General features: G+C 35.0%; 9 protein-coding genes across 12 annotated transcripts in view; 7 read left to right on the top strand and 2 right to left on the bottom strand.

The window, feature by feature from the left end:
* Positions 10,035-12,962, top strand: LOC105170750 (probable xyloglucan endotransglucosylase/hydrolase protein 32). Its single transcript, XM_011091652.2, has 4 exons — positions 10,035-10,292; positions 10,834-10,934; positions 11,029-11,246; positions 12,228-12,962. Exons 1-4 carry the CDS (start codon positions 10,091-10,093, stop codon positions 12,586-12,588), a joined length of 882 nt encoding a protein of 293 aa, XP_011089954.1. The 5' UTR covers positions 10,035-10,090; the 3' UTR covers positions 12,589-12,962.
* LOC105170751 (probable glucuronoxylan glucuronosyltransferase IRX7) lies at positions 20,293-22,772 on the bottom strand. The gene is made up of 4 exons (XM_011091654.2): positions 22,089-22,772; positions 21,628-21,989; positions 21,292-21,542; positions 20,293-21,195 (listed from the first exon to the last, which is right to left on the bottom strand). Exons 1-4 carry the CDS (start codon positions 22,384-22,386, stop codon positions 20,730-20,732), a joined length of 1,377 nt encoding a protein of 458 aa, XP_011089956.1. The 5' UTR covers positions 22,387-22,772; the 3' UTR covers positions 20,293-20,729.
* Positions 31,352-33,758, top strand: LOC105170752 (protein NUCLEAR FUSION DEFECTIVE 4). The gene has a single exon (XM_011091655.2). It carries the CDS (start codon positions 31,831-31,833, stop codon positions 33,568-33,570), a length of 1,740 nt encoding a protein of 579 aa, XP_011089957.1. The 5' UTR covers positions 31,352-31,830; the 3' UTR covers positions 33,571-33,758.
* Positions 34,346-37,210, top strand: LOC105170753 (SHUGOSHIN 2). Of its 2 annotated transcripts, none has more exons than XM_011091656.2 (9): positions 34,346-35,005; positions 35,126-35,163; positions 35,247-35,373; positions 35,474-35,497; positions 35,608-35,676; positions 36,220-36,258; positions 36,358-36,451; positions 36,539-36,599; positions 36,750-37,210. In XM_011091656.2, exons 1-9 carry the CDS (start codon positions 34,832-34,834, stop codon positions 37,009-37,011), a joined length of 888 nt encoding a protein of 295 aa, XP_011089958.1. In that variant the 5' UTR covers positions 34,346-34,831; the 3' UTR covers positions 37,012-37,210. The 2 variants fall into 2 exon arrangements, with proteins under 2 accessions (XP_011089958.1, XP_011089959.1); XM_011091657.2 differs by having other exon boundaries at positions 34,347-35,005; positions 35,265-35,373; positions 36,750-37,208.
* Positions 37,519-38,670, top strand: LOC105170754. The gene is made up of 2 exons (XM_011091658.2): positions 37,519-38,370; positions 38,455-38,670. Exons 1-2 carry the CDS (start codon positions 37,774-37,776, stop codon positions 38,524-38,526), a joined length of 669 nt encoding a protein of 222 aa, XP_011089960.1. The 5' UTR covers positions 37,519-37,773; the 3' UTR covers positions 38,527-38,670.
* On the top strand, positions 45,536-46,297 carry LOC105170876. Its single transcript, XM_011091799.1, has 2 exons — positions 45,536-46,135; positions 46,220-46,297. Exons 1-2 carry the CDS (start codon positions 45,536-45,538, stop codon positions 46,295-46,297), a joined length of 678 nt encoding a protein of 225 aa, XP_011090101.1.
* Positions 49,384-51,506, bottom strand: LOC105170755 (protein NUCLEAR FUSION DEFECTIVE 4-like). Its single transcript, XM_011091659.2, has one exon. It carries the CDS (start codon positions 51,289-51,291, stop codon positions 49,570-49,572), a length of 1,722 nt encoding a protein of 573 aa, XP_011089961.1. The 5' UTR covers positions 51,292-51,506; the 3' UTR covers positions 49,384-49,569.
* Positions 54,405-56,434, top strand: LOC105170877. Of its 3 annotated transcripts, XM_020696929.1 has the most exons (4): positions 54,405-54,494; positions 54,698-54,802; positions 55,688-55,907; positions 56,013-56,434. In XM_020696929.1, exons 1-4 carry the CDS (start codon positions 54,418-54,420, stop codon positions 56,085-56,087), a joined length of 477 nt encoding a protein of 158 aa, XP_020552588.1. In that variant the 5' UTR covers positions 54,405-54,417; the 3' UTR covers positions 56,088-56,434. The 3 variants fall into 3 exon arrangements, with proteins under 3 accessions (XP_020552588.1, XP_020552589.1, XP_011090102.1); XM_020696930.1 differs by lacking the exons at positions 54,405-54,494; positions 54,698-54,802 and adding an exon at positions 54,842-55,206; XM_011091800.2 differs by lacking the exons at positions 54,405-54,494; positions 54,698-54,802 and having other exon boundaries at positions 54,842-55,907; positions 56,013-56,432.
* Positions 64,007-64,777, top strand: part of LOC105170878 — a 1,058-nt gene continuing 287 nt past the window's right edge. The window contains exons 1-2 of the mRNA XM_020696788.1: positions 64,007-64,138; positions 64,229-64,772. Coding sequence (XP_020552447.1) covers positions 64,085-64,138; positions 64,229-64,772 — 598 coding nt within the window. The 5' untranslated portion in view covers positions 64,007-64,084. The remainder of the gene's footprint in view (positions 64,139-64,228; positions 64,773-64,777) is intronic.

The following is a 64,777-nucleotide window of genomic DNA, read 5'->3' on the forward strand; positions in this document are numbered from 1 at the left end:
ACGGAGGGACCTATTTGTTAGATAGATTCAAATCTTAGGGTAACTAGATGTATTTTTCAAAAATCACAAAAGGTCCATGTGTAATTCCACCAAACCTTAAGGGAATTGAGTATAATTATCGGGTATCTTATAGTTGTTTATAATATTGATGTAACAATCAAAACAGTTTATTGGTTAAATTGTTTAATTTATTAAAATACTGATGTATACCGCTTCTATAAAAAACACACACACAATATTTATATCAAGAAAAATGTGTAACTCAAATACATATGTTGACATTTCGGAAATTAATGTGGTGGACAAAGGGGATGGAGAGTGTCGGCAGAGAGGTGATCAGTTGAACGAAACCCGTTTTTGTTAAAATCCATAATTTGGGGGAGTCTTATTGCAATTGCTTGTCGGAAGAAGAAAATCGCATTTTATAATTTGAAAGTTATTGTCCACCAAACCAATCATTTGAATTAATATATATAATCCAAAGTAATTGCGTCCACACAACATATTCCCCCAACATATTTTTTTTAGTAATAATTAATGAAGTGGATTACGCAAAGTTTGAAGAAAAAATATCACTTTATTTAGAGTTAATTTTAGATAAATTTTGAAATATATCAAAATTAGGATTTAGGTTTTGGAAAGTTTGAAATTTGTATGGGAAAATGCAATGTGGGTATTTGTTATTTTTTTGGGGAAATTGAAGAATTATTTAAAATTAATGATAATATGTTTGGGTTATTTTTGAAGGAGACAAAAGTTATTGAAAATATTTAGTGTTTAAAATAGATTAAAGTATTATTGGCCACAATATTAGCTGTTATGGCTAAAAAAATCATAGTCAATGACTACAATTAACTACGATTATATAAAATCGACCCAAAAAAATTAGATTTTCCACCATGAAATTTTTTTTGCCAAGGCTAAAAATCATTGTCAAAACATATATTTTTTTAGCCATCCTAGTAAAAATTATGACCGACAACCGTTGTATGGTCGTGGTCAATAACTATTTATTATCGTAGATAAGTATTATAATTCTTCTAGTGTTAGTCCCACCAAATATTATATCATTTTATGTGAGTTTATTGTAATTGACAATTGGAGCACACTCGATGAGTTGCATAATTTAAGATTTTATTATATTTATTTTCACTAAATAAAATAGAAGAAAAAAATAAAATGAATAACTAAATAAAGGTGATGAAAAATTTAATTTTTAGATGTATATGAATGAAATACTATTATAACTAATTAATTACGAAACTGGTTATTTATGAAGAAATAAATATAAGTAAGATCATTTTAGTTTATTATAATTTTGTCTACTTATTTTCTGCCGTAAATCTTAATAAATAGTATAGATTTATTATAATTATTATCTCTATATTAAAAAAAGAATATTTATCTAAGATTTCACTGTTTCACTGGGAGAGTTGGAACTGTGATATGTAACCCAAAATTGAAACAAACAAAATCCTATGACGAACTAATTTTGATACTTAATCAAAATATAAAAATATTGTTGCATCACTATTACGAGTTAACCTTTTGCTTGTGCCCAGGTTTTAAGGAATCTCCCGTAAATGAAACGTAAAGGAAAGTAAGAAAAGAGTTTTGTAAATGAGGTCCCGTTTGATCGGTAAGATTGATGTTTTACATTCAAATGATTATAAATTATAATCGACCTCAACTACCACAAATATGAATATATATCTACATTTATTGTTAAGTTGTGAAGATTGATTTGAAGAAGAAAAGGATAACCTGATTCAACTTAGAATTCCCAAGTTGAGTTGGAGAAGGATAACCCGATTCAAAGTTGAGTTGGAGAAGGATAACCTCATTCAACTTAGAAATCCCAAGTTGAGTTGGAAAAAGGATAAGTCATGGCTATATATACTACTCTTATTAGCATTGTTTTAATAGAGCAAAGTAGAATAGAGTAGAGAGAAAAGAAAGAGTTGAGACGAGGGTGAGTGTTGTCTTTCACGTGTGGTGAAGACTTGCATACAAGTGTGTGTGTGTTGTACTCCTCAATTTTCCTCCTCTTTGAGTGTTTTCTCCTGGCTTGGTATCGCCCCCAGACGTAGGATTTATATCCAAACTGGGTTAACAAATTCGTGTGTCTTTTATCGCCTTCATATTCCACCTGTTATCCATCTTAACCCGATCCATTTCCTAACAACTGGTATCAAGAGCCTGGTTCAAGGAGTTAAGATGGAGGGAAAGTTTCCAGTCGAACGGTTCAATGGTTCCGACTTTGGGTTTTGGCGTATGCAGATGGAGGCCTACCTGTACGGGAAGGACCTGTACGAACCACTTGCAGAGAAGTCCGAGAAGACGAGTGATGAAGAATGGAAGGTGCTCGATCGAAAGGCGATGAGCGCAATAATCCTGTCGCTCTCTCGGAATGTCGCCTATCATGTGAAGGGAGCAAAGAGCACGAAGGAAGTTCTACAGACTCTTGCCGATATGTACGAGAAACCCTCAGCAATGAACAAGGTTATGCTGATGAAAAAACTATTCAGGTTGCAGATGGAGGAGAGGAAGTCGGTGGCCGATCACCTCAATGACTTCAACCAACTCACGACACAGCTGGCGTCTGTGGATATCGTGTTTGACGATGAGGTAAAAGCGTTAATTTTGCTTTCATCTTTACCTGACAGTTGGGATGTGGTTGTTACTTCAGTGAGCACTTCGTCTGGGAAGGAGAAGATGAAGTTCGACAACATCAGGGACATGATGTTGAACGAGGAAACCCGTAGAAAGCAAACGGGTGGATCATCTGGCTCTGCGCTACATACAGAGTCCAGAGGGAGACCTGACACACGGGGTAAATACCGTGGAAGGTCCAGGTCAAGGTCCAGGGGGAAGAACAAGGGCAAGAAGGAGATGGTGTGCTGGAACTGCGAGAAGCCCGGACACATGAAAAGCGAATGTCGGGCGCCAAAGAAGGAAAAGGAGGGCCGAACAGCGAATGCCGCGACGGAGGAGATCACGGATGCACTCTTGTTGAGTGTGAGCAGTTCTTCCGATGATTGGGTTGTGGATTCAGGGGCCTCATTCCACTCATGCAGCAACAAAGACATCATGGAGCCATACACCTCAGGTGATTTTGGCTTAGTTTATCTTGCAGATAACAAACCCCTCAAGATTGTAGGAAAGGGAGATGTGCGGATCAAATCAACGAATGGGTCATGCTGGACCCTACATGATGTGAGACACATACCAGGACTGAAAAGGAACTTGATCTCAGTCGGACAGCTGGATAGTGATGGATTCCACACGACGTTTGGAGACGCGAAGTGGAAGATCAGTCGGGGAGCAATGACTTTGGCTCGAGGACTAAAGTCGGGAACGCTCTACATGGCGGGAGGATCCAGTTTAAACATTCCCTTTGCAGGAACTGTATCGCAGGCTAACCTGTGGCACAATCGCTTGGGCCACATGAGCGAGAAAGGAATGAACGTGCTGAAGTCGAAAGGACGGTTGCCCGAGTTAAAATCGGTGGAGGTGGGTCATTGTGAACACTGCGTGTTCGGAAAGCAGAAGCGGGTGAGCTTCTTGACCACAGGAAGAACTCCGAGGAAAGAAAAGTTGGAGCTTGTTCACACCGATTTGTGGGGGCCAGCACCAGTGTCATCTCTTGGTGGATCAACGTACTACATGACATTCGTCGATGATTCCACTAGAAAGGTATGGGTGTATTTCTTAAAAAGAAAATCTGATGCCTTTGATACATTCAGGAGATGGAGGGCACTAGTGGAAAATGAGACAGGTCTACAAGTGAAATGTCTCAGATCGGATAACGGTGGCGAGTACAACAGTGAAGGTATCAAGAATTACTGCGCCGACCATGGAATCCGAATGCAGAAAACAATCCCGGGGACACCTCAGCAAAATGGCGTTGCTGAGAGGATGAACAGAACACTGAATGAGCGTGCGAGATGCATGCGATTGAAGAGCGGACTACCAAAGATGTTTTGGGCAGATGCAGTCAACACGGCTGCTTTCTTGATCAATCGAGGGCCTTCTGTCCCGTTGAACAACAGGATACCAGAAGAGGTATGGAGTGGTAAGAAAGTGGATCTTTCTTTCTTACGTACGTTTGGTTGTTCAGCCTATATTTTGAACGATGATCGGACTAAGCTGGATGCTAAGTCGATTAAATGTACATTCATTGGGTATGGGACTGACGAATTTGGGTATAGATTCTGGGATGATCAAAACCGGAAAATAATTCGTAGTAGGAATGTTATATTCAATGAGGATGTAATGTACAACGACAGGAAGGTAAGCCCGGACGATGACAAGAAGGAAAGGGAATTTGTTGATCTCGATATTTCAAATTCCGGGATCATGAGACCAGCAGATACGGATTCAGTGGGAGTTCAGACGGACGAAACCGAACAAACGGAGATAGAGCCAGAACCAGTATCGGAGGAACCGATTACTGAAAGCAGCACACCCTTGGCACTGGGTCGAGAACCGAGGCTGAGAAGGGCCCCAGATAGGTACTCCCCCTCTCTTTATTACTTGCTTTTGTCTGATTGTGGAGAACCCGAATGTTACGCAGAGGCAGTCAATGATGTCCACAAGAGCAAGTGGGAGCTTGCGATGAACGACGAGATGAACTCGTTGAAGAAAAACAACACATGGGAATTGTGTCAGCTCCCAAAAGGAAAGAAGGCCCTACAGAACAGATGGGTCTATCGGGTTAAGGAAGAATCAGACGGGAAGAAGCGGTACAAGGCAAGACTCGTAGTAAAGGGATTCCAACAAAGATACGGTATTGACTTTACTGATGTTTTTACACCTGTTGTCAAGTTAACTACTATTCGTCTTGTGTTGAGCATGGTAGCGGCAGAGAACTTGGAGTTACAACAGATGGATGTAAAGACAGCCTTCCTACACGGGGATCTTGAGGAGGAGATATACATGGTACAACCAGAGGGGTATAATGGAGATGATCAGCAGGTGTGTCGCCTGAAGAAAAGCCTGTATGGATTGAAACAGGCTCCGCGGCAGTGGTACAGGAAGTTTGACAACTTCATGCTAGAGATAGGTTTCTCTAGATGCAATGCTGATCATTGCTGCTACGTGAAGAGGTTCGATGAGTTTTTTATCATTCTACTCCTGTATGTTGATGACATGTTGATAGCAGGATCAAATGTCAAGGAGATCAATAGGCTCAAGGATCAGTTATCGAGGAAGTTTGACATGAAAGATCTTGGCGAAGCAAGACAGATATTGGGCATGAAAATCACAAGGGACAAAGGTATTGGTAAATTATGGTTATCTCAATCTGATTATATTGAGAAGGTATTATGCAGATTCAAGATGGAAAATGCAAAACCGGTTGGAACGCCATTGGGAAATCAGTTCAAACTATCCAACAGTGATTCGCCCCAGACTGACTCCGAACGTGCAAAGATGAGAGTCACACCGTATGCCTCAGCAATTGGGAGCCTGATGTATGCTATGATCTGTACTCGACCGGATATAGCACATGCAGTGGGAGTAGTTAGCCGTTTTATGAGCAATCCAGGAGTGATGCACTGGGAAGCTGTGAAATGGATTCTTAGGTACCTGAGGGGTACTAAGGACCGAGCATTGGTGTTTGGTAAGGGCAAGCTTACCTTGTTTGGGTTTGTTGACGCTGATTTTGCAGGGAGTGACTATGACAAAAGGAGGAGCACTACAGGGTACGTGTTCACATATGGCGGTACAGCCGTATCCTGGGTCTCAAAGTTGCAGAAGGTTGTCACACTGTCCACGACGGAAGCTGAGTACGTGGCAGTTACTGAGGCAGCTAAGGAGCTCATTTGGCTGCAACACTTGTTGGGTGAATTAGGGAAACCTCAGGCAGATGTGATTCTTCATAGCGATAGTCAGAGTGCGATCCATCTGGCAAAGAATCCCGCGTTCCATTCGCGGACAAAGCACATCGAGATCAAGTACCATTTCATCCGACAACTTCTGGAGAAGAAGGCACTGCAGCTGGAGAAGATCCAAGGAGAAAGGAATCCTGCGGACATGCTGACCAAGGCGGTTGCGATGGCGAAGTTGAAGCTGTGTACGGCTTCGACTGGCCTTGATGACTAGAGTGGACAAACCCGGCGGTACCAAGAAAGAAGTGGAGAAAAGCTAATCAATCTTCAAGTGGGAGATTGTTAAGTTGTGAAGATTGATTTGAAGAAGAAAAGGATAACCTGATTCAACTTAGAATTCCCAAGTTGAGTTGGAGAAGGATAACCCGATTCAACTTAGAAATCCCAAGTTGAGTTGGAAAAAGGATAAGTCATGGCTATATATACTACTCTTATTAGCATTGTTTTGTAGAATAGAGCAAAGTAGAATAGAGTAGAGAGAAAAGAAAGAGTTGAGACGAGGGTGAGTGTTGTCTTTCACGTGTGGTGAAGACTTGCATACAAGTGTGTGTGTGTTGTACTCCTCAATTTTTCTCCTCTTTGAGTGTTTTCTCCTGGCTTGGTATCGCCCCCAGACGTAGGATTTATATCCAAACTGGGTTAACAAATTCGTGTGTCTTTTATCGCCTTCATATTCCACCTGTTATCCATCTTAACCCGATCCATTTCCTAACATTTATAATATTTTTTATTTCTATATCTCATCCGAATGAATTATTGATATATTAAATTATTTAAAATTTGATACATTAAATAATGTAATGAATCGTAAAAATTTATTAAGAAAAAAAACCTAAGATAGGAAAAGAGTTAGTGAATTCTTTGGGTTGGAATTGAAATTGATGGGAGTTAGCCATCATATATATTTGAGCTGAATTCTACTTGTCACCCGAAGTCATATACACGGAGATGTACGGATTTATATTATTATAAAAGAAAATTTTGTATCATATTAATTTTTTATTACTCAAATTTATTTTTTCTCTTCAGAACATATTTGGTCATAATAGTAATTTCAAAATTTTTTAATAACCTCATAATTTTTGAAAAAATTTCTGACCCACTACTTCATGTTTCTCTCTCTCTCTCTCTCCAAATTTCTCCATGTTTGTTTTTTTTAACAATTTTTTATAATTTTAATAAAGTTATAATTACAATATATATATATATTTTCTCCGTTAACTCACCCATATTTCTTTATTCAATTTTTTTCTTTCTTATTACAAATTTATTTTTCTTTTCATCTTACATCATAAGTTTTTTATATATGCATGTGGGGATCACGTGCAATGACAACTGGTGTAATATAATACGAACACGATAATACGATAAATAAAAGTATGGAGTAAAATACTTTGTCAATATATTAATTAGTTACAAATATATGATTTCATAAAGATTAAGAGAATGTAATAATTAGTAATTTGTGTAAAAAAATAATATTATTGCGAAAAGAAAGTTAATAATTTGTTGATATATGAACGATCAATTCATGAAGCGCACATAATCAAACTTATGCTATATTTTTGTGCTTCATAATTAATTTTTATTTTTACTATTATCATATACGTTGAATTTAGGACATAATTAAGGATAGAATAATTCGGTATATTCAAATATTGTTTTTAGTTATGAGGGGCAATGTACGTATGTTTTTCTATTGGAATTAGTATATATTCATGAACCATATATATATATATATATATATATATAACCACAACTGACAACCTCATAACATATCCTTCAGTTACATTTATTGCAACTTTTAGCTGATAAATCCAACACAAGGAAAATGGAAGAGATGAATGGTATGGATAACTGATTTTCTTGGTGTGGAAGGAGGATATGTGCCTGTCAGAAAACCCACAACACTAACATGTACCCCATGCTTTCAAGATTTTTTCACGACCTCTGATGTTATGTACTTCACATATTTCGGACAAACATTTGTTCGACTTGTCCTCATAAAAGTGAATGAAAAACATGCAACTCGATCCACAGTGGTCCGTATCCTCTTCAATTTCAACATCTATAAGTCTACTTGTTGATCCATTTATTATTTTCTACGAAAAAATGGTCCATTTCGGAGTGATCGATGTAAACCGATCATCATTCTGGTAGAGAAATTTCAGTTTACCTGACATCAAAGAATGCTCTGTGATATCAATTATTATTCTGGTGGCGAAATTCCAATCTTACTAACCTTTTAGGAAATAACTCGTCTTTCTGGTTTTTTCCTTTGGATTACATGATCACATCAATATTTTAAGAAGAAAATGAATATATTGATTCAATAACTTATAAGAATAATGAATTAAATTATAATAAATTCAAAAATTCACATAAAAATGACCTAATTATTCAATAACCCACATCATATGTTGTTCAGTTCAATTATTTTTTGAGAAAAATATTTTTTTAATCCCATAAAATAAAGACATAATTTGTTTTGGTGCCACAATTATGGCAGGTGTCGCTTTTAGTTTTATAAAATTCATAATTGCGTGTTTTTAGTCCCAAAAAAATCATGTGCATTGTGATTTTTGGACTAAAAAGGCATTGTTTGAAACTAAAAAAACGTTTTGATATCACGTTTTTGGGACTAAATTAAAAAACGTGATTTTAAGCTTTATGGGGCTACAAGTATGACTTACCATAATTATGGTACCAAAAAAATATACAATTATTTTATGGAACTAAAAAAATATTTTACCAATTATTTTATATATAAAAAACTCATAGTTCAATGGGTCGTAAAGTGCTTATGATCACCCTTCTCTTACTTTTTATTTACAGAGAAAAACCAAAAAATAATAGAACAAAAGGTACGGAATTAATTGGTTCATGACATGTGCAGATTAGGACTAATGAACCTCTGAAATATCAAATCATTTGATATTTGTCTGAGTTGACATTAAATTCGGAGCAATTACTGTATACTGGTGATCATCAATCAGGTGGAAGCCTCCAAACGACATGAGCCTTACGTTGCATAAATCCGAATTAGGGTTTATTAATGTAAACTGAAGATTTTTTTAAAGATTTCAACTAATCAAAATATTTTTCTTCTTTGAGAGGATGAAGGGATATGATTAATGAATAGTAGCAACTACTGTTTTTGTACCCGGATTAATAAATTACAATATTTTTAGCATATATATACACGGCATCATATACCTAGTAGCCCTTTTGTTCATGCGCATTAATTTTCAACCAACAACTACATACAAGTGGGGTTATATATTCTTATTTTCTTTGGGTTTTTCTTTTATTAAAAACTAGAAACGATCATTTATAGTATAAAATATATGATATAGGTATGATACTCAAACCCCAAATTTTTATTTACTGTAAAGTTTTGAAACCTCGGTTTAGGATTGAAAAATTAGGTTACTTCATTTTAATAGGATCCACACATGGGAGGGTCAATTCTCTTTATTGATGAAGTCCATCATTTAATGGGCGTATAAGGGTAACTGTATACTATCATCTCACGTCAAATGGAAATAGAGAATAGCTCCCTTATCACTAGCAGATGCCTTTCCTAATAAACTCGTAAGAATCAAATTAGAACATACAATCATTTTTTAAATGAACAAATGCATATCAAGACCTAAACTCAAACAAACCTTGTCCCATTACAACCTGGAGTAAAAATAGAGGCCATTTGTCGATCGCTTGTCCCAAAAGTCCTGTAATCTCCCAAACTGGAGTTTTTACCTCCAACTCCTCCATCTCTTCTTACAGGCGAATTTGCATCTTACTAAGTTGTCGCCAAAAGCATCATCACAATTTCAGAAAAAGAACGACTTCAACTGAAAAGAAACATATATATATATATATATGAAAACGTGAAATTGAATTATAGTCTCAACTTCCACCGTTCCCTTTCACCACTTTCCAAAACGAGCAAACCTAACCAACAGTAGTAATTAACAAGGAAAACCGCCGAGGGATATGGTCCCAACATAGTATATATTAACCAAGAATTTGTCCTTGGGGTTTTTTGTCTTAAAGTGCATGGCCTTATCACCACCCCCATTTTCACAGGTGGGACCCACCCCCTCACAATCTTCTTATTTATACCAACGTGCATTGATTTCCATACACATAATCATATAAGAAAGAACAAACAACTCAGCTACACAGTTAGGTACCCTATGGCTCTCTTCCTTTCTCTACTCTTGCTTTTCATGTTCCCTTTGGGAAATAATGGGCAGGGTCCACCACCTTCTCCTGGCTACTACCCCAGTTCAAGAATTGGCTCCATAGGGTTCAACCAGGGGTTCAGGAATCTTTGGGGTCCTCAGCACCAAAGGCTGGACCAGGGTGCACTCACTATTTGGCTTGACAGATCCTCAGGTACTAACTACTACTACCACTACCCACACTTAGCTCATGCAATGTAAGTATCTTTTTTTGCACTTGGCGCTATTTTTTTTTTTCAACGACAACTATTGGTACAGTCGCTCGCTGACAACAAACATCAGAGATAGTAAACGGGAGTTTGCAATGGCTAAAGTTAAGAAGTTATTTCGGATTTTTGTTGGAAATAAGTTAAAATATTGTTTTCTATTTACAGCTTATCCTTTTTAACTATTTAAACTAAATTCGTTATAAGTTTCTTGTAAGAATTTAGTTTTTTTCCAAATACTCCAAACCATTTTACTATAATTAAAATTACAACTTTCTCTACGACTTCTTTTTCGACCATAAAAGTAGAATTTTTTGTAAACAACCCTTGAGTACTAAATGTTTATTGACTGAAGTATTGTAAATTTCTATGTGTTCCATTTCTTCATTTTTGTTGGGCTCCATTGTATTAATTGGTGTTACTAGACGAACCACGTAGATTCTGTGTCGTTATTCGATTCTTTGATCTTAATTCTTTCTGGTTATCTAGGAAGCGGATTCAAGTCAGTTAATCCTTATTCATCTGGGTATTTTGGGGCGGCTATCAAGCTCCAAACTGGCTATACTGCTGGAGTTATTACATCTTTCTACGTAAGAATTTCAACCATATAAAATATACATAGTACTAGTTAATTAATAATATTTTTCAGTTGTCGGCGTATGTAATTTTTGTTGAAATCGGCAGCTTTCGAACAATGAAGAGCATCCAGGGAACCATGATGAGATTGACATAGAGTTTCTGGGGACGACGCAGGACAAGCCTTATGTCCTGCAAACAAATGTCTACATCAGAGGGAGTGGAGATGGAAATATCATAGGGAGAGAAATGAAATTTCACCTTTGGTTCGACCCTACCACAGATTTTCACAATTATGCAATCCTTTGGAATCCTAGTGAGATCATGTAAGTTTAATTATTTAAACCGTGTTTTACAACTACTTATAAATAAGTACTGTTTATTAATTTATTATAATAGAAAGTAAATTGAAAATATTTATAACTTCTATTCTGAAATAATTTAAATTAAATTAATTTTAAATAAAAAATTATAAACAACTCCATTTGCAATTATTGATAAAATTATAAATATTAAATTATTGCAATCACCGCCTTGATATTACTATAACTAATTAAAAATCGGAATTGTATTCTTCTTTTTATTTTTCCGGTGGTAAATATGTATTTATTAAATGTATTTCAACGTCAAGATGATTTTGATTTTTTAGTAGAATTTATTGAAGAATTTTGAGCTTGATTAATTAGTTAATGACGGGTTGGAAGATCTTTAAAGCTGTCGGAAAGATAGATTAATATATGTATTTATGAATTACGGAGATGGGATAGAAAGTGGTGAAAGGGCCATTTATTAAAAGAAACTTAACATACAAAAAAATAATTATTGTTATATCTATAAACATGACATAATTAAAAACAAAAAAGACCAAATATTATGTCTTTGATCCTAGAAAACTAGATTTAAATAGTTCACTTTTTTAACTTTTTTTCTCACTCCAATTCATATTGACTCAGATGAATTCTTTTGTCCTCTCTCAACTACATGTTTGTTCTTCTTCATTTTTTTATTTACGGTGCTTATATTACTTAATCCATTTTCAAGTTTTTTTCCAAAATATTTTAACTTAAAGAGATATAATTAAATTATAAAGAATTATCAATTGTTGTTATAAATTAATATTAAATAATTTTTTCTTAATAATTTAAAAATAATCTTTTAACATAATATTAACGTCACGCCAGCCAAAATGTTCTCAATTTGAATTTCATGACCATCAATTTATAAAATTATATAAAAAAAATTACGTGCAGAATTTACACCTACCACAGTAGAGAATTTTATAGTACTTGATCATCTTTCATGTGCAGATTTTTTGTGGATGATGTGCCGATCAGACGGTACCCAAGAAAAAGTGATGCAACGTTTCCATTGAGGCCCATGTGGGTGTATGGATCAATATGGGACGCCTCCTCCTGGGCAACCGAGAACGGCAGATACAAGGCTGATTACAATTACCAACCCTTTGTTGGCAAGTACACTAATTTTAAACTAAGTGGCTGCAACGCCTACAGCTCCGCCTCGTGCCGCCCTGCTTCTGGATCTCCGTCCCCCTCCGGGGGGCTAAGCCGCCAGCAGTATGTGGCCATGGAGTGGGTTCAAAGAAATTACAAGATTTACGATTATTGTCGGGACCCACAGAGAGATCATAGACTCACGCCCGAGTGCTAGGATTTGGGGGATTTGATTAAGTAAAAATTCTTATTCAAATCAAGTATAACTAAACAACATCAATCATATTGGATCAAGAAGTTTATAAATTATTAAACTTATACATGAAACACTACTATTGTTATACGATTTGTCTGGAGTGTTTTGAGATGGAACCCAGTTGCCAAGAACAGATATAAAAGAGAATGTGATGGCAAAGCATCCAAGCCTTCAAAGATATGTGAGTTGAATCTTGTGTGTGTGTTTGAATAAGTTTGTCAAGTGAGTGAGTGTGATTTAAGAGTGAGATGAGGGGGAAGGAAATTGCCCTTTAAATGTATATCTTTTGTTCATGCAATTTTACATTTTATTATACAATATATAAATGTGAAGTATACTTTGTTTATAAGTAGGACAATAGGTCTAATTACCTTCTTGTCCAAATATTTGATTGGCAAATTACAAAGAAACCCACCATCTTTGTTGTAAGTCTTGTCAATAGGCCACAAAGTCTTGTCAAGTGGGACAACTTAATAAACCAAATTCTTTTATTTTTGAATTGTGATTTGAGTCGAGGTCCACTGTGATCTAGAATTGATATGGCAATAGCTTGTCTGAAATATGGGTTTGGATGAGTATCTTGAGCTGGACTAGTAATAGTTAGTCTGCAAATAAAACGTTAGACTTGTTAAGATGGCTCCCAACTGTGACCCTTTGAAGCTTAAATTAGTATTGAAGTCGAGATTATAAGGGTCATAGAATGCGAGCTGATAGTAATAAATGGCATACCTTGTAAAATGTATCAACTAGTATTTATAGAGGGTCAATTATATTAAATTGTATGGAGCCACGTCTCGTCTGACTAGCCGTCAGATGGGATAGACATTAATGGTTGACATTCGGGGTCATTGAGTCAGGTAGTCGGGCTGCTAAAAAAGATGCGAATCCTCGAAGATTTTGGGCCTATCGTATTTCTGAATGACAAAAATATCCTTTGAGGTTATTTATTTTATTACCCCTATCAAATTGGCTAAGGACATAATGAAAATTTAACATTTATAATTATTTCTATCACACAAAAGAAGTACTTGATTTTTCTTTATCGTAAAATTGAAATCAAATGAAGTAAAACTTTCCTTTTTTTTTTTTCTTGAGACATGGGATGAGTGATCGAGGATAATCCTTCGGATTAGGATTTGGTACACTATGGTCTTATGCATCGAGACATGGGCGTCCCGTCGTGGCCCAGTATAGATTATATCTTTGGGTCTGGGCTACAACTCTCTTTTCTTCTTGTCAAAGCCCAACTATCAGTCCAGCCCATTAAAGTCAGTCATTGGGCTAAGACTCATAAATAGGTTAGATTCCGAGGTAATCTTGTTTGTCTGTGATAATACGTAATTTTTTAAACGATAACTAAAGTATAATTATGTCCGTTTAGACGTATTTTTATTGAAAATATATTAATTTGAAACCATAATTTAATATAAAATACAACTTTATTAACTGATCCAAATTTATTCCCATTTCACATGAAAATCTATACAAAATTAATAACAGTTAATTTTCCACCAAAAATCAAAAACTGAAAATGAAAGCACAAACAATCGTGACTGAACGAAGACAAATAGATCCGAAATCCACATGCAGAATAATGGATATGAAGTTAGATATCACAGATGCCTTACACAAATATAAAAAACAAAGGGTTCGATTCATAAATAATTTGTTGATATGTCTTGTGATGGACCGACCCTCTGTTGTCTTTTTTTCATGAATGTATATAAGAAAAGGGAAGCAGGCCACGTCAGTTAACCCACGGAATGCGGCTCATTTGACTACTTAGTACATGAAAAATTCTTATTTGAATCAAATTTAGTCGAATCAAATCAATCACAGAATAAAGTATCATACTTACTATATGATTGGTCACATACTTAAACTATAATAAATCATATGACAAATATATTGTACTTACCATATGATTTATTCTGATTCACCAGAACCAATCCAAACTAAAATTTTCCCTTAGTACATACATATCACGAGACTATAGGCATAAACTCCGAAAGCCTGCCAGAATTGGACGGGTCTAACATTTAAAAATCGATTTACAAATATAATATTATTTGGTGGTGGATTTGTGGGTGGGAGTGAGGGTTGGGTTTTGTACAAGATCTAAGACCCAATCCCGACTTGGTTGAGTCCATTAGATTAGACTGAAACTGCTCTCTGAATCTAATAAACCAGACCTGCCATCCATGGGCGGGACTCTGTCTTATCGGCCCCATTTGCCAAGACGAACACCCAAATGACATACACATTTGTACTAATATAAAAAAGAAAGCGGTTTCATACTTACAAATAATAATTAATGACGTCGTTGCATCAATTTTTTGTGAAGTCAAAAACGCCTTTCAACTAATAAAATAAATTATTTATTCAATTATACATTAATTAATTAATTAATTTTTCTTTTTTTTATTTTTTTAATGTAATGTATTGATTTGTATATTTTGCTCTTATTTATAATATATTTTAAAGTATAATTATTATATACACGCAGAAGCGACGTACCACAACCACTAGCAAATATAAATTCCACCATCAAATTCTATATCACGATGAAGTGCTAAAACTGCAAAATTCTGTCTTCCTTAAGGTGTTAAATTCTCTTGATCTTGAATTTGAAACAAATATTTTTATTTTAAGGCGGTTCACGAATTTCTTCTACAATTCTACGGTTAATTAGGTTCTAAAACGGGTTTTCACTTTCTGTCCTTCCACAATAGTTTAGAGAGAAGAGTCCGGAAATTGATTCTCATATTTAGTTTTCAAAACATTCTGACCCTTTTTGTTTAAATTTATCAATACAAATTATTCATAATTTTATTATCTTATAATTTTCTGCAGTTGCAAAATTTATATGAATAGTTAAAAAGCATACTTTCTATTGATGCTAATACGTGTCATACATCAATTATTACAAAAAGCTTACTCAAATATACTTGTCATACAAGAAGTTTAAAATAGACACATAATTGATTTTATATAAACAATATATGACACCACGTGCAACATGGCTGATGCCCGTGAATGGGGAGGGGAAATTCTTAAAGTTTATAAGTCGTCCAAACTTATTAGCTGCAAATTAATATGGAATATTTGTCAGAATAATATGATAGAGCATAAAAATATTAATTTTAATGCTTTAATGAAATAAATAATGTGATAAGTTGTATTTATATATAAAAAATAAAGATTAAATGGGTTATGGGAAGAATTTGCGCGTCGTAATTGATAATGGCTCAGGAAGCAGAATACTGAAAAATAATAAAACAAGATATTAATACACAAAGACAAGTTTTTATGAGCTATCTGAAAAAGATCTCATCATCATACGATATAGAGGACAGAATCATTAAATTTGATTGAACCTAAATAATCATAATTTCTATCTTATTAAAAGCTTCAAAATTATATTTTATAAGAATGTTATAAATCAACTGATGAAACTCAATTTATAATTGATTCCTTAATAAGCCAAATGAATAGCATATAATTCATGACTTTATATGTACTATAGTTAAGGATCAATAACATGTTCTCGTACTTTTTTAAAAAAAAAATTAATGAATATATGATTTATAATATTAGTGGTCGGAAGAAATATTAATAATCTTGACTATTTTCCTTTCTCGCAAACAAAGATAAAATAATTAAACCCTATTTCTTTGGTCATTCAGTGCCCACGAGGGGAAATTTTCATTCGTATTATACTTATGATATCATTTGATTTGTCTAAATTTAATTTAAAAAAAAAAAAATTCTTTCCTTAAATTTCCAACACCTCAAATTTTGTCCTAACATCGGTAATAAAGAGACCCTCGAAACTTTGCCCAAATCTTATATCAACATTATCATTAACTCAGTGTTTTTAAAATAAGAAACATTATCATTTACTTAGTATAGCATTTAAGCTGATAGACATGTAAATAAAAAATATCCCTATAACTTAATATTTATAGTAAATCTTAACCTACTCAAATACAATAACAAATACTTGCTTCTCTATTTTCAAAAAATATAATATATATATATATAATACCAACTAATTTTTACATTTATCTAGTATACTTCTAAAGAAAATTAATCCCAATTGATCAAAATTGTGTAAAATACAGAGAAAAATTATTGATCATATAAAATTTAATTAAATTAATAACACAATAAATGCATTTTATTTATCATATAATTAATTATTTTCTTTGAATTGTGATGCGTGCGATTTTAGCACCGATAAAGATCTTGGATTTTGATGTTGGATTTGGGCTAATTGAGTGAAAATTCTTGAGAAAGAGGACCTGCAAAACAAAATATTAGCACTCCGATGCTTAAGTTAGTTCCGGATTAAGAACAGATTTATATAAAAATAAATTATGACAAGAAATTATAATAAAAGTGATAATTTTGTATGTAAGAGCATGAATTAGAGCAGTAGAGTAGCAGCAATAGAGATTCTCGATGTGGAAGAGGACTGTTTGTTGAGGGCACCTCCCCTATTTATAGAGGAGGAGTCCTTATATATGGAGCAGGACTTATAAGGAGGGTGCCTCCATGGAGGAGGGCTTAACGGGTACCTTTGTGCTACTTCAATGTAGGGCTTTATTTTTCTGCAGCAGAATGTTAAATAAAAAATACATGTATATATATTACAAATAGATCTTGCTTGGAGCGAAATTATTGTACCTCCTCGGAGGAGGACATATTTGAGAGGGGGCCCCTTTTTAATAAAGACTTAGGAACCTTATCAGAAGAAGAATAAGGAGTTCGCTGGAAGCATGGCTTAGATGTCCCCGCAAAGGAAGGCTTAGGTGCCTGCACGACATAGAGCTTACAAGTCCCCCAAAAAAGGATCTAAGTGCATGCCCGAAAGAGGCCTCGGGAGCCTCCAAGAAGGAAGGCGTTTGTGTCTGTGTGGAAAACAGGGCTTTTTAGAATAGGGATGTCTTTTTCGTGAAATTCCTACAAGCAAACATATATCAACATATTGAAACGGGTAAAATAAATCTCTAAAATTATTAAAATGAAAATTATTCCTTGAGGGAAACATGTATGTGAAGATTTATTTGCTGAGAATGATGCCCCTTGGTGTAGGATTTTTTTTAGGGGGATGTCTGCCACAGAGCAGAGCTTATTTTTAGAAGGATGCCTGCTTGCTCTTCTAGGGGTGTCCTGCACATTAAAAAGTAAATTAATGGAACATTAAAACTAAATGACAATGGTGATGATGCCACTGAAGTCAAATTTTGAACAAATATAGTAATCAGTCGTAGGAGGTTTTCTAGCGTGAGGGACCGTCTTTTCAAGGGAGTCGTCCAAGGAGGTGTGGACTCCTCCTATTGATCTCGCGTCTTAGAGGAGGAATCCCTCTATAACAAGAATTTTAGTGAGGGGGATTCGCATGCCCAACGAAGAAGGTATGATTCAAGAGGGATACGGTTGCACCTTATCCGTTCCTTAAGCAGCAAGTCTTCAGATGAAGGGGGCCTCCTTCTTCGTGCAGATTCCTACTTGGTGAGGAGTTCTCTTAGGCTGAAGAGTCCAACCCTTGAGGGCACCTTCCTCTATTCGGGCTAGCTTTGGAAAAATGCAGCAGGCCTTCGTACTGGGTTCCTTCTTGGTTCAAGCTTGCAGGTTTCATCCTTGGACGGATTTTGGAGTGGGGGGCTCCTCCTTGGGCCGAGCTCAGTGAACCTCCCTCTTGGACCGATCTTTGAGGAAACAAGCTTCCTTGGTTTGCCAATCTATTTTCTCCCATCAAGGTCGCCTGTCTATCTAATTTTGTGGGCACTCGCCAAGGCCGTCCGCCTATTTAGTTTTTAAGGGGCACCTGCCAAGACCTCCCGCCTGTCAATTTTAGAGGGGGCACCTGCCAAGGTTCCTTATCGATTGTTTTTGGGGCCTCTCATGACTTGAGCCTCCTAATATGTCACGGACTTTTTATTTCTTTCTCATTTTTTGAATTATTTAGATTTTTTTGAGCCAATTTATTTTTATACACTTCAAATTATTTATCAATATCACTGCTGATTAAACCCAATTCCACTAGAATTACACCTACACAAATCCAAAAATAGCAGATATATTTTAAAAATGTGGGGTGTTAATTATTTGATGTGAAGAAATATAATTTGGTAAGAATTTTGAAGGGCATGAAAACCATCTTGAAAAGAGAGCAAACATAGGGCATTCACTGTCCCTGTGCTTCTCCACCCCAAAAATTAAAGTCTGACAGTGTCAGATGCCACTGTGTTCCTCTGCATCTTGTCCCCCCATCCACTTCAACGGTCATCCCACTCCTTGCCTAAAATTCTTAAGTAACAATAATAATAAAGTATAATTATATTTTTCTTTTATAATATTTAATATAATGACATTTAAATTTGTTATAATTTAAAAAACGTACATTTACGTACTTTTAAAATTTGATTGCGTTTAACAAATAAGTCTCTTAATTTGTAAGAATTCACTGAATTTGATTATATTATATATAAAAAAATTAAATAAAAATTAATATTTACCATCGATTGACTTAATAATAATTTATTGCAGATTAAACAATTTTTTTCCAACTAAACTACCTCTATAACGGTAAAAATTTACCTACTCACAGTCACAAAAGAGTGAAAACTTATAAAGGTAATTTGATCGTAAAAAGATTTATCTGACTTGGAATAAATTAATAATAGGTTAATAGAGAGTAAATATAGATTTTATAATAATAATAATAATAATAATAATAAATATAATTTCTATAGAACTGTATCTATCCATTCAATTCCAGAAATTCCATCTCCATCACATGTAGTCATGCACCGTATTTATGAACAACTACATGTTTCAAATTCCACCCAAATTTGAACCTTATCATCTATATTATTGACCAAGGATTTAGAATAATAATCTGATTGATAAAATATGAATTAATAAAGCATTAATTACATTGAAATCCCTTTTAAAAATGCACAAATCACACTTTCCCTCAACAAACTTTTGAAATTATATTTGCACCTTCTTTGAAAAATATTCATTTACAACTATTCCATTTTTATTAGAATCAAGAAGTATTGATCATAATATGAGACGGGTGCGGTGTGGAGCAGAATTGAACAGGTTTCGAATTTGGCAAAAATAAGCAAGGGTGAGTGTTTGTATGAGCTTATAAGTTTTTTACACAAGCGTTTGGTAAATTTTTTATATACAAAAAAAGAGCTTATTAAATACAAAAATAAGATGTTAAAAGGCTTTAGCTTATTAAAAGCTTATTTTTTATATACAAAAATAAGAAATTCTCAACTTATTTTTTAAATATTAACAAGTTAGTTTAATTCTTCTTCCAATTAATTAAAAATTAACATTCACAACATATAACTCAATTATTTTATTTTATCCAAATATTTCAATAGTCGAGTAGCTTATAAATGCAAATTTAATCAAACTCGTTTTATTGCCATCTCTAAGCATTAGAATAGTAAAAACATCTTCCTCTTGAATTTTGGATATTAATTTCACATAAAAATGTCTAAAGCACCAAATAATTGAAATCTTAGATAAACAAATAAAAAAAAATATGAATAGTATGACCTGTCTTTGTTAAAAAATATAAATCCAATTAAAAAGACGACATAATCCATACAATTTAACATTTTTAGGCTCATTTAATGTAATTAATAAAACCCTTTTTGCTTTTGTGATTTTGATGTATAAAAGACCCTTTATCCTATGCAATATTGTTCTTCAGTATTTTGTACACCAACAAATGACCATGTGGACCTCCCACATGCAATTCCATCCCTATCTTCTCCTCCCATATTTTGCCAACAGTATTTATTCCTCCATCACATGTACAGATTTGTCCCAACCAACCGCAAAAGCATCCAATCACTCGTTGCCACGTCATCCATACGAGCACTCCACCCGACCCCACTCCACCCGACCCCAACCCCAACCCCCCATACGCATAATGCATCCATTAACACTTCACAAAATACTTTCTGTTAGCAGTCCAAAAAATCCCAGCTGTCTCCCACTACCTACGACAAAAGCGCCACGATCTAGCTGGCAAGTCCTCCGGCTACTACACGCCACGTGGGTGTATGTTATTGGCCACGAAGAAGTGTCTTCCTGTGGGACCTGTCGAGCTTCTTGGAAAGGGCATCCAGCACCTGCCACGTCGCGTCGCCTTCCAAAATTGGGACATTGAACAGTAGGGCTTCTCTGACTAATGGGTCCCACAAGTTTCGTTGTATTGATGTGAGGTTCGTGGCCGCCACGTGTTCGAGGATTTTACCGAGGTTGTCCACGTCGTTCTCCGCCAGAGTTAAGGATATCTCCGCCCAGGGCACGGCGGAGGGGAAGGGCAGTTGGATGCCGTCTGCTATGATGACCGGGACACACCCCAAGGCCACGGATTCTACCAGTCTCGGACTCCACGGGGCCCACCCCAGTGGGCACAAACAAAAGGTTGACCGCACTATCTCCGACTGGTAACCGACGAACCTGTGCCTCCGCAAGTAGAACCTCCGGTCGCCGCCGTACTTCCGCCATATCTCAGTCCGCACCTTCCTGCAGTAGGAGGATGAAATCAGGGCTATTTGTGTCATTACACAAGAAAAAAGCAGCTATAGAGATTAGAAGGAACATTATTGAACAAAATCCTACTTGCTGTAAAAACGACCGCTGACATTCTTGGGGTGGACTTCCATTTTACCCCTGAAAAACGCAAAAATGTCACGGGGGCCAGTCGCCGGAGACTTTTTCAGGGTAGCCCGTACAGTTTCTGGGGGGATATAAGGTGGAATCACCACATGCTCCACGTCCTGACATGGGTGCTTGTGTTTAACTCCAAAAGTTTGCAAAATTATCGAATTCCTCAAGACTTCAGGCACTCCATCTGCAATCGCCACATCCTCCTACAACCCACAATATTAACCATTCAAACAAACCCGTTGTTTCGAACAAAACAAAAACCCAACAAGAAAGCGAAAAATCAGATACCAATGTGTGAAAGCATGAACCGAAGTCATGGGAGGCGACGAAAACATGATCAGCGCCGAGGCTGCGGTTCCAGAACGGAAGTTGAGCTGAAACATGCTCAATGGCGGAGGCGATGAGCGACCGAGCGTGGCCGATGGCGGGGAACCCATTAACAGTGCTGAAATTGCAAGACACGTAAACAGGGACGAAGAAGAAGTCAGCCTCCCATGGGTCCAGTGTCCTCACGTCGCTCCTCATCAAACCCCTATGAATAGCCACCTCCGACGCAAACAAATGGCTGCTGCATCGCTCGTTCGACAGCCAATCGCTGTTGTATTTTGATGGCAATTCGTAAACATACACCTTCATTCCCTTGAACAATCCTGAGAGGATAAAAGCAAGAAACTCTTAACATTACAACAAAAAGGGCAAACTTTTCGTAAAGCCCATACTTATAGAAAGGTGCGAATGTCTCCCATTACCATCCGGTATTTGCAGGTGTTGAAGGGAGGAGGAGTTAAGGAGTGATTCTTCAATGAGAGCTCGAGACGGTTTGGAACGGGAAACTGTGGTTCTTGAAATAGATGAACTGGGCTTACTGCGAGTAATGAGAAAGGAGGAGAAGAAATAAAAGGAAATAGACAACCAAAGAATCCATTTGAAGTATCTGTAGCAGAACCCTTTCTCTGGATTTCTGCTGCTTCTTGTTCCATGCAACAATCTCATCCTCACATAGAACCCTCTGCTCCTAAGCTGCACTACTCTCTTGGTTTCAAGCATCTTCACTGCCCTCTCTCTCTCTCTCTTAAACCACTCTCAAGAGAGAGAGAGAGAGAGATGAGTTGGTTGAAATGGAGCTTTCTGTGTTTGGTTTTCCTCTGAAGTGGAGATCAAGAGACGGATGGAAATGGATGACGACTGGATTTGCTGGGAGTTCGTTGTCGCTTCAACAACAATGAAGAATTAAAAAAGAATTACGAAAACTTATCAAAACCCTCATCTACTTTCTGCTCGTATATACCACTTCTGCACTCCATACACACACACACACACAGTTGTTTTGCTGTTTTCGAGAAAAAGAAAATGCTAAAATCGTGAAGGGAAGTCATGCAATTGTTGAGACAGAGGAAAAGAGGGGTTGCTGAAGGTCACATTCTTGATGAACGCCAGAATACAGACCGGCGTTTGTCTCGGCCTTTTCAGCTAATATTAGACTTCTTCGGTTTCCCAACTTATCAAAGGACGAAAATATCCATACTATTGTTTATTATTAAGATATGTATATAAATGCAAATTGCTAACTAGGGGTAGATTAGGTGTTAATAAATACATCTCAAGTACAGAAAATTATTATGGATAGTTACCCTATCCTTTTCTAAAATTTAGTGTAATTATACGTAAATTATTTCTTGTGTGAAAAATTATATCTAATACTCATAATATTTATTTTCATCTAACAGTAGACTTGAGAAGGTATATCTTTACGTTACTAAGGTATTTTATTTAGAAAAAATTATTTTTAATTTACAATAAGTCAGTTGGAGGTCAAATACAAATTTTCATTCAAATTTTTTTGCTAATATTAACAATTTATAAATTTTGACTATCGAAAGAAATTATTTATTATATAAGAACAAATGTCATGAGTACTGTATATAATTTTCTAAACTTTATAAAATTTGTGTGTAACTATGTCAAATTTTTTTTTTTTAAAAAAAAAGACAGTTGTAACTATCCCTTTATATTTTTAACAGAATATGCTTTTGGTATGGATACATTAAATGAAATAAAAAGTATAATAAAAATTGTAATAGAAAATCCATTTTATAATTGTGGGATCAAATCCTTTTTTCTTCTTTGTGATTAGTGGGATCAGTTGACTTTAAATCGTTATTTAATTTTGGCAACTACTTCCCTATCTTAATTAAACACATAGCTTGAACCATATGGTTATAGATCAATGAATATAGCCACAATTCTGAGAGTTTTACTTCATTCACAATGCAGGTAATATATACTGTTTTGATCACGTACATAATTGAAAAGTTTTGACTAACTTTAAAGTAAAATCTTTCTTCAAAATCCCATTAAATATATATTATCGTAGATATATATATAATAACATCAATATTTCTGAAATACTACATTTTCTTGTTCTCGACTTATGCCATTTTCAAATAACAAAATAATAAAAGAAAAATAAGTAAGTGGGAGAAATTATCTTTATTTAAAACTTAAGATAATTAAAAATAAATAAATTGAAAATAATTTTTTAAAAAATTATTCCGTCATACAAACATGATTTTTGTGAATTAAAATAGAAAAGTGGAGTTGGAAAAGCAGGGTGTGATCTCATAATAATCTGTAGTTTATGGAAAAGTAGCCGTTGATGTCATTAAATGTAGAAGTAAATGCGGCAGGATCTACAAGTACGGAGACATATCATAAATGAAAGGACGTTGAATGGGAAAAGGGCAAAGTTGGGATAAGAGAAGTTTGACAAATTGGGGATAATATGTACGTACAAACCTGCACACCCTCCTTAAATGACCACTTACTCATCTCTGCACAAGCACCACCACTATTTTTATGGGATTCAATTTTTTATTTCATTTTATATACATATCAGAGTATAATTTTTTAAATCAAATAAAGGGATAATTCTTTTTTATTAATATATGATCTATTTATATAAATTATCATACAAATAAACATGAAACAAACTACCCTATTTTTTTGTTGTCGTGGATGGTTTTGTAATAACACAAAAGATGAGTACGGTTTGTGTAAATAGATCATAGTCAAGAAATGTAAATGACACTATTCTTAAAATAAATTATGTGGTTTTAGATATATTAAGTGAAATAGGAAATACGATAGAGCTTTAATAAAAAAAAATGTCATAAAGTTTATATGATGTTAGCAATTCAGTATGTGCTAATTTAATATACGATGAGATTTGGTGTAGTTACACGTAAACCTCCTGTGTTTTGAAAAATTACACTAATACTCCTGAGATTTGTTTACGTCTAACAAATAAGTCCATTTATTAGTCAAAATTCACCGAATTTGTTGATATTAACAAAAAAAATTGAAAAAAAAATTATATTCAACACTAGTTGACTTGTTACTGACTTATAGCAGATTAAATAAATTTTTTTATAACCAAATTCCCTCATTAGTCTTTGCCCATTAATGTATGCGATGAGATATATCTTCACCGTTATAAGGGTAGTTTAGTTCGAAAAAATTTATTTGACTCGCAATAAATCAGTAATAAATTAATCAAGACTAGATATCATGTTTACTTGTTTTTTATTATAAAAACAAAATTGTATTTGAGATATGATTAGATAAGAATTACTTATTTCATGTTTACTTGTTTTGATTGTCAAATTGATAAAAATTGTACAAGCTTTGCTAAGAAGAATGAACTGAGTGGTAGAAGGTGAAATTTCTAAAAAAACCCTGTAGTTAAAATAAAAATATACATAAATATCGATCAATGTATTCTGTCATTATTTTCACTAATTTTAAAAATGTATAATACGCGTCTAAAAAAAATGAAAATAGATAGCAATTCATGAGACTGAGACAAAACTCAAAAGAATAAATAAATTAATAGAAATAAAGAGAAATATAAAGTTATGTGTACGTGGCTAGTTGTAGTTGTAGATAACAATAATAATAAAATAAAGGTGAGGAGTCATGACAAGTAGATAAGTACCGGAATTAACTGTCAAAAAAAAAAAAGAAAAAGAAAAAACTGAGGGCCCACTAAGAAAAATTGTGGTTTACTTAGGATTAGCGCTTTTAGGATCTTAGTGGCAGTCCTTTTCCAGTTGAGTTTACGCGACACCTACGTTTTATCTTATTCTAATTTTTATTTTTTCAATGTAAACGCCAATGCTTTTCAATGGCTTCTTAATTATTAATGTGATCGTGTACTCAAATAATTTGGATTAGTGAATTGTGAATTTGGGCTGATTAAGTAAATACCTTTTATTTTATATTTTAGTTTTTTTTTAGATTTATTAAAGTATATATTTTATTCAAATTGAGGTTGTGCGATAGGCGATGACCTTGAACAAGTGATGTCTTGATCCACGTAAAGCTAGCTCTTGAGTTTTTCTCGAGTGGCGACCCTTAATTTGGAATATGAGCTAATTTGTGATACATTTCGTTAGGCTTTCATAAGTAATTTTTAACTAAAATTCTTCTATAGTGAAATCAGTTTGTAAAAAATGTATTTGAGATTCAAAAATTAGGTTTCACAGTCAATAAGGTATACCTATTTAATCTTTGCTATCAAGTATCATAGGAGTTCGTGTGTCAAAATCCATACGAGCGGGGCCATGTGCTAAGCAACTAACCACTAGATTGAATGAATACCAATAATTGATTTTTTGGGTTAGATAGGTAAGGTCGATTCCATTCCAAACAAGGGGAAAAAAAAATGAACTCTTGTCTTGTTTGGTAATTTTCACAGTTTTAGGTGGCAGATTCTATCCTTCAAAGGGCTTTTCTTTGAAATGATTTCAAATTAAAAATAAGAAAATAATTTCAAAAAATGAGTTCAGATGTAACCAACACATTTGCTTCTCCCATACAATATTTTATTTTGAATCATTAGTTGAGGTATGACAAGTTTTTAAGCCAAAGAATCAAATTCACCCGAGCTTGATTTTTTTCTCATGGGGTTTGTTTAAATTTATTTAAAACTTCTTATAAACTCATATATATTTGTAAAATATTTTGAGGTTTCAAAAATTATTATATTTTATTATACAAATAAAAGTCTTAAGATTCGAATAAAATAAAATTTATAGAACTTACAAGATGTCAGTAATGACAATCTTATAATTAATGTTATCAAAATTGAAAAAAAATTATTAAAGTTTTTAAAATAAATCAAGAACGTCTCTTTATTTCTTTTAAAGGAGCTAAGATTCATAACATCTTATTTTTAAATCTTATATATATATATATATATTAAGTGATAATTTTGAAATTATTATTAAAAATATATATTATATTAATATAATTTTTATCTTGTCAGTACATAAAAATTTCGTGTAAGCTGTCACTAAATACAATTAGTGACGCATCTATTATGATAAGACAATATAGTGACAACTATTATTTGTTGTAATTATGTAATCATTATTTGAGTCATTAATTGTATTTAGTAACAACTTTGTGCATATTTTTTTATCACTAAGTCTTATTAATAACAATCTTTAAAAAAATTAAAATTATGAAATTAATTCATTATTGTTATAAAAATTAACGAATATGCTTGCGCAGAAAAAAATAAATAAATAATTGTCCACTGCCAAAAAGATAATTGTACTTTGTGCAAAGGGGCGGCCGCAGCTGCACCGCCACCGGCCCACCGCCAGTGTACATGTATGGCCAATTCCTACTTTGCTGACATGCTCTATTCTCTCCCCCCCACTTCTTTTTTAGATTTTCAAATCGTCCTTATCCAATGCTATACTAATTCTGATGTCAAAATTAAATTTAAATTAATTATAATAATTTATTTGTTTTAATTTTGCTACGTACAGCACTTTAAAAAGAGTAATTAATCATGTTTTGAAATAATTTTGTATCCTATGTATAATTGCATACAATATTATGAATATATTTAATTAATTTTTAATATTTAAAATTTAAATATTTTTTTATATTAGGAAAAAAGAAACAGATGATAGGAACAAGTACTACCTGTAATAATTGGGAGAACATAGAGACCATTATGATTGCACCTTTTTCAAAAATAAAAGTATTGGACTTTACAATAATTGCACCTTTTGACACCTAACGTGGAGAGCTGTACCAGTGGAGCAATGCGCATATTTAGTGTAATTATAATTATATTTTTTGTGATTTAAAAAATTATAAATAACACATATGAGATTTGTTTCTTTTTAATAAATTAATTTATTTGTTGATCAAAATTTATTTAATTTTTTTAATATTAACCAAAAAATTAAATAAAAATTATATTTTCTCGATTGATTTATTACTAATTTATTATAGACGAATAATTTTTTTTCGTCTAAACTACTCTTAGAACAGTGAAAATATACCTCCTCACATGAATTAATGCGTGAAAACGTATGAGGGCAATTTGGTTATAAAAAGACTTATATAACCTACAATAATCAGTATTAAATCAATTAGGGATACATATAGATTTTTTTTTCAATTCTTTTGTCAATATCTGCAAATTTGGTGAATTTTAACTAATTGAGAGACTTATTTGTTAGACATAAGCAAACCTCAAGAGTATTAGATGTAATTTTCCAAATTATATATAGAGGATCTAAATGTAATTATATCAAATTTTAAAGGATGAAAATGCCATTATCCCTTATATCTAAATTTGCTACTGTTGTATGGATTCGAGTTCTTCTCTAGATATTTGACGAAGGTTAAATGTATGTTTTAATTTATATGTTATTTTTAAATATGTTTTTTTTTTAAATTAGATAACTATTGATTTTTCAGGACAAAAAATTAATTATATAAATTATAATCGACACATATAAAACAGACACAATTATCTTGATGGGTATATGGAACGTGATCCTAATTTTTACATTTTTGTAGTGAAAATAAATTTAAAAAAAAAGGAGTTTCATTAATAAATGGACCGACGCTTGAGTTTCGCTTATTTTCCTCTTCTTCACCATCACTTTTATTAAATTTAGAAACTTAAAACTATCATTAAATTCAGAACTCACTATTTCAAATTAATTATTTAAACTTAGAATAACGATGAACCATAAAATAGATAATTCAGTTACATTACTCACAAGTTACCTCAAATTAAAAAAATTTCTATAAGATTGTCACATTAATTTTCTTTTTTATGGGGCGAAGTTTAGGTCTCGTAGTTGTTAGATCACGAGTTCAAATTCTATCGATACGTCACTGTTATTCTACTTTAATGATAGTTTCGATTTGTTCTTGATTAGTTGATGATATTCGGTATTGATAGTTAGTGTATTGATTGTTATAATTAATTTACCAAAAAGAAAAAGAAAAAGAAAAAGAAAAAAAAATCTTTTTATCTTAATTTGGGCCTGGTGGTGCTCGAAAAATATTGTGAATTGGAGAATTTGGGCTAGTCTGGACTCTGATTTGGGCTTTCGTTTCTGCTACAATTAATAAAATAGTTGGGCTTTCACGGCCCAAATTCCTCAAGCAGAGGACAAGGAGATACAGGAAGGATTGTCCTCAATGGAAAACAAAATTAAAGAAGTTAATATTTTTGTAACGTGAGTTATTAGTATTAATTTTCTATTAATTTTTTAGTCTATAAGAAAAAATTATTGTTCTTTATTTCTTGGTTTTTTGTATATAACTAAAAGGGTTTTTATTTACTTTAAAAATTTTAAATCGACTTTATATATAAGTATCTATGTCTTTATTTCTAACATAAAGTAGAGTTATTAAATATTAATTAAACACATTGAATATATTTATTTCTGCTCTAGACAACCATGTACTATTATATTATTATTTTTATTTGTATTTACTAAGATATCTATTGTAAGGTAATTAATAAATTATTTTTTCCACTTTTATAGTTAAAAAAGGTATGAAACATTTTGGTAATTATTGAAGTTAGGCCCTGCAATACTCCTCCTAACCTGGATCCAAAAGTATGTTGAGTTTAATGATGGTGGAGGGCTGGTCAAGCATTATTAGCCCCAACCATTTAATAATATTAGCAATGTAAATTACTTTATTTCTCTAATAAAATTAAATGCCACATACCTTTTTTCACTTTTTTCGCAAATTAACAAAGACCATATCATTCTTGTGGTGTTTTAATAGTCTCATTATGTTATAAAGTTCATACAACCATATTAAATGACATAATCTATATTCCTATAAAAAAAATAAAAAGTAATTTATCCATTTATATTTTTTAAAATAGAGTAATTTATCTCCTTAGATAGAAACATAAATTACTATTTATTTTTCACAAAAAAATAATTTATTTATTTATAATATGAGATTGTATTGAACCCCTTTTTCAATTTGAAGAAGCACATCTCCTCCTAATCATATTTGTTAAACAAGAAGTAATGAACGTCTTTCTTATAAATGATTAACATTTAGAACTTTGTTGATTAGAATAGAAATCAGAAACATTGGGAACAGAGAATGAAGCAAGTGGTGGGGGTGGGGGTGGACTGAAATTCTTGTTTGATTTACCAATGTTTGGGTGGGATAGGGCACAATGATATCACGGGTATTTTTGGCCAAGTGGGCGATGTCAGGGAGTCGCTGTATTGCTTATTCCAACTTTTTGTTCACATTGGATTCATTGTTTTTCGTATAAAAAATATATTTGTACATATAAAAAATATATGTATAGTATGTTGAGAGAAAAGGAGTGTTGGTGAGCTAAATTCATATGAGAAAGTTAAAGTGAAGTTGCGAAATGAGGCCCCCCTTGACTTATTTAAACCCCCTGTTGGATATTTCATGATTTCTTGGGATATCTATTTTTACAAGATATGATTAGTCGGTTTCTACACCGCTTCATTCATATCCCATTCGTCCAAAAATATAATTTGCCACGTTGGTAGGAAAACAATCTATATAGGGAGGAGTTATAGGCTTTATCCAGCAAGCTCTAACTAACAAGCGTGTCTTTGCTAACGTGCCTTTATGGTGGCATATTATATGAGGTGTAGAATGTTACTGATGTGTCAGTTGAGTTGGCTGAGCTGCAAGGTGATTGAAATTAGGTCTTGACTAAATTCAATTTTGCCAATAATAAGTGGTCCTAAACTGATTGAACTCAATATTTTGTGTCTTGTTGCTATTAATCTAACTGGACTCGAATTCTTGAGTCAATAAGGATAGACAATTTTATTGAACCTTAAAAAATTGATACCCCAAGGATCACCAAGTATTTTGAAGCTCTTCTACATGGATTAAGCCCATCTAACTACTCCTAAATCAAACACACACTTAACACCAAAACAACAACATTATGTTATATATATACACACACACGCTTAATATGCTGTCCCTCTACAAGCATTTCACACAAACGTTTTTGTACATCAGAATCAAAAGGGGTCCAAAAATTGAGGGCCTTCACATTTGAGACCGACAAATGTAAAACATATCTCAAATCTATTTCTACCATATTTCTTGTTTATCATTATTTTCAACATTACTCTTTAATTATCAGTTGGACTTGTAACCCCCTCGACTCATTCCAAAGCAAACTTATATTAGAGAAAATACGCGTAAACTATACACATTGAAATTATTAACTTATGCTGTGAAGGTTTAGCAACACGAGAAATGGACTCTTGATAGTCCAAATCATAGTCACTTGGTATTACTAAATACTTCTAACACAACAAAGAATAATTATTAAAAGTGAAGTTGTTTTTCAATTTGGTGACTACATGACATGAGTGGAGCAAGTGGGGAGTGAGGATTCAGACCGTGAACCATATCCACTCTCTCTCTCTCTCTTCTCTCTTCTGTAGAAAAAGTCAATTGGTCATCATATTTAGACAATTATTGCTTTTGAAAAACCATCTTTTCCTTAAATTAGGTTGTAGCATGTGCAGCTAAAAAATAAACCAGACCCATTTGCATTTCCTTTTTCCCCCTCTGATGCTAAGAGCCAAATTTGCAAACAGCAACATGTACCACATGTGAGCAACCCCACAGACAGACTACTATTGGGGAGTTCACAAGAACAGCTTCAAGAATACCTTGATGTCTTACTCAACCCAACCAAATCTTGAAGTTTTTGTTGTAGAGTATTAGATATACTGTAGCTTCGTGAGGTCGACTCAACCACAAATACACTTACGACAGTAGACTCATGATTTGATTATGAACAATTTTGTTATTTTTTGCATTTTGTGGATTGTGGTGAACGATTCATTTTCAAAATAGTAGTTATAATTTAAATTAAATATTTCACAAAGGTGGGAGATATGTATAATTAGTCGAAAGAGAGTTACTACACTATCTCCATCTTTCTCCAACCATAAAAAAGAGGTGAAATCAACTTCTTTCTCCCTCCCAGAAAGGAATCAGGAATTTTGCTCAGCTCAACCCCATCCAGTCTTCATTTTTTTGCTTATCTAAAAGGACTTGGACGTGCATCCCTCCACACCCACCCAACCACCCATTCCTAAGCAACTTCCACAACATAAACAAGAACACATGGGCGAGGCACCATCAGCCGGCAGGCGCGCCGAGCTGCTGAACTTCACGGTACACGTAATTCGCGGCCGATGGTTCTCCCTCTTCTCCTCTTTCCTGATCATGGCTGGGGCTGGAGCAACTTACCTATTCGGGATCTACTCCAAGGAGATCAAGGCCACTCTCGGATACGATCAAACAACGCTAAATCTCCTGGGCTTCTTCAAGGATCTTGGCGCAAACGTCGGTGTCCTGTCAGGCCTTATTGCCGAGGTAACTCCAACGTGGTTCGTGCTGCTGATTGGCTCGGCCATGAACTTCACAGGCTATTTCATGATATGGTTAGCCGTCACGGGCCAGATTTCCAGGCCGGCAGTGTGGCAGATGTGCATCTACATATGCATTGGTGCGAATTCTCAGAACTTTGCAAACACTGGGGCTCTTGTTACTTCTGTCAAGAACTTCCCTGAAAGCCGAGGGATCATGTTAGGCCTGTTGAAAGGGTTCACGGGACTGAGTGGTGCAATCCTGACTCAAATCTACTTGGCTGTATATGGCAATGATTCCAAGGCTCTTATTCTTCTCATTGCCTGGCTCCCAGCTGCTTTGTCTGTGGTGTTTGTTTATACTATTCGTGAAATGAAGGTCGTTCGGCAGTCGAATGAACTCAAGATTTTTTACGAGTTCCTCTACGTTTCGATCGTGCTAGCGCTTTTTATCATGGTCATGACTATAGTTCAGAAAATCGTGGCTTTCTCACAGGCAGCTTATGCAGGGAGTGCTACTGTAGTCTGTGCTTTGCTCTTTGTCCCTTTGTTTATTGCCATTAGAGAGGACTTTACACTTTGGGGTCAAAACAAACATCCCGTTATAAATCCATCTCAAATAACCATAGACAAGCCGGCAGAAATTGAGCCTGAGGACTTGAAACCTGAACCCGAGAAGCCAGAGGAGGGGTCGAAAACGAAATCCTGTTTGGCCAACATATTCAAGAAACCAGAAAGGGGAGAGGACTACACTATTTTGCAAGCACTCTTGAGCACAGACATGCTGATTCTATTTCTTGCTACGTTCTGCGGTCTGGGCTCAAGCTTAACCGCCGTGGACAACCTGGGACAGATCGGAGAGTCTCTAGGATACCCCACAAAGACTATAAAGTCATTTGTTTCACTTCTTAGCATATGGAACTACTTCGGTAGGATTTTCTCAGGATTTGTGTCTGAAACACTTCTTGCAAAGTACAAATTCCCAAGACCACTCATGATGACAATAGTCCTCCTCCTCTCCTGCATTGGTCTTCTCCTCATTGCATTCCCATTTCAGGGCTCAGTCTATGTTGCATCAGTGATCATTGGGTTCTCATTCGGAGCTCAGCTGCCTTTAATTTTTGCAATCATTTCCGAGCTTTTTGGACTCAAATACTACTCCACATTGTTCAACTGTGGGCAGCTGGCTAGCCCACTTGGCTCTTACATTCTGAACGTTAAGGTAACGGGACCTCTTTACGATAGAGAGGCATTGAGGGAACTAGCCAAGAAAGGAATGACAAGGTCATCGGTGAAGGAACTTACTTGCATCGGTACACGATGCTATCGACTGGCTTTTGTAATTTTGGCATCGATAACGTTCTTTGGAGCAGTTAGTTCTATGATTTTAGTGGCGAGGACGCGAGAATTCTATAAAGGGGATATCTACAAGAAGTTCAGGGATGAAGCTGAGGAGACTGAAGCAGAAATGGCTTTGCCAATCAGTAAAGAATAGTGCATTTTGAGAGGTGTTAGTAGAAACTGTATAGGGTAGGGAAAATTCAATGATGTTTCGGTAGCTTTTGCATTGGGGAAGTATTCTTGAATTAATGGAGGCTTGTCCCGTCTTATATGAAGGTCATTCACATTGGAAGCTTGCATGTTTTTTCCATCCTATGAATATATATCTCTTCTTTTACAACACATCAGAATTTGGCATTTTCTTCTCTTCTTGGCTGTTGGTCTTTGGATTTCAGTGGGAACAATATTAAGGAAGATTTGGAAAATTATCTTTATTTGTTTAAAACCTTTTCTTTTCAAGATTCAAATATAACATTAATTTTTAAGATGTAGATATATGACCATCAATTAACCTAAAAAATATTTAGATATATTGTTATTTTTCTATCTCGACAAAAATCTTTCACGACATCAACTTTCGAATAATAAAATAGACAAGTTTAATATTATCAGCTCTAGTCAAGACCATTAAAAAGATGGAATATTTTTGTAAATTTGTGTCGAAATATATTAGAGTTGGTTGCCTCACGTTATTACTTAAATAAAACTTATTACATTTTGATGAAAATTGATTTTAGTTAGATATATTTTCAAGAAAATGAAGTAAACAGTACTGTAAATGTATATATTTTTTCTTTTTTTTTCCTCAGTAGAAACAATATTAATTCACCAACGATTGTCTGGGCACCATTATTTCTTTATCATATTTCCAGTTAAAAATTATGAATAGGCCCACGAATCGGATTGGGATATGATTAAAAGATGCAACATCCCTCCGAGCCTATTCAAAAATCAGGTTCGGTGCTGAACCTTTGAAATATTTTAGGCTCGGATAAATTCAACCCTTCAAACGCTCTGGGTTTGGAAAGCCGTTGGATCCTGAAATTTGATTTGGAAACCTTCTTTGGTTTCTTTTCTTCCCTTTTGCTTTGTCTAATTTTTCCATCTTTTTCGCTACTCACAGATTCCCTCCCGACCTTTGTCCCTGTGCAACTTCACTATTTTACTTCAGCACTTGATTAGATTCCTTTTACACGGCAAGTTTTCATCTTCTTCGTTTTCATTCTCTTGTTTCGGGTGAATTTGAGAAAACTGATATGAGCCCAGTTTCAAGAATCAAAATCCATTGCACAAACCTGTTTGATCTTTTGAAATAAATTTGTTGCTCTCAATTCTGAGTCTTTTCTTGAAAACCCTTTTGGTTTCTTGAAATTTGAGTACATATTTCTGAGCATTCTTGGAGGTTATACCGTTGTATGTATACAATGAAAGGGGATAAAATGGCAAAGAGATCCTCCTTTGGAAGCATGGTGAGGAGGAGGCTCTCAGACATTACTAATTCTCAGCCACAGCCTAAATCTCCTTCATGTCCTGAAAAATTGCCGCCTGATGCTGCTTCTGCTAAAGAATACATTGACCATCTTGCCAAGGTAGAAGTTTTGATCTCTCTTCTCTTTTCCTTTTGAGTTCAGTTTTTGTAATTTTACGTCTACCGGTTTATGGAGTTTGTTCCTGATGAATTGTCGTGAATTTTGTTGATTCTGGTACAGGAAAACATGGCCTTGGTGAAGCTTATTCAAGACAAAAAGTAAGATTGTTTAGTTATTTTGTGATTCTGTGTGTGCTTGCTTGCACCAATGAACACAGTCTGATTTCTTTTCTAAAATGAAGTCTGAATTTTGTTAACAGTAAAATTATAGAACTGACTGGAATTGAGATTCAGAACTTGAGAACCTGTCTTCAGAAGATGCAGCTGCAAAATTGGAACCTTGCTCAAGCAAACACTCATATGTTAGCAGTGAGTTTCTTTTTACACCCTTGAATTCTCACAGTTTGCTTATGGTTAAGGATAATTTAGCATTTTTCCTAAGTCTTTAAGTTTTATGTTATCTGTGCAGGAACTTAATTTGGGCAAAGAAAGGGTAAGCTTTATTGGAATGGTTAATTGACATAAGAAGTTTGATAATTTATTATGAGGAGTCACGGCTTTTAACATCCATCTGTTACATCAAATGCATCTTTCTCTTTACAGTTAAAAGGATTACAGCATGAGGTTATGTGTAAAGAAGCACTTCTTAAGACAAAGAACTTGCAACTGAAGGTAAGCTCATTCATTAATGTTATTCCAAAGTTCTTTTATGATTGTGAATTTAGTCGAATTGTTTTGAATTAAGCTCAGGCATTCTTTTTGTGATTTTGTGTTTGTGGAGAAGTTTCTGGCTTGTGTGGTATTATTAATGTACTATCAACGTTGGTGGCTCTTACATGTTTGCTAGAAGTTTGCATCTTGGTCCATTTGTTATCATACCAACATCATCCTGCAACTTGAAATTGTTGAAACTTTAAGTCATCCAAACAAGTACAATGAATTTGTGATCGTGGATTTGAAATCTTTAAACTCCAAACTCTTCTATCCAAATACAACTTAGGAAAAATTCAACAGATACTAGACAGCCTATTTAGCATGATACAACTAGTAAGTTTAGGTTCTCAGGTCCTGGTACATGAGTAGTGATGTCCAGATAGCACAAGAACATCCAACAATATACACGACACAATAGGTCTTGGATAATCTAATGCTGCACGGTTTCTGGTCCATTCTTATGTTTATCCTGTTTACTAATATCCCTACTAACTTCTTCAGGGGCAGGGGGAAGTGAATCTTCAGAAAACAGAACTTCAGGTGTGGCTAAGAATCCAATCATAAATGGAAAAGAAAAAGAGTAAAAACACTATTCCTTTAAGCTTGCTGCTAACTTTCTTGTTTTGTCTTGATATGAAGGAAGCAGTGGTGACTAAAGAATCTGCACTGAATGAGGATAAAAGTACTAGATCTTGCAATGACGGCAGGAGGCGCCGTCTCTCTAGAAGTCGATGTAAATATTTGATAAGCTTCCACTTTTCAAATTTTGTGAACCCAGTATTAATAGCAGGTAACACATCTTACTTTGTACAATATGCAGCTTTGGGCAGTTCAGTGATACCTCCCCAGCATGCTGAAAAGGAGGCTATAGTAAACAAAAGGTTTGTATTATACCAATGCAATTCAACTTTATTTGTAAATTACCTTGCATGCATATTGTATCTAGTATTGACTTAGTAATATAAATAACTTAACTCTTATATGTGTTGGATTACCAAATTTTTGCTAACATGTAACGGTTATTTCCTTAGGCGTTGTCTGAGAAGGCAATCTGCAAGTTCGAGAATTAGACAACCTGAGGAACCAGCAGACAATTTGTTTGAGATCGACGATGCCAAGTTTCCTGTTGTGTCTCCATCTGCTGAAGGATTACTAGCCGACTGTAGTTGTGTCTCTGAATTGGAAGCCCAAGCACGGCGAACATCTATTTCCAGGCCGTCACGCAAAGCAGTTGAAAAGGTTCAATCTTACAAGGAAAGGCCTATCAATGTTAAAATGAGGAGATCAGAGTGACTTGTAAGGAAGAAATGCAATCAAGAATTGTATTTTCCCTGTGCATTCTTGCACCTTAGTCCAAAAATGTTATGTATAATGTCATCTAAACCACCATTCAAAAGTGTTTTATGTGCACTAGTTACTAATTTTGTTCTCTATCGTGGAAGCATTTTTGTTGTAGTCAGTTGCTTTTGGCAAGCTTGATTGTGTTGATGGGGTCGCAACTGGTGAGAATCTCTATTCTTGATCAATATGGTGCAGCAGCTCCACTAAAACAATCAATTGAACTCGTCCAAATGTTTCAAACTTAATATAAACTAAAATTTAGCGTACGTTGTCTTAGGAAAGGGTATTGTTTAAGATCAAGTGTGTTTCACTTTATGGGCTGTGACTGTGACTCTTATGAACACAGCCACCGTATTCTCCACTCATATATACAATAATATCATGAAGAGTAATATTATCATTATTAATTATAACCAGTTGTTCATAATCATAATTGATGGTATCTCGTGTCTCTATTTATCAACTTGAGACAACGAATCGATCTCTTTCCATAGTGAGATATATCTGTAATTTCTAAAGGACGAGTTTACTAGAAACTCAAACAGCATTATCTTCTCAAATATTCTGTCACTTAGGATACTTCAACAGCCAAAGATGATTTAATGCCATTGAACTCCTCGTTGGAAATCATAAACTCAACCCCCCCATATAAATAGTTGCTCTGTAGAATCCAGTTATGCAAATCTACAAATTCAAAACGAAAACCAACTCAATATGGCAAAATCATCAGTTAGGCTGAAGCTCTTGGTTGATACACAAACCAAAAGAGTTTTATTTGCCGAGGTGGGCAAAGATTGTGTTGACTTCCTCTTTCACATAATGTCGTTGCCGGTGGCCACCATGATCAGTCTGCTAAAAAAACAAGGAATGGTGGGCTCACTAACAAACCTGTATGGAAGCATAGCAAATCTGGATGCTTCCTATATACAACCGAACAAGAGCAAGGATACCCTCTTGAAACCATTAGTTCCAGCGCCTGATTTGTCTGTTCCTGTGCTACTGCTTGGTGATAAGCCAACTGACCAGAAGTTCTATAGGTGTAACTGCAACTCTAACATCTCCGATAATCCGCGGGCAGTTTGTCCTAATTGCCGCCGTGCAATGACCATAGCTGTGGCATATGTGGCTCCTCCTTTGGTGCAAGAAACGAATGAAGGTGGATTTGTGAAGGGGTTGGTGACTTACATGGTTATGGATAATTTGGAGGTGAAGCCCATGTCCACTATCTCAAGCATTACTTTGCTCAACAAATTTAATGTTAAGGAAGTGGGGTTATTGCAGGAAAAAGTGGTGAATTTGGGCATGGATGAGGTTTGTATTATCAAGTACTTTCAGTTGTTTAGGCTGCTTTAATTAATTACTAACACAAGTGTTAATAATGCTTTTATGGCTTAGGCTGTGATACTGCTGAAGGCTTCTCTGCAGTCTGAGAATGTTCTGACTGAAGTCTTCCTCAAGAGAACTTGAGCTGGTGAAGGGTTTATGGTTAATCATGTGATAAGTTTTTCATTTATGTTTCTGTTGGAATTAGTGATATTATGTTCTATGATTTTCTTTCTTGATCCATCACGAACTTGCAGCTTTGTATCCGTCAGGGTTTATGCTTTGCAACGAAACGTTTTAGTATTTTATAATGTGTCTTTTTTATCGCATGAAAATGTCTCAGTGTGATGCATCTAGAATGAAGCAACACCTATTGATATATTATCGCCAAAACTGCTGCTTTAAATGATGTCAAGGCAAGCATTTCGAATTTCCTATTTCGAACTCATACGAACTTCTGTAATTATATCACCACGATACCAGCATCCCTGTTTATTGCACGGAAATGAATCCAAAGAAATAATAAATTATGCAAGTATTTCGTACTTTCTAGCATGGAAACTTGAGAAGTTTTGACTCTCAATTTTGAAGATCATAGCAATCCATATTGTATTATATATATTAAATACTACCAAAAAAAAGGTGAATTTAGAATGATTTTTTTGACTTTGGAAAAGTTTTCATAACACAACTTATTTGGAGTGTAATTTAAAATGGATCAAAATTTTGTGTTACACAAAAATTTAGGAACAATTTTGAAAAGAACATTCCAACTTGGGACGGTAACTGTCATTGTTAATTGTTCCTAATGTCCAATTTTTTTTTTTAGAATTGGAATGGTTAGGGACGATTATTGGCGCGGATAATTTAGTTTTATCGGTGAACCCAAGCTATATCATCCAAGTGTGTACTCCAATCTTTATAGTTGGTGTTCACCATTTCTTCAAGTATGGATTTGATCTCTTGATTGCAAATTTCTGCTTTACCATTCGTTTGGGAATGGTAGGCGATTGAAATCTGCTGAAGGATTACTAGCCGACTGAAGTTGTGTCTCTGTATTGGAAGCCCAAGCACGGCAAACATCTATTTCCAGGCCGTCACGCAAACTAGTTGAAAAGGTTCAATCTTACAAGGAAAGGCCTGTCAATGTTAAAATGAGGAGATCAGAATGACTTGTAAGGAAGAAATGCAATCAAGAATTGTATTATCCCTGTGTATTCTTGCACCTTAGTCCAAAAAATGTTATGTATAATGTCATCTAAACCACCATTTGAAAGTGTTTTATGTGCACTAGTTACTAATTTGGTTCTCGATCGTGGAAGCATTTTTGTTTTAGTCAGTTGCTTTTGGCAAGCTTGATTGTGTTGATGGGGTCGCAAATGGTGAGAATCTCTATTCTTGATCAATATGGTGCAGCAGCTCCACTGAAACAATCAATTGAACTCATCCAAATGTTTTTCAAACTTGAGATAAACTAAAATTTAGCGTACGTTGTCTTAGGAAATGGTATTGTTTAAGATCAAGTGTGTTTCACTTTATGGGCTGTGACTGTGACTCTTATGAACACAGCCACCGTATTATCCACTCATATACACAATAATACCATGAAGAGTAATATTATCATTATTAATTATAACCAGTTGTTCATAACCATTATTGATGGTATCTCATATCTCTATTTATCAACTCGAGACAAAGAATCAATCTCTTTACATAGTGAAATATATCTGTAATTTCTAAAGGACGAGTTTGTTAGAAACTGAAATCGCATTATCCCAAATATTCTGTCACAATTTGGATTAACTCTCTCTTTTTCTCGTTACAAGCAAAAGCTGCTGCAGTAGTTGATGTGTTTAATCTAGAATACTTCAACAGCCAAAGATGATTTAATGCCATTGAACAGCTCGTTGAAATCATAAACTCAGCGGCCCCATATAAATAGTTGCTCTGTAGAATCTGTTGGAATTTCTCATTCCACTGCTGCTGTTGCTGCTATAGACTCTGCTACAGACATGGTTGATCACACTCAAAAGCTAGAAGGTGCTGGGGTTGCTTCTGATCTCTTAGATCAAGGATAGTTGCCTTGAAGAAGCGTTCTTCCATTTTACGTTTTCTTCTTGTTTTCTTAGTTATTATACAGTCAGCCTCTTAGTCATTTATTCGACGTCTGATTGGTCCACGTCACTTGATGGAGCAGTTGCAGATTAGTTGTAGTTTTGGCGGATTAGTTATTTAATCAGATTCCTCTTCCCCTGTATATAGTGCTCTGTAACAATCTTTTCAGGGATATGGAAGAAATCTTAGCTGCTCTCATTTCTCTCGTGAAAATGTATCTTTCGTTCTTCAGTTTCAAACATTTTTTCTACATGGTATCAGAGCCTTCTTCTTGAAGGTCTCTTGATACTTAGCATATACAGTTTTAAAATAAGCCGCAGTAACAGGCGAGGCTTATGACGAACGCGCCAACAATGGCGGGGGAACAATATGAGAAAGATGTACTTTATCTACATCCTTCTGACAGTTCCAGCTTTGTGCTGGCATCTACACCATTGACTGGATCAAATTATTTGACGTGGAGCAGAGCGGTGTACGTCGCTCTGGGTTGCAAAATGAAGCTAGCCTTCATTGACGGAACATTTCCACGGCCACCAGCGGGATCTGTTCAGTTTGAGCAGTGGAGAAGAGCAGATCTTATGGTGACCTCGTGGCTGTGGAATTCGATATCAAAAGAAATCGTAGAGGCCTTCATGTACGTAAGTTCTTCGCGAGAGCTATGGTTGGAATTACAAGCTAGATACGGACGCAGCAGTGCTCCGCTGATCTACCAGTTACAACGTGAGATTTCTTCAATCTCACAAGGGGATATGACCTTGACTACTTACTTGACGAAGATGAAGAAGCTGTGGAACGAGTTATTTTGTTTGGCACCTTCACCTAAGTGCACGTGTGGAGGTTGCACTTGCGGAATCAATACTGCTATTGGGACGATGTATTCTAGAATGCAGCTTATGCAGTTTCTCATGGGGCTCCATGAGAGCTTCGAGAAAGAGAAAAGCCAGCTGCTAATGATGGATCCGTTGCCGGATCTTGAGAAGGCATTCTCGATGGTTTTTGCCGTGGAACAACAGAGGAATGTGCAAGTTCAACTTGCAGATAACACTGCTTATCAAGTGAACTTGAAGGAACATAAAAAGGAAGGGACACAGAACCAATTGCAGAAACGGAAATCATTTGTGGACAAGCGTACTATGGTGTGCACACACTGCAACAAGATAGGACATCTGAGGAATACTTGCTTCCAATTGCATGGGACACCAGATTGGTTTAAAGCGCTGAATGATAAGAAGAGACAGACTGTTGTGAGCCACAATTTTTCTGGAAATGTGGGAGGGCAAACAGTCAGCAAAGTGGATGGTTCAGGAGCTAGCACTGAGGCGCGATCTGAAGTGGTGGATTTAATGGAAGAATTGTTAAAAATGATGAAGCAGAAGGAGGTGCCCTCAGATCCTATATCCAACTATGCGAATTATGTGCACTATGATGAGCAATTCGCAGGTAATGTTCTTGTACCTCCTACACCAAGTTTGAATGAATGGATTATTGACACTGGAGCTACAAATCATGTATGTGCACATTTATCTTGTTTTGATACTTACACTATTCCTTCTCATACGCATCTGAAAACAGTGACTCATGTTGGAACTGTGAGAATCTCAGAAAAATTGATCCTTACTTCAGTGTTTTTCATCCCTGACTTTTCCGTCAATCTCCTTTCCGTTAGTCAACTTTGTAATAGCAATGCTTACTCTTTCCTCTTCAATCAATTCACCTGCATCTTGCAGGACCAGGTGAGTAAAGAGGTGGTGGCAAAGGGAACTTTGAACAGAAAGCTTTACATTCTGAGATCCTCTAATTTTAAACCTTCGTTTAATTCTAGTGTATCTGGTTCAAATTCCTGTTCTAGCGTTGTCGAGTGTAATGATTCCTTGTGGCACAAGAGGTTAGGGCATGCTCCCATGACTGCTATTAAGCATATACCAGAATGTAACATTTCAGATGACTCATTGGAAATGAAATGTGACATATGCCCAAAAGCCAAGCAATCTAGAATCATGTTTAAACCAAGTGATTCGCAGTCAATTACACCCTTTGCTTTGATTCATTTGGATGTTTGGGGGCCGTACAAAACACCTAGTCTATCAGGGTGTAATTATGTTCTTACAATTCTAGATGATTACAGCAGGTGCTTATGGACCTACCTCATTAAGCACAAAGATCAAGTGACTTCCACTTTACTTCAATTTTCAGCCATGGTTAAGACTCAATTTGAGGCTAAGATTAAAGTGTTGCGTACAGACAATGGGTCTGAATTTATCAATGCTAATTGTCAAACTCTATGTCACAAACTTGGGATTATCCATCAAACATCGTGTGTATACACTCCTCAACAAAACGGGAGGGTAGAAAGGAAGCATAGGCACCTCCTTAATGTTGCCCGTGCACTCTTGTTTCAGGCGTCTCTTCCATTAAAATTTTGGGGGGATTGCATATTGGCTGCCACTTATATTATCAACAGAACACCTACAAAACTCCTGCATTGGAACACCCCATTTCAAATGCTATTTGGATATGCTCCTAACTATTCCCACATCAAAATTTTTGGTTGTCTTTGTTTTGCTACAAATTTGAGTCCTCATAAAACAAAGTTCGACAAACGTGCTCACAAATGTGTATTTCTTGGATATTCAATGTCACAGAAAGGATATAAGGTCTTTGACTTGGAAGACCACACTCTCTTCACTTCCAGGGATGTGATCTTCCAAGAACACTTGTTTCCTTATGCACAAAATAAAGTTGAGGAGACTTCTAGCTGCCCTTTGCCCACGGTTACTGCTGGTAGTATTCCTATTGATCTATCTCATCACTCACCAAATACTGCTACCTCACCACTTCCTACAATTGCTGAAAATGTTCCTACCAATCCATCAAGTGATACCATTTCTACTCCTGTCATCCCTCCTCGTAGGTCTGCTAGAGTGAGTCAAAAACCTCCTTGGTTAAATGATTTTGTGTGTCAAACTAACTCTGCTGTCCTGCATTCTAAATCTGTTGCATACACATCCTTTGTAGCTTCTCTGTCAGCTTTGCAGGAGCCCCGTTCATATGAGGAGGCATCTCAGTATCCGGAGTGGAGAGCAGCGATGAATGAAGAAATACAGGCTCTGGAGAAAAATCAGACATGGAAGTTGACACCCCTTCCACCGGGGAAGCGAGCCATTGGGAACAAGTGGGTATACAAAGTGAAATTACGAGCTGATGGAAGCATAGAACGGTACAAGGCTCGTCTCGTCGCCAAAGGATATAATCAAGTTGAAGGCGTCGATTACATTGAGTCTTTTTCTCCAGTGGCGAAGGCAGTTACTGTGCGTCTCTTTCTTACTCTTGCGGCTGCGAAAGGTTGGGCTTTACAGCAGTTAGATGTAAATAACGCGTTTCTTCATGGACATTTGGATGAAGATATATATATGTTTCCCCCTGCTGGTTGTAAAGTTGGTCCAGGGCTCGTTTGCAAGTTGGAGCGCTCTTTATATGGATTGAAACAGGCGTCCCGACAGTGGAATGTGGAACTAACTATGCGTTTACAAGAATTTGGGTTCGTTCAATGTGCACACGATCATTGCTTGTTCATTCTTCACACTGGTCGCGGTTTAATCTCCCTTTTGGTATACGTAGACGATATTCTTCTTGCTGGGGATTGCATTGATGAGCTGCAGCGAGTGAAGTCTTATCTCCATGATCTCTTCACTATTAAAGACATAGGAGATGCACGTTATTTTTTAGGCTTGGAGATCGCAAGAAACTCAGATGGTATCTATTTGGCCCAAACGAAATACATTCAAGACATCATCGCAGACACTGGTTTGCAGCAAGCTAAAGCTGTATCTACTCCGTTTCCCACAGGACTCAAGTTGTGCTCAGATGCAGGTGCACTTCTTCAGGCTCCTGATTCATATAGGCGACTTGTGGGAAGATTGCTCTACCTTAGTTTTACCAGACCTGATATATCACACTCCGTGCAGCAGTTAAGTCAATTCTTGAATCATCCATGTGACGTTCATTGGAATGCAGCTCTCCATGTGGTAAGATACCTCAAGGGATGTCCTTCCCTTGGTCTTTTTTTACCTGCTGTTAATTCATTGGAGCTTCAGGGATATTGTGATGCCGATTGGGCATCTTGCTCAGATTCTAGACGTTCTTTGACGGGATTTTGTATCTTCCTTGGGCCGGCTCTTGTTTCGTGGAAAACTAAGAAACAGTCCACTGTTTCTCGTTCGAGCGCGGAAGCTGAATATCGCAGCTTAGCTGCTACTGTTTGTGAGCTTCGTTGGCTTTCGTTTCTGTTGGCTGATTTTGGAGTTCCTCTGGTTTTGCCTGTTTCACTCTTCTGTGACAACAAGGCCGCTCTTCACATCCTTGCAAATCCGGTCTTTCACGAACGTACTAAGCACATCGAGATAGATTGCCATCTCGTACGTGATGCTTACAAAGATGGATTCATTGCCCCTGTTCTTGTTCGTAGTTTCACCCAACTTGCAGACACTTTCACTAAAGCACTTCCTTTGAAGATTTTCAGCTCGATTTTGTCCAAGTTGGGACTCGTCTCCTTTGCCCCTAGTCCCACTTGTGGGGGGGCTGTTGGAATTTCTCATTCCACTGCTGCTGTTGCTGCTATAGACTCTGCTACAGACATGGTTGATCACACTCAAAAGCTAGAAGGTGCTGGGGTTGCTTCTGATCTCTTAGATCAAGGATAGTTGCCTTGAAGAAGCGTTCTTCCATTTTACGTTTTCTTCTTGTTTTCTTAGTTATTATACAGTCAGCCTCTTAGTCATTTATTCGACGTCTGATTGGTCCACGTCACTTGATGGAGCAGTTGCAGATTAGTTGTAGTTTTGGCGGATTAGTTATTTAATCAGATTCCTCTTCCCCTGTATATAGTGCTCTGTAACAATCTTTTCAGGGATATGGAAGAAATCTTAGCTGCTCTCATTTCTCTCGTGAAAATGTATCTTTCGTTCTTCAGTTTCAAACATTTTTTCTACAGAATCCAGTTACGCAAAACTACAAATTCAACATGAAAACCGACCTCAATATGGCAAAATCGTCAGTTAGGCTGAAGCTCTTGGTTGATACACAAACCAAAAGGGTTCTATTTGCCGAGGTGGGCAAAGATTGTGTGGACTTCCTCTTTCACATGATGTCGTTGCCGGTGGCCACCATCATCAGTCTGCTGAAATACCAAGGAATGGAGGGCTCACTAACAAACCTGCATGGAAGCATAGAAAATCTGGATGCTTCCTATATACAACCGAACAAGAGCAAGGATACCCTCTTGAAACCATTTGTTCCAGCGCCTGATTCGTCTGTTCCTGTGCTACTGCTTGGTGATAAGCCAATTGAAAAGAAGTTCTATAGGTGTAGCTGCAACAATAACATCACCGATAACCCGCGGGCAATTTGTTCAAATTGCGGCCGTGCAATGACCATAGTTGTGGCATATGTGGCTAATCCTCGGGTGCAAGAAACGGATGATGAAGGTGGATTTGTGAAGGGGGTGGTGACTTATATGGTTATGGATAATTTGGAGGTGAAGCCCATGTCCACTATCTCAAGCATTACTTTGCTCAACAAATTTAATGTTAAGGAAGTGGGATTAGTGCAGGAAAAAGTGGTGAATTTGGGCATGTATGAGGTATGTATTATCAAGTACTTTCAGCTGTTTAGGCTGCTTTAATTAGTTACTAACACAAGTGTTGCTAATGCTTTTCTGGCTTAGGCTGTGATACTGCTGAAGGCTTCTCTGCAGTCTGAGAATGTTCTGACTGAAGTCTTCCTCAAGAGCACTTGGATTTAGTGATATTATGTTCTATGATTTTCTTTCTTTATCCATCAAGAACTTGCAGCTTTGTATCCGTCAGGGTTTATGCTTTGCAACGAATCGTTTTAGTATATTATATTGTGTTTCTTTGTTATCGCATGAAAATATCTCACTACGATGCATCTAGATGAAGCAACACCTATTGATATATTATCGCCAAAACCGCTGCTTTAAATGATGTTAAGGCAAGCATTTCAAATTTCCTATTTCGAACTCATACGAAATTCTGCAATTATATCATTTCGATTCCAGCATCCCTGTGTATTCTGTGGAAATGAATCCCAAGAAATAATGAATTATGCAAGTATTTTGTACTTTCTAGCGTGGAAACTTGAGAAGTATTGACTGTCAATCTTGAAGATCATAGCAATCCACATTGGATTATATATATTAAATACTACAAAAAAAAAATGTGGAATTTGGTGTGGTATTTAGAATGATTTTTTTTTTATTTTGGAATGATTTTTCAGAATACAAAACTTATTTGTAGTAGAATTTGAAATGGATAAAAATCCATCCTTACAGTCAGCAGCGTTGTAAAACTTTAGGAACAATTTTGAAAAAAATGTTCCAACTTGGGACAGTATCTGTCATTGTTAATTGTTCCTATTGTCGAATTTGTCCAATGTTTTTGTTTTTTTGGGATTGGATTGGTTAGGGACGATTATTGGCACGAATAATTTAGTTTTATCGGTACACCCAAAGTGTATCATCTAAGCGTGTGCTCTAATCTTTATAGTTGGGGTTCACCATTTTTTCAAGTAATGATTTGATCTCTCGATTGCAAATTTTTGCTTCACCATTCGTTTGAGGATGGTAGGTGGTCGAAATCCGAGGAGTGATATTGTACTTCTTGAACAGTGCATCGACCTCCTTGTTGCCAAAATGGGTTCTCCTTTCGTTTATTATTACTGATAACTCTGCAATTATAATGATTTTATAGCAATTTAATCTTCCTTTTTAAGCCAAAATATTCCTACTTGTGTGATTTTATTGCATATTCAGCAAAAAGAAAGATTACAAGGACGTTTCTGCCAAATTGACAAAGTGCGCCCACGCTTAATGGAGTAGTCAACTCGGGATAAGGATAAGCACGAACGATTTCCCCAAGAGATAAAGGAATCAAGTGTTTAGATTTAGAAAGGATTCTTTTGAGCTTATCTTTTGTAATCTATTTACCTTTTTAGAGTTTATCACGTATCTATCCCCCCACTACGTTTAGATTCGTAGGGGACTTTTGTTATAAATAGGGGGGATCTCTTCATTAGAAGACATTCAGTTTTTATGTTAGAACTCTATAGAATTCTCTGTGCATCTCTTCTCTTTTATTTTATTTTACTACCGGAATTAATGGAATTCCACTTTCTAGTGTGTTCTTCCATTAATATGTCCGGCTAAATTCCCTATTTTCTGGTTAAGGTATGGTGATTGCTTGATTCCCGTTATGTTGTGAGATCTAATCTGCGTTCTACACTTGTCAAGCAAATATTCATGTTATTCTCTGTACTTTAATTACAAACATCTGATTTATGAATGATTCGGCCGGTTGTTCATTATCAAGAAGGTTTGCTTAGCTAGTTGAACTTTATAAATCCGTGTAATTGTTTATTTAGTTCAATACTTAGTGGCAACGTAGCATGATTAGTTATGTCACAGTATTTAATTATGTTATGGGGAATGCATGATCTAGTTTAAACGAATTGTCCTCGTAGGAGTTTGTTGATTAGAATCAGGCCTTTCTAATTCTTAATGCTGTTAATAGATTAAATCTTGTGGACGTTCCCAAGGTTGTCTGTTAATTAGAGATCTAGCCAACGGTCGTATCTTGGCTAACGAAAAGGTAAGGAAAGGTGAGGTTGTTAGGTCGTACCAACGACCATAACTGGTTTATTTGTCCATACATGTGTTATTCTTGCATCAATGATCAACTCACGGGAATCAAGCATAATTCTAGCCTTAACCGGGAAATCTCTCTCTCATATCTCTATCAGGTATTTTTAATTATTTAGTTTTTTTATCACTTCTATTTATCACAATCTTCCCCCCATTATTTTCTATTTTTCCAAAAGAAATCAACTTAAAGTCAATCTCTGTGGATCGACCCTACTCCCACTTTCACAAGTGTAGTAGGAATTATTTTTGGTGACTTCGACACTCATCAATTACTCTTGGCATACCAAATTTAGAGAAAATATTAGTCTTGACAAATTCCATAATAGTTTTAGCATCTTCAGTTCGAGTAGCTTTTGGCTCCACCCATTAGACACATAATTTACACTTAAAGTAATGTAAAATTTGCGAAAAGAAGGGGGAAATAGGCCCATAAAGTCAATTCCCTATACGTCAAAATACCTCAAGCACAAGTATTGGGGTAAGGGTCATTTGATTGCGAGGACCAAAGTTTCCCACTTTTTGACAATTTTCACACGATTTAAAGAATAAATATGCATATTTGAATTATTATTTTTATAATTTCTAAAGATTCTAGGTTGTCTTTAAGAAAAAATGAATTTTAGGCTTGATAAAAAAAAAAAATTCAATTCTCTTAAACTAAAAATATTATGATGAAATTACTAAAAATTTGAGAGATGTTAATGATAACTTAACTAATTTAAACTACTAGAAATTTTTCTCATTGTATTCTTTTTAAAATAAATTGATTATATATATATTTGAAGCCACATTCGATTAAAAATACAGATGCACGGTGTACTTATTGTATAATTTATCTTAATATTTTTCACATTATATATTTTAAGTTTATAAAAAATTTAAGAATATATTATATATTATATAGTTGTATCGTGTTCTATGTTTTTTATATTTTTCATATTATTATATCCATATCATATCATAACCGTGTTGCCATATCCATATCCTTGTATCATAAGAACTAATCCACAAATTTTTCTGTCCTACGAAATTGGATTCGTTGAGTCGTCGTTATATGAGTTAATGATTTCGGGGGCGGAAAAAGAAAATGCCTTGCAAACTTCCAATGTGGATGTTGACCTTCACATGAGAAAGATCAAACCTCCAATAGTTGAAGAATACCTCCCAAATGCAAAAGTAACTAAATCATCATTGAATTTCTCTACTCTGTACATTTTTAACTAACACCTCTCGAGAATGCACTATTCTTTACCGATTGGCAAGCCATTTTTGTCTAACTCTCCTAAGCTTTATCCCTGAACTTGTGGATATCCACTTTATAGAATTCTCGCGTCCTCGGCACTAGAATCAGACAACTAACTGTTCTTTGTCTCACTCTCCTCGGCTTCATCCCCGAACTTCTTATAGATATCCCCTCTATAGAATTCTTGCGTCCTCACGACTAAAATCAGAGAACTAATTGCTCCAAAGAATGTTATCGAAGCCAAAATTAGAAAGGCCAGTCGATAACATCGTGCACCGATGCAAGTCAGTTGCTTCACCGACGACCTTGTCATTCCCTTCTTGGCTAGTTCCCTCAACGCCTCTCTATCGTAAAGCGGTCCCGTTACCTTAACATTCAGTATGTAAGAACCAAGTGGGCTAGCCAGCTGCCCACAGTTGAACAATGTGGAGTAGTATTTGAGCCCAAAAAGCTCAGAAATGATCGCGAAAAGTAAAGGCAGCTGAGCTCCGAATGAGAACCCAATGATCACTGATGCAACATAGACTGAGCCCTGAAATGGGAATGCAATGAGGATAAGACCAATGCAGGAGAGGAGGAGGACTATTGTCATCATGAGTGGCCTCGGGAATTTGTACTTTGCCAGAAGAGTTTCAGACACAAATCCTGAGAAAACCCTACCAAAGTAGTTCCATATGCTGAGAAGTGAAACAAATGACTTTATAGTCTTTGTGGGGTATCCTAGTGACTCTCCGATCTGTCCCAGGTTGTCCACGGCGGTTAAGCTTGAGCCCAGACCGCAGAACGTAGCAAGAAATAGAATCAGCATGTCTGTGCTCAAGAGTGCTTGCAAAATAGTGTAGTCCTCTCCCCTTTCTGGTTTCTTGAAAATGTTTGCGAAACATGACTTCATTTTCGATCCCCCCACCGGCTTTTCGCGTTCAGGTTTCGAGTCCCCAGGCAAAAGTCCTGTCGGTTTATCAATGGTTATTCGAGCTGGATTTAAAAGGGGCTGTTTGTTTTGACTCCAAAGTGTAAACTCCTCTCTAATGGCTATAAACAGAGGGAGGAAGAGCAAAGCACAGACTACAGTAGCACTCCCTGCATAAGCTGCCTGTGAGAAAGCCACCAGTTTCTGAACTACAGTCATGACCATGATAAAAAGCGCTAGCACGATTGAAACGTAGAGGAACTGGTAAAATATCTTGAGCTCATTCGTCTGCCGAACGACCTTCATTTCACGAATTGTATAAACAAACACCACAGACAAAGCAGCTGGGAGCCAGGCAATCAGGAGAATAAGAGCCTTGGAATCATTCCCATATACAGCCAAGTAGATTTGTGTCAGGATTGCACCACTCAGCCCCGTGAACCCTTTCAACAGGCCTAACATGATCCCTCGGCTTACAGGGAAGTTCTTGACAGAAGTAACAAGAGCGCCAGTGTTCGCAAAGTTCTGAGAATTCGCACCAATGCATATGTAGATGCACATCTGCCAGACTGCCGGCCTGGAAATCTTGCCCGTGACAGCTAACCATATCATGAAATAGCCTGCAAAGTTCATGGCTGCGCCAATCAGCAGCAGGAACCAAGTTGGAGTTACCTCAGCGATCAGGCCTGACAGGACACCGACATTTGCGCCAAGATCCTTGAAGGAGCCTAGGAGATTTAGCGTTGTTTGATCGTATCCGAGAGTGGCCTTGATCTCGTTGGAGTAGACTCCGAATAGGTAAGTTGCTCCAGCCCCAGCCATGATAAGGAAAGAGGCGAAGAGGGAGAACCATCGGCCGCGAATTACGTGTACCGCGAAGCTCATCAGCTGGCTGCGCCTGCCGACTGATGGTGCCTCGCCCATGTTTCTTGTTTTGGTTGTGGAAGTTGCTGAGGAATGAAAGCAGAGAAAAGTTGTATTTGGTAGAATTTTCTCTCTTTTTGTGTGTGCTGTATCGTTAGAATAGGCCTAATTGGGGGGTGTGGAGGGATGCACGTAGAAGTTCTTCTAGACAAGAATACCAACGGTTACTTATTGTCAAACTAGGAGCGTCCATTTAACAAAAGAAGTGGCAGAATTTCACTTTCTACCGTTATTTATCTTTTTACTAAATACATTTACTCTTATAACTTTGGTACTTTTAATACATTTAGTCTTATAATTATTAACTGAACAAATTTAATTTTTGATGTATCTCATGAAAGCATATTTAGTCCTTTATGTTTGATAGGTGTGATACTTTCGATTATTTTGGTTGTTAGGAAAAAAAAAAAACAAAGGCCAAAAAAAATTAAGTGAAATGAACTCACGATACTTGGACTTTTGAGAATATTGACTTTATGTTTTAATTTTTTTGACAACAATGTTAGGGTTATTGCTCACAAGAAAAATATACACTTCCTCAACATTCAAAATCCTAATTTTCTCCTAAATTTTGATTTTCACTCACAGGCCTAACTTTTCCCCCAAATCCTTTCCCTCAGTTCTCTTCCAAAATCCCCTCCAGTTCTGTGTTCGAAACGCGCAAAGTATGCTAGGATGATGGGAATGACGTGATTTTTTTTTTTTTTTGAGCTTTTTGTTTGATAATCAGTAAACTTTAGAAAATATCCAAGAATTCTTCAATTGCAATTGCGGCGGACATGTTCGGTTCAGGTCTTTATTATATGAGTTTTGGGCTCTATACACAACATTTCTTCGAAAACCAAGCTTCCTTTTTTTTTTTTTTCCTTTTTTCTTTTGTCTTCAATTGTGTGCTCCAAACTGCAATCAAATTAATTTATTTGTGTTGTTTCATGAGATTTGCCCACATTCGAAGAGATTATGGAAATTTTATGTGTTTTTAAACGGTGATCATTTGGAAGTTTGGGAAATTCTTTTCTAACACCAATATTATGACGTACATTTTTTTCATATATCCACTTTCTCAACTCTTTCAATAGTTTTACTCTAAAACCAACAAATATATATACATTTGATAACATATATATAATAGATAATTAAGTTATAAATTTAAAAATTAAATGCCTTTATATATAGATACAGTAGTAAAATTTTTTGTACATATCTTAATGTAAGCTAACTAAACCTCTAAACGCATGACTTGTTGCACCGGCTTGATCACAAACACTTAAATCTCACATAGAAAATCAAACTTACCGTATAGTAAAATATATAAGAAGTAAGAATAGGGAAAAAAATGAAAAATAAAATAAGAATGAATAAGAGTGTAAGTATTTTTTTTAGTCATTTTGTAATGGAAAAAGCCACGAGTTTTGCCATGACCTTCATTTCCGTTGCAAAGTCCATGGCAAACCTCATTGCAAAACCTCATGGCAAAAATAATTGTTGCAATGGCTTCTTTCTGGTGCAATATTTGTTGCAAATTATTAGCAATGGACATAATTTAAAAATCCATTGCAAAATTAGCTAAGGATAATATCTGTTGCACAAACTGTCGCAAACTAGTAATGGATATGTTCCGTGGCAACACTTGCCGCGACTTTTGTAATGACTTGCAACAAAAGTTTGACCGATTTTTGCAACGGATTTTTGCAGCGGAATTTCCACTGTAACATTTCATTGTTGTTTTGCCACGGAATTTGGCACGAAAAACTCAATTGTTGAATTTTCGTTGCAAAGTTGTAGCAAGTTTGCCACGAAAATTTTTGTTGCTATAACATTGTCTTTTTGTAGTGGAAATTAGGGCGAAAATGAGGAATTAAGGCAAGGGTGACGAATGAAATTGTCTGGTTGTGTTTAGTAATAAACACGTGAATTTTTCTCTGTAATATATCTCACTCGTCGACACAAAAGGACTAAAAATGTCTCATCTTTTAATCAGAAAAGACTAAATGAGTTCCATCTAGTCGTTACAGGACTAAGTGTATCAAAAATACCAAACTTACATGAGTAACATGCTTATTAAAAAGATAAAGGATGAAAAATGCAAGAATCCTATAGTTACAGGACTAAAAATGAAATTTGGCCTTTACACCATCGATTTGTACATTGACTCTGAATCATATATTACTAAAATAAAATAAAAAAAATCATTCTTTACTATTATTTTAAATGGGGATACTTTTATTGCACACTCTCTTGAAATTTGATGTAACTGCATATAGAATACTTGTGGCTTGAAAAAATTATATTTGATACCTTGTTTATTTTCTTCTAAAAAATAGGTTCATCTAATAGTCAATATTTACTATAAAATAAAAATTTATACTTACCTACAATAAATTTATTATTGATTTATTGCATGTCAAATAAATATTTTATGATTAAACTATCTTTATACGTCTTGTTAAAACATATGAGGAGGTACTTCTTTATCTTTATAAAAATGATTTGATAAGAAAAGTATTTATTTTGTTTATAAGCCAATTCCATCCACTGACTTTATACCCTAGAGGAAGACATAAGTAGGAACCATTTTCAGACTGCAAAGAAGCATTCAACACTAGGCTAAAATATCATTAGTACAAAATAATGAATTTCTCATTAACATATTTACTGCATTATTTTTTCCCTTTACTTTTTTCTATTACTTATGGAATACATAAGTTATGAGATTATCATATTTAATTGGAGATGAGCCATTTTTGTTTTTATTGTACTATTTTAATGGATAAGATTCAATACAATTTTGAGAAAAATAAACTAAAGATTTTGAAAAATAATGAGAAAATAATAAATTTTCTATCTCAGATAATTAAACATCCCCGTGCTTTTGTAAAATAAGAATGAAAAGTGCTTTTGTAAAATAAGAATGAAAAGATTTCAAACGTGAACTTTTGGGAGAAATTATTTTAATAATATTAATTTTTTTTTTTATAGAAATAGAGGTGTTTCGAATTTTTGCTGTCATTTTTTATTTAAATTTTTTTTCAGCGGAATCGCGATGCTATTTTATATATATATATATATATATATAAATTAAAACCCCACGACATTAGATCTTCATAAGTTCATTTAACCATTATCATGGCCAACTGTCGCTTGCTTCTACTTTTTATATTGTTTATCCTGATAGCAGGCTTTCTCTCTTCTTTAGAAGAAAGGTTTTACAATTTGGATTTATTGGTTGTTTTCATGTTTTTATTAAAATTTAAACAAACACATTTTTTCTTGATATTGCATTACTTTGAATTCATTCTCACTGGCAATTTTTAATATTCTATTTTACTACATTGATGAACTGAATATTTGTGGATTTAGACTATATGTTCATATAGTGTCCTTGCTCTGGATCGGTTGTATGTAGGTCCTGTTGGCTGGGCAAAGATTGTACGGACTTCCTCTTTCACAGGTTTGTTAGTGACACAACCATTCCAGTTATTCTCGGCAGGCTGACGATAGCAGCCATCAGGTTCGTAGTTTAGTGATTGCGTAACTGAATTTGCCTTGAGCATATGTGTTTATATATATAGGGGCGGAGTTTTGAGTTCCAATGACGACTTTAAAGGCATTGAATGATCATGTTAGGCTGTTGAAGAATCAATCCTCCATTAAAACATTAGTCCTTTGAATTTTCTCATTTTCTGCACTCTACGCTGTGTTTGTCATAATGGTACTATAATATCACCTTTATTTCACCATCATATCATATTAATAGTTACCAAAGTAGACAGTATCCAACGTATTTGCCAATGTTGTCTGTGATTTCCGAAGAGACTCGAGTTTGATACAGGTTCAATCCCCATTACACCAAACATCGTGTTTCCCATAATTCGGAGTTATTACTGAATGCATTTGAGTCATTGGAAATCAAAGGTCAGCCCCTCTATATCATACCTATATATGTGTGTGTGTGTGTGTGTGTGTGTGTGTGTGTGCAAACAACAGTTGTTTTCAAGTAATTCATCATCAAGCTACATATGGCAAAATCCACAATAAGCTTGAACATCTTCATTGACCCCCAAAGCAAAAGAGTGTTGTATGCCGAGGCCGGCAACGATTTCATCGATTTCCTCGTTAGCATTCTGGGTCAGTCGGTCGGTACTCTCATTGGCCGGTCCCGAAATCCAGAAACAGCAGGCTCATTAGCAAGCCTGTATGAAAGCATAAATGGCCTGAATGAGTCCTATTTTGTACAAAAACACATCAAGGACACCGTTTTGAAACCAGCTGTCCATAGGCCTGGTTTTGATGTTGCTCTGCTGGCCCTCTATTATACGCAGACTCGAACGGTATTTTATAGGTGCAATAAATTAGACGGTTCATGTCCTTTCTATGTTTCTGTGTGTTCAAGCAGAGCTTGTCCAAATTGCAAATTAGGCACAATGACACAGCTTGCGACAAATGTTTCTTCACCTCCAATAAGTAGTGATGGATTTGTGAAGGGGGCGGTGACTTACATGGTGATGGATGATTTGAGTGTGAAGCCATTGTCCACCAAGTCCACTATTAGTTTGCTCCAAAAGTTCAATGTTAGGGATGTGGAGGAAAAAGTGGTGAGTGTGGGCAATGATGAGGTAAGCATCGATCATTAGTTCCCTGCTTCTGTTTTTCTTTCAAAGGATTCTTGTTGTACTAGTAATAATAAGTTAGTTATCAATGTTGTTTCTTGGCATAAGCAGGCTGTGAAGCTGTTGAGTTGTGCTTTGCAGTCAAAGAGCGTTCTCACTGATCTCTTCTTCAAGGGTGTTAACTGAGTGCAGGGACGGAATCGGCTTTGTCTATGCTTTGCTTTGTGTGTACTCTTGCATACACTTCATCTCCTATCTATCAATATGCATATTAATTCAGATTAAATGATTAAGAAAGTAGTCCACCATCGTCCGAATTGGATGTCTAATGTGTTATAGCAGTACGTTTTGTCGTCGGAAGATTTGTTGCAGTGCTCATTTTATTTGAATTTTTAATGAAAAATTGTTACAAGGAACAACAGAACGACCTTCCAGCCCAATCATCAGCAAGGTTGGCCTGCCTGCTTGCCGTCGAAATTGGGCTTGATCTACATACTTTTTACTTGTAACCTCGTCAACTTAACTTTTCTATAATCAAGCCTCGATGGGATTTAATTTAATTGATTGGATGTCCATAACATCAATTACACTCCTATCATTAGTCTTTTCAGGAACACCCCTCTTAACTAAAATAATAACTAAAATAATGTCAATTCTCAATTTTTACTATTTTTTTTTTTTTTTTTGTAAATGTAAGTTTCATTAATAAAACAAGATCGTACAGTCTTCCTCGACAGGCCAAAGTATACGCTATAATTTATTTAATGCACATGAACTAACTGAACGAGAATGGTGGATATGATATTCGATTGTTATGCTCGAAGCGTCTCAAATTTCGTTATTTGCAGCCCGGTCAACGTCCCGTGATCACTCTTTATTTTGTCTCAATTTTTACTATTACTAATAATACTTTCTTTAACTAATTATCAACCATAATCTCGTCCAATAAGGACTATAATATTTACAAAACATTAAAGCATAAAAAATTCTTTTGTTAACTTGCAAATCAAAATTTTGTACATTTCATTTAATATTAACCAATGTATGAATAAACTTAAATAACTACATAAGTTTTATATATGTGATGTGTTTATATTACTTAAAATAAAAAAAATACAATAAAATTTGAAATAAAAAATACAATGTGGAGAGGGTTGCACGAGATGGGGCTCTCAATGTATCATCATTGTGTGTAAATATATGTATACACACACATAACACCAAAAAGAAAGAAAAAAATTACACGCACACATGAATAAAAATAGGAATTGGGATGCCATATGGATGAAGTGCATGGTTTCAAGAAGCCGATTTGGTAGCAGCTTTTTATGCTGTGAACGGCTACTTGGGATTCCCATTCCCATTTCAATGTAAATAATTATGATTATCACACACACATATACAATCACTTTTTTCTTTTAAATAAAGAGGAGAAGGAAAGTGGTAACCGTACAGGACATAAAGTAGAAACCGCGTTTGACTATATTATGTCTTTCATGTGATCACAACTTTTGAACTTCGTAGACGGAAATATTCACAAGCTCCTATATAAATCATAGTTATTAATTTGTTTGGATAAATTGAAAATTGGCTGGTCTAAAGAGTAGATTGTACTTCCTTTTGATATACTAATATATCTTATTTTCAGTATTAAGAACTTATTTTCTGAATATACATATATATATTAATAATTTGATTAGACATTAGTCTAAAATAAATAAAATAACACATTGATCTATTTTTTACGAACTTTTTAAGGAAACATAACTTGAATCATTTTCAACTCTAAAAGTATTTCTAAAATCGAAACCTTATTTTAGTTCTAACTCGTTTTCTACTAACATTAATTGTACCAGTAATGTTCAATTTACCATAACTAGGACCATTTTTTTTTTTTTTACCAAAACTCCATTCCATTGTACCCTAATAAATAGAATTAAATTGGCCAAAAATTTGGAGGAAAAGGAAATATTAAACACCACGGCTTTCTTCAACTTTTCATGCCAAACGTGACTTATGTGAGTCCATTTCAATATCGATCGCCTCCTTTCTATGACCATTTTGATTCCTAGAAACTAAAAGACATATGTCCAAAATAGAAAGAAAATAAAATAATGAAGGGTCTAAATTCTTGAAGAATTTTAACATTTCATATATACTGCCAATTTATGTATATGCTGATTGCCAACTTCACATGGTATGGAATATTTTCCCAGTCAAATTTGGCATTTATACTTATGCTAATCATGAATCGTTTTATTTTGAAAATATTTAGCCTAGTGGTTAAAGTTGAGATCACATGAATAAGTTCAAAATCATGAAATTCGAGTCCCACTAGACGTATGAGTATTTATCTCACTTAATGTGAATTTATTTGTAATGGGTATTTTATCCCATTTAATTTAAATTTATCACAGTCTTAATTTATTGTAATATGAATTTATTGATTGATCGATATATCGTCATAAATATTAATATAATTATATAACCACCGATTCCATATTTTTTTTAAACAAATCATGCATGGCTTTGATAATATAATTAAATGGATTTGACCGAGTCAACAAGCATGTTATTGAAGCTGCTTTGAGTTCTATTTATCAAATTTAATATAAATTTTACATTGATTTGAATATGAAACGAGATAAATTCAAGTACCTTTACATTTTTCCATATAAATAAATCATGTTTAGGCAAGTAGATGGAATTTGAATCCTTTGTGGGTATCCCAATTAAAAGTCTATCAACACATAATATTTCAGTTCATAAAGCCTCATTTATGCATACCCAGTTTGATCAGTGCAGTCCCACTAATTCTGGTTTCTATTGGTCAAAGTATCATAAGGCAATCACTATCAGTTTATGATACACATAAATTAGCGAATTCTATTTTTTCAGTGTGATTGAATTAAGGCCAATACGATATAAATTAATTGTTGAAATTGAGACCCCATAATTATGAGATAACGAATTCAAATCACATCAATTTGTTGGTATTGTTTTACTTAAAAATGTGTTTGGTAAGGGAAAAAAAATAGCAGTGAAGTAAAACTCGATGCATATGAAATTCCTCTAAAATTCAATTTTGTTTCCATCCAAAATTGGATGGAAAAGTGAAAGTATAAAGTTAAAAAGACAAAAAAGTACAGTTTTTATTTACTCTATTACCCATGTATATCTATATATATAATTTTTCTCCAAAGTTGTTTTTGTTATCAACAAAAACACTGATGTCTGGACTTGAATTATTAGTTGAAATATTGTTAGAAATTTTTATTTTATTTAAACTAAATAGTTTAAAATAAATAATAATATTCATTTTGATAAATATTTTTACTAATAAAAAATACTTTTGTTCTTATTTGATAAATATTTTTACTAATAAGATTCTCAATTTTTTTATATACTAAAATTATATTAGCATAATATTAATTCATTTATTTTTTAATACAAAATAAAGAGAAGGGTTATTCAGTAAAATCATAAAAATTAGTTTTTTTCTTTTCAATATGTTGTCCTCATACCAAATAAGGGAAATTATTTAAAATTTACTCCCTTTTTCAATCATACCAAACAAATTGAAGGATAACTATTATTATTTTTCTCCCCTTTCACTGTTTCTCTCCCTTCCACTTCATTTTCTCTCACTTGTACCAAACGAACCCTAATGAAATACTTGTCAATATACTTTCCCAGTACACACTTGTTAATTAGTTACATGCTCTTAACATATTTAGGATTGTAATTATTAATAATTAAAATTTAAAATAAAATTATAATTGAAAGCGAATTGAATTGACAGGAGCAACTAATGTTTTAGATGCTTATTTTATTTGATGTTATTCCGACTTTTGTAGCTAATCAGCGCTATGATGATAATTCTCATGTATCAGCTACATTGCTAAACACCTTCCTACCAAAAATTCTTACCCATATCTAATCTATAATATATGTTTCTTATTTAAAATAATAATAATAATAAAGAATGTAGAGGAATTTCTCGAGCCCACTTCTCATTATTTAAATTTGGTCACTTTGGTAATTAAATGAGCAGCCGCAAAGCCGCGTTTGTCTTTAAAAAAAAATCAAATACGTACAAATATTCTCGAGACAAATACTCCACACAATTATTTATTACCTCAACTGCAACTTCCTACAACTATATATTAAAGTTATTATATATAATAAGGGATAATGAAAAATTCTGCGTACAGAAAATTCTAAGCACAACGCGTCTGCACAAAATAATTATATTGATTTAATAATCAATTTACTCGAATTTCTAGAAAAAAAAGTATAAAGAATGCTACCGAATTCCCCATTATCTATAGCTTAATTTAAAAGTGCGACTTTAGGAGTTTTGTTTATGCATAACCATGTAGTCGTTTGAGACATTCTTCTGTTTAGGGATAATTAGTCTCATGATTAAGCACTAATATACTAGGGTTTGTAAAGTGATCTATTGTATCTCAACGTTTAAAGGGTCAAATTAAGTCTTTTTTTTTTTTTATAATTTTTCCTTTTTACTTTTTTGTAAATAGTCAGAAAGAGTCTATTGTGGATTTAGTAAAAAGGACAATGAGGGAAGAAGATTTCAAAAAAATAAAAGATTCAATGGTTATAAAGCTAAGTAGCTAGTTTTGGCAGTAAAAAATATTTTAAAGAAGAAAATAAGAGAAGAATAGTAATTTAGTATTTTGGTCTAAAAAAAAATTGATTAACTCGTAATAAATCAGGAATAAGTTGATTTGGGATAATATGAATTTTCATTCAATCTTTTATTGATATCGACAAATTTCGTAAATTTGGACTAACGGTTGATCTATTTGTTGCACGAAAACAGATATGAAGATACTAGGTATAATTTTTTAAAACTACAAGAAGTTCATATGTAATTATACCAAACCTCAAGAGATGATGGTGTAATTATCCATTTTTTAACTGAAAAATCATTATCTTTTCTGTATTAATAGATGTAGAATGACACATAATCCCTGAAAACTCAGTATGCGCGCATCGTATGACTGGATCCCAAGATTATCTGGCCATGAAGTTGAGTGATGGATTGGAATGACACGAAATGTAAACTTTAGGAATAATAAGATCAAAAAATGAAGATAAGAAACTAAAGTAATTTTATACACACACTTAAGTAAACATTTTTTACATTTACCGATTGACAAATTAACAATTGAAAATAGCTCGTAAAGTGCAAAAATACTGTATTTTAGTATTGACAAACACTCCAATAATCTGTAGGATCGCTCTTCGTTTTCTTGTGCCAAATGAACAATTAGCAATATTTCAGATACTTACATCAAATATACTGACGAGGATTAAAAACTGTTAACTGCATAATGACGAATGCTTGGAATTAACATTAACATAAGAGAAAATACTAGTGGGCTAATTTTGCAATGAATTAATGTATATTAAATAGTATAAATTAGCAATGAAAATTTTTATTTGCTAAATAGTTCGATGCTAATTTTAACATCAAATTTTTCGTAGTTATTGGGCTTTTTTCTTATAGTGGTTCCAGATCATTGTTAGATTGTCATCCAAATCAGCTCTAGATCGTAGAGGACCTCTAGCTGGATCATTAGCCCTCCAGGTTTCAAGTGGAAAAATATTGATCCTCTACGTATTTTTATGACCTTAAGTTTTTCTCTCCTACGATCTTACTAGTTTAAATATTGAATAATTATAATTAGGATTTTTTTAGTGTTGTTCTCAACCTGTTTTGATCATGATAAGTTACATAATTTTCAGCCCACTTAAATATATTTGGAATTCGATTTAGATGATGAGCGGACTTTCCTAATTTGAACACGTACGAGCGCTGCATACTAGTCATCCCGTGATTTTTTTAAAACTCGATGGGCGGAAAAGAAAAGAAAACAACAGTTAGTCTTAATGACTAAAGCATTGAAACACAATCAACCCATAATCAACAATATGGTTAACACATAATAGCGTAGAAGAAAATGTAATTGTGGTAATTAGTTGGATGGAAGTGCAAATCACATGAGGGAATGGATGAGCAGCAGCGCAGCTGTCTCTCTCTACTCCCGCATTTGTCGCTGATATGTAAAATTCTGCATGCGGACATGTGATGCCTACAGCCCCACTCCCTATTAACAACACTCAACGCTCTTTCTTCTCATACTTGCAGAGTCAGATCAGAGTAGAGATATAGTATACTTTTGTGCTCTGTTACACATTTCATTCTCGAGTCAGATGGTTTGGCAGTGATGCTCTTGGCTTTTTCTGCTTTAGTCCAACCCCCCCATGAATAATAGAATAAATAAATAAATAAAATAAGAAATAGAAAGAAATTAAAACAGGACACTGTCTTGTCATAGTAAAGAGCTTTGCTTGTTTTTTTTTTTTTAAATAATGAATTATAAATTACTTCGAACATAATATAGTAGGAGTTTTGGTCGGTTCTAGAATTTTCTAGCTATCAAAAATACCTAAAATCAAACAAAACTTATCTTGTTTACTATGTCATTATATACTGTGATTTGTAATTCAATCAGTCTCGCGTTACGCAAGTTATTATTTGCTTCGAGTTTATATGAGACAATTTTATTTTGAAAAAGCACTTCATTAAGTTATGTGATGGAAATTGAGTAACTCAAACCGAATACTTTTTTATCCTTTCTTCTTCATCATGCCTTCATTTATGACTCCCAATGAGTATACAAAAAGGATCATTCTCGAGGTTCTTCATACAAAATCTTAAAATATTTTTATATTTTTTTATTCTCACATTTGAGATTTTATTGGCTTTTTTCGGATCTCTGGTAGATTGGTCCGTAGGCCTTCCTCCATCTTTTTTTTTGGGGGGGTGGGGGGAAGAGCCTCGTATATCTTTGTGCTTAGGGGCATAGCTCGTACACGTTCTACGCCTTAGGATTGGATTTGTATTATGATAGACCTTCCTTCATGATTTTATATAAGCAAACTACTCTTACTTCTCTATTATCATACGAGACCCGTAGGATTCGTATTTTTTCCCCCAGGTGGTAGCATATTGCTCTTGGGCGTATTAAAAAAGCTACACATTTCTCTCTTAGATTGCAGATTGTGTCCTCTTTCCTCTCCGTAATACCACTTTATACACATCATTAGGGAGAGAAGGTCCCAAGGATTATAAGTTTCTAAAATTCTTCATTTGCAATCAATATAAGACAATGTATCTACATCCACATATATATATATATATATATATAAATTAGGACCCTCGATGTCATGATATATAACATTTACGATAAGATTCGTTCCAACAAAAAATAATATTTTTACATACTTTTGTTCAGTTTCAATATTTTTCAAATGACAAACATCTCCATTTTTTGGTGAATAGCAATTTACCCTCTGTGATAAAATGACAAATTACTCTCTATGAAAACAAAAAATAAAATTCATTCCCTCTATTTTTTTTTTTTAGAAACTGAGGCAATTTACCTCCCTGTCTAAGAAGATAAATTGCTTCATTTGAAAAAATATAGAGAGGTAAATTACTTTTTTTTTTTTTCATAGAGAGTAATTGCTCATTTGCAATATCACAGGAGTTGCTTGCATTTTTATCATGATTGTTGTCTCCTCCAAGAATTATAACAAACAATTTTTTTTATACATATTAAATATTTTCCAACCATATGCAAAAAATTGAATGAAAATGCATATTTACCTCTGATTGATTTATTATTGACTTATTACGGATCAATACGAAGCTACCTTATACATCTTCATACGTTAATGCATGTGATGATTCACCTTTACAAAAGGTAGTTTAATCATTAAAAAATTATTTGACTTGCAATAAATAAGTACTAAATCAGTCAGGGGTAAATTTATCAGTAAATTTTGATTAATAGATTGATTTATTTGTTAGATGAAAACAAACATAACGGATGTTGGATATAATTTTACAAACTACGGGGATTTAAGTATAATTATATCAAAATTCAGAGAATGCAGTGTAATTATTCCTAAAATTTAAAAGTGAGGGATCCTTCCATAATTATCGAAACCTTGAGGACGTATGTGCAATTATGACTTAATAAAAAGAGCCAGAAGTTGGTCTTATAAAGAAGAGTAGAAACCAGTGATCAGTCATTCCCTCCCTCTCCCACTCTCTCTAACTCCTCACTCTCCTATCAGGTAAAGCAGCCATGGATATTCAGAGAAACCTTCTGCTCAACTGGACTTACTTCCACCAAGAAAAGGTGAGAAACCCTCTAATTACTCTAGCAGTCTTCCATTTCTTGCTATGTAAAAAGTGCTAAATCTTGTGTATTTAATTAATGTTCAAACAGAGCATGGATGAGCTGAGGCAAACGCTTCTGCTGACAATGGAGCTCGAAGATACACGAATGAAAGCTCAAGAGGAGCTTAAAATGAGAGACGAACAGATCTCCCAACTCAAAGAGCTTCTCAACAGAGCCATCAAAGAGAGGGACGAAGCCCAAGAACACTGTCAGAAAGTTCTGTTCGAGAAGCTGTTGCTGCAGCAGCAGCTGCAGTATTCCGGGGGTTCAAGCGTTGAAGATGATCACAAACGGGGAATGGACGGCTTTTCCTCCTCAGATTGTGATGAAAGCATCGTTTCATCACCACACCACCTGCCGCCGCCGCCGGCAGAGTCTGAACCCGAGTTGCCTATAGTTCTGGACAGGCCGCTGCCGGAAAAGGGTAAGCTTCTGCAAGCAGTGATGAAAGCGGGACCACTGCTGCAGACCCTCCTCCTGGCCGGGCCCCTGCCACAGTGGCGCCACCCTCCACCACCGCTCGACAGCTACCAGATTCCTCCGCCGCCGGTTGCGGTCCCACCACCAGTGTCATTCCACAGCAACATCTGTGGTAGG

Source organism: Sesamum indicum, linkage group LG9 (assembly GCF_000512975.1).
Source record: "Sesamum indicum cultivar Zhongzhi No. 13 linkage group LG9, S_indicum_v1.0, whole genome shotgun sequence".
In the NCBI taxonomy this organism is placed as follows: Eukaryota; Viridiplantae; Streptophyta; class Magnoliopsida; order Lamiales; family Pedaliaceae; genus Sesamum; species Sesamum indicum.

Coding starts and splice junctions, on each gene's coding strand:
- LOC105170750 (XM_011091652.2), top strand. CDS start 10,091: ATGGCTCTCTTCCTTTCTCTACTCTTGCTTTTCATGTTCCCTTTGGGA. Junction 10,293..10,833: donor TTGGCTTGACAGATCCTCAG/GTACTAACTACT, acceptor CTGGTTATCTAG/GAAGCGGATTCAAGTCAGTT. Junction 10,935..11,028: donor GAGTTATTACATCTTTCTAC/GTAAGAATTTCA, acceptor TGAAATCGGCAG/CTTTCGAACAATGAAGAGCA.
- LOC105170751 (XM_011091654.2), bottom strand. CDS start 22,386: ATGCTTGAAACCAAGAGAGTAGTGCAGCTTAGGAGCAGAGGGTTCTAT. Junction 21,990..22,088: donor ACACCTGCAAATACCGGATG/GTAATGGGAGAC, acceptor TTATCCTCTCAG/GATTGTTCAAGGGAATGAAG. Junction 21,196..21,291: donor AGCGGTCGTTTTTACAGCAA/GTAGGATTTTGT, acceptor CTCCTACTGCAG/GAAGGTGCGGACTGAGATAT.
- LOC105170752 (XM_011091655.2), top strand. CDS start 31,831: ATGGGCGAGGCACCATCAGCCGGCAGGCGCGCCGAGCTGCTGAACTTC.
- LOC105170753 (XM_011091656.2), top strand. CDS start 34,832: ATGTATACAATGAAAGGGGATAAAATGGCAAAGAGATCCTCCTTTGGA. Junction 35,006..35,125: donor ACATTGACCATCTTGCCAAG/GTAGAAGTTTTG, acceptor ATTCTGGTACAG/GAAAACATGGCCTTGGTGAA. Junction 36,452..36,538: donor CCGTCTCTCTAGAAGTCGAT/GTAAATATTTGA, acceptor TACAATATGCAG/CTTTGGGCAGTTCAGTGATA.
- LOC105170754 (XM_011091658.2), top strand. CDS start 37,774: ATGGCAAAATCATCAGTTAGGCTGAAGCTCTTGGTTGATACACAAACC. Junction 38,371..38,454: donor TGAATTTGGGCATGGATGAG/GTTTGTATTATC, acceptor TTTATGGCTTAG/GCTGTGATACTGCTGAAGGC.
- LOC105170876 (XM_011091799.1), top strand. CDS start 45,536: ATGGCAAAATCGTCAGTTAGGCTGAAGCTCTTGGTTGATACACAAACC. Junction 46,136..46,219: donor TGAATTTGGGCATGTATGAG/GTATGTATTATC, acceptor TTTCTGGCTTAG/GCTGTGATACTGCTGAAGGC.
- LOC105170755 (XM_011091659.2), bottom strand. CDS start 51,291: ATGGGCGAGGCACCATCAGTCGGCAGGCGCAGCCAGCTGATGAGCTTC.
- LOC105170877 (XM_011091800.2), top strand. CDS start 55,311: ATGGCAAAATCCACAATAAGCTTGAACATCTTCATTGACCCCCAAAGC. Junction 55,908..56,012: donor TGAGTGTGGGCAATGATGAG/GTAAGCATCGAT, acceptor TGGCATAAGCAG/GCTGTGAAGCTGTTGAGTTG.